At 42.6% G+C, this 72089-nt stretch overlaps 1 protein-coding gene and 1 pseudogene across 2 annotated transcripts in view; both read right to left on the bottom strand.

Annotated features, from left to right (window-relative positions):
* The window catches only part of sh3bp4 (SH3-domain binding protein 4), a 17859-nt gene extending 12839 nt beyond the window's left edge, over nt 1–5020 (bottom strand). The window contains exons 1-2 of the mRNA XM_080018545.1: nt 4828–5020; nt 2381–4734 (exon numbers count right to left, since the gene is read on the bottom strand). Coding sequence (XP_079874671.1) covers nt 2381–4734; nt 4828–4969 — 2496 coding nt within the window. The 5' untranslated portion in view covers nt 4970–5020. The remainder of the gene's footprint in view (nt 1–2380; nt 4735–4827) is intronic.
* Nucleotides 5021–33842: 28822 nt separating this feature from the next.
* Nucleotides 33843–34585, bottom strand: LOC307244376 (annotated as a pseudogene). The gene has a single exon. The product of its transcript is annotated as an uncharacterized misc_RNA (transcript).
* Nucleotides 34586–72089: the final 37504 nt, after the last annotated feature.

Below are 72089 nucleotides of genomic sequence, written 5' to 3'. Positions count from 1 at the left end.
GATTCGATTATATTTCTTCTAAATACACACCGTCAAATGACACAAAGGCAAATATGAAAAGATTGGCTTGTGTGACAAAGAAAACTGTTCATTTGAAAAAGAGGCAGGGGAGGACAATTTCATTTGTCAGCCTATGCCCACTAAGACTAAACACATCTGTCATAGAAAAAAATCCATTTATTCCCCAGATTCCTTTAAGTGGCACATACAAGACTTTAAGGTCCGCCAAAGAAAAAGCCTGAGTGATTCGCCAGCTTGGTGTGCGCGTTGGTTGTGTTCAAACCAAGCACTAGTTGTTCTGTGAACTGAAAACCTGAAGCTGGAGGATCCCGAAGAGCACTAGAAGCAGACAAGACACCTATTTAGACATTTGAATGTTATTCTTCTTCACGCTGAAGTTCCACTGCATCTATAAATGGTTGCGACTACTGTTTACAACCCTGAGTAAATTACAGTGTTCCATCTGACTCCAGCGCCCGCTCTGTTATACTACGCCGTGACCACTGACAGATTTTCAAGGAGGGGCGTAACTGAGAGGAGAGAAGGAAGGATAAAAACATTTCTCAGGCAAGAGGGATTGACACTGCAGGTTAACACAACCCTTTTTAACAACATGACAGCACCGATTCCTCAAAGGAATCCCTGAGCAAAAGCACCAATGTAAATGGGTTCATGAAACCATGGCCATGGCAGCAAGTTGGAGGTGAGCCGAGAGAGTGTTTAGGCCGTAACTGAGCTCCGGGTGATTCGAGTTGATTCGGCTCCAGAGAGCTGGATTCAATTCTGAATTCCAATTCTTCAGCTCCTGTATACGTGGAGCTGTTTGCATGGGTTTCAACAGGTTGGCGTGCGAATGCAGGCGTGTGACCCTCAAAAAGACAGACGTGACTCCCTACACTACGCCCACAGCCAGCTGGGTAGACTCCAGACAAAAAAATCCACAGTCAAGTCGCAAAAGGGGTTGATAAATACAACACCAGTATTCATTTTTTCTGTCACTGAAGACAAAGGCTATGTTCACAATACAAACCTTAGTGCTGAATTTGGATTTATTGCTCGGATCTGTTTTTTGTTTGTTTTGCTATTCACATTATTTTTCGATGCGGCCAATTTCAAATTCAGGTCCTAACTGGTCACGGGTCACACATTAACAAGAACAATAACAAGGACATTACAGGTCTTAGTTATTGAGAGAAGGACCATGGTCACGCCATGGCCATGGTCCCTCTCTTGTTTCTATGAAGCTTTTTTAAACTTGGCTTTAAGGCTCTTAACTTTTCTCTGACACTGCATCCACATTCTTCTGCCCCTCCACTGACCGCTGTTTGTTTTCATCGAGTGACTCCCGCCAGAGAAGAATTGTGACGAATGTTGCCCTAAAGTGACGTAAAAGTCGCATGAATTCCGATATGACTCTTCAGACTGAGGTCACATTGCAAAAAATCTGACCTGTATCTGATTTAGGACCACGTATGAAAGTTGCCCCAATCAGAACAAAACAGATCTGAGTAACATAGAGCAAAAAGAAACTGATTTGGGCCACCTTTGCCTGCAGTGTGAATGCAGTGAAAGACACCTGAATGCACTTGCCAATTCACAAGGAAATGGCATGAGTCAGGTGTGAGCAATCCTATATCACGGAAAATGTACAAGATCGGTGAAGAGGGAATTAATCAGATGTTAACAGAGGTCACTTTTGATGTCAGTTATAGAGTTGAGATGATCTTAGAACAGGCTGATATGCTAATGTGAAGTGTCGAGGGCGGACACCTTGAGAGAAAAAAAATAAAAATGTATTACTGCCACTGCAGAAACTGCCATAATGGGATGCCTGCCATATTAATTGTTAGTCCATAATTTACAAGCATCTGTGGTCCTGATAGTGTGGGTTCCTTTTCTAAGGATGGTGTCTGACAGCCTAGTTGATTCATATGTGCAGAGGGACTAAAATGAAGACAACACATAATCAAGGCTGCCAGAGATATTGAAACAATTTATAGACGCAGTATTTATACGCCATGTTGCGCTATTACTCAATTTCAGAGATGGGTTGGGCAAAATATTCTGCTGCTCTCCACAACTCCCTCTCAGACCTTGATGCATGCACAGCACTTATTACGCGTACTGGGAAACAGCCTTGATCCCGTGAAGGCAGAAAGGAGGAGAGTCACAACTGTGCTATGAAAGGGATAAATCCCCTAGTTGAAGCACAACAAAATGCTGGACAGTTTAAATGAACACACTAAGGAAAAAAATAAATAAATAAAAGTCAGAACAGGACTGTTTATATCTTCACAAATCAATAATATCTTTGGGATATTACTACTGCATTGCAACATCAGATAGGAAGACAATTGTAACGGCCAAGACTGTAACTTACAGCCAGTAACTCTTTCTGGAAGGACTTCCTCTCCTTGCCCTCTGCATTGTTGCAGTCTTCCTTCAGCTTCTCAAGCACAGATGCAACCCTCTCGGGTTCACTGTCTAGCTCTGCCCGGCAGAAGTGAGTCAAAGGAAGGTCAGTGTAGCCGAGGGCATCTGCAAAAGCTCTCCAGTTGCCTATATTCTCCATCAGAATAGTTCTTACAGAGGCGTAGATGTACGTAAGGAACTTACAAGGCTTCAGTATCTGCTCCAGCAAGAGTGCAGTGGTAAGATCAGGCCCACTGAAGTAAATTGGCTTGACTTTGCCAACAACTAGAACATTCTTTGCATGAACAAGCCCTGTCCTGCCCTGATAATATCCAATGTACCATTCCTTTGTCCACAACTGTCCCTTCAGCTTGATCTTCTCCTCACTCAGGAGAGCTACAAAGTCTCCTTTTTTGTATTCCAACAGGTATTGATTTTTTGTCTGGCGGATGACTGTTTTGATTAATTTTCCAAATTTTAGGTTGTTGATTCTCCTGTCGTTGAAAACTGGGTACTTAGTGGCGATGGCAAGCGGTGATAAGACTATTTTACCAACTTCCTTCTTCTTCAGGAAGCGCCTTTGCACGGATGTCTTTGGACCTTGGTTCTTGGGGGGTGGTGTTGGTGTCTGAACGCAGAATTGGGCTAGTATACAGTCTTGGTCGTCTTTGACCTGGATCCTCAAGGTGAAATCTGAAACGTCTTCAGTGGTGCGCGAGGCAATGACATAAACAAGTCTGCTTACTTTGCCCAGTTTGACCTGGAAACCCCTGACTACTCTGGCCTCACTGGCTTTCACCTCATAGTTGGCCATGTTGGAATATACCCCGACTCGGAGATCCTGGGGCTTGGACAGGACGAACTGGTGTTTACCCCAAAGCTGCAGTGCTACTGGGGGAGATGACTGTGCCTGCTTTCCGACCTCACTGACCAATAAAGTTTTAGGAGCACAGTCATGGCCAAAGATTGCCACAACAGTTTTGAAGGAGGGGTGAATATGCTTCGGACCATACACCCCTAGGGTAATCTTTTTCACAACTTGCTCCCAAACTGACGAGTCTGAAATCGCTGACTCGGACTGAGCGACAACACACACATACATGCACGGTTCAAGGTTATCCAGGCACACCTGGACTGTGTCCCCATACATGTATGCCTGTGGAACAGGTGTATAAGGACCCTCTTTACAGTCGCTCCTGACACATATGACCTCTGTTGTCTGCCTGCTTTCCATTTTCACCACTACAGACACTTTCATCTCCAAGGTAATGGTGGTTTTGGTCTCCATGTTGCTGAGTTTTATCTCCACCACAGGGCTGACTGTGGTGCAGCGGTCATTATTGAGCTCCAGCGGTGGATCTAGCAGGGCTTTCATGGAGATTTGCTGACTGTCTCCGGGAGCCACGTGGCCTTCAGGTATATGGATACTAATGCTGGTTTCAGGAAGTTGAACTGCACCACCCGAGCTGTCCAGCCGACAGACTATGTTGGTCTCCACCGGCTGTGTTTGGCCCCATCCTGGGCTCTGGCCCAATGAGTCTAAGTCATGGCAGGACCTAGCCAGCTTGCGGTGATTGAGCCACGCTGCCCTGAAATCCTCCCGGCTTTGGAACTGTTCCGGTGCAGGGGCTTTCAGGCCTCCAAAGAAACCTGTGGAGCCCTGTGGGGCATCAGACTGAGCCTGAAGGATTGAAAGCTCAGAAAGACTGTATGATCGTTTACTCCGAAAAAACGGGTTGTCCCTGCGTAACGTCTGGCCTGTTCCAGAGATGGGGATGATTGGGTTCAAATCATGAATTCCATTGCCAAAGCCATTGATATTGACAGTACTGCTGGTGGAGTTTGGTGCAGAGGGGGCCAGGCTATCAAACAGAAGAAGGTCCACAGATTTCTCATTACAGTTTTGATCCAGTGAGCTCTGAACACCCACTTTAAAGAAAGGGTTGGTAGAGGTTGTGAAAGGATTTCCATTTTGAAAGGTGGTTGGTTTCAGAATTACTCCTGTCCACTCCCCTAGGAGGTCCATTTCTTTGGCTGCCTCCTCATGGCAGTCTCCTATGGTGTCAATCATCCCGCTGTCGCTGAATGAGGAGTCTCTGTAGTTGATGGGCTGTACGTAAGCGGCAGGGATGTAACCCATCTCTGTGTTGTTGTGGGCATACCACCACTCTCCACCGGAGGTATCCAGAACAAAAAGGCGGTCCCCTTTGGAAAATTTGAGGGTGGTAAAGCTGGACGGGCAGTAATCCTTAATGGCAACAACTTCCCTGGCAGTGCCGAAGGAGGCTGTAGCATCCAGTCGTAAGGCACTGGGAGAAGGCACTAAGAAAGATGGTGAAAAAAAATGTATCAATACATTTTCTCATAGATTATTTTCACTAAAAGGAAATATTCTCTAGAGTTTGAGTAGCTGACCTTTGACATCGGTAAGGCTGGCTTCAGACACTCCTTCGCTGAGATCTATGAGCGTCCCCTCCGACTTGCAGCGAGGGAGGGAAATATTGTTATTGGTAGAGGCTTTGATTCGATGGGCTGCCATTGTTGGTATTTTTCCCATGCGCTGTCCTCCCGCTCCGGCTCAGGCTGTTCTCCTTTGGTTCCCTTTGGCGTCAACAGCTCCACCAGCTCCAACAGCTGTCAACAGCCTCCCATGGTATCTGAAAGAAATGCGACATATTGGATCAACAAAGGGAGTGCTTGTTATAATGAACCTTTAATTGCTGTGGAATCCAATTAAGCAAGGCCCTGGTTCTTTTTGAAGATAAAAAGATAGAACCTGATCCAAGGCCAACTGTGAATGTCAGTTTATGTCAATTATATTCAAGGTGTGTTTCTTAATGTGCACTGTCCAAGAAACAAATCAAATAAATCTAACAAAAGTAACGGTGTAAACAGAAAAAATGGGAATCATGCCAAGGAATAGAAATGGCACTTGACAGGGTGGTGGGATGATGTTTTTGCTTTGTTGTCCTCGTACAAACATGCTGTACCTCTTCAGTCGTAATCATGGTGACAATAGCAGAGCAAGAGCAAGGATGTTGTTTAATCCATTTTTATGCAACCCATTAAATATTATATAAGGAAGATCAATGAAACATCGTTTTTGTTGGAAACTTGGAAAATAAAAACAGAGCTAAATATTGCAACTTCCCCATTTTTTTAAAATTCTTCATGCTGTTGAAGCTGATTATGGTTCTCATTCGTCATACTTTCGCTGAAGTATTTGAAGACTCATTTCCGGAATGTTCTCATTTAGGAGGGCGCATGTTGTGCATGTCTTGCGAGCCGGTTTTTTAAACAACGTCATGAATCAACAAAATCGGGCAGCATAGGAAACTGTGAAAGTGGGGTGTGACTGCATTGTGCGCAAAAAGTTGCGTGTGTGTGTGTGTGTGTGTGTGTGTGCGCGCGTGTGTGTGTGTGCTATAGAGAGGGAACTCATCTACGTAACTTTGATCCCAAAGCTCCCTCTAAGGACTACAGATCTGATCTGCGGAACCCTCAAAATCAGACCAAGGGAAGAATATCTTGGCTGAAAGACAAATCAGCTTATTATTGCAGGATTTTGTGCAGACGCCTTATTGATGTGCCAACATTCTCAACAAATTAGGTCCTATCTGAAACCGTGCAATTGGTTTCCAGGATAAATATTCTTAAAAATAGGGAGAGAAATGTAAAAATCGCTGATAATTACTGACTTGGTTCGTGGCCATTATAAATAATGGCAGGATTTGACTTTTAAAGTAGATTCGATTTTGGAAAAGTGAGTTTCTTCCCCTTAAAATCCTCGAGATATTATCATTTCAGGCAAAGGGTGGTTCTTCATCAGAAGAAATGTATGTGATATAGAATTAACTAACCCAGAATTAATTCAGATGGGTTCTGAGTGTATGGATGACAAAATACATACAAATTAGAGACACAATTCTTGAATGGACAGTAAATCTGCCAAAAGGTTGTACTTTCTGATTTGTCACTGTATGGGGGACATTTTTTCGGTGTTCATTCAATGAAATTCAAACATTCTCAGAAGGATTTCACTGGAGCTACCGATACTGAATTCAATGACTTTCCCACCCAGCCTCCCATTGTCCCAAGCACAGAGCACACCCCAAAGTTGAGGCAGAGTTAACTCTACGCAAATGAGGGCATAAATCGCCAAGCTGCAACCCACAACCAGGAAAACAATGCCTTGGCTACATTACAAAGACAAGTTGTGACTGGAATGGGAAAAAATGTAATGAACGGTCTAGGGGCATAAATTCCAAGAGGGGCTTTAACTTTGCACTTGGATTTGAGGTGAATTCCAGCTGCAACACAAAGTGCTAGTCTGACTTCACGAGGTCTGTCAAGTCCTCACATAAACAGAAGGTCGTAAACACTTTCCACGCCTTGTGGAAAAGTGTCAGCTTGAAGATTAACGTTGCATTTGGACACAAATTCCCAGACTATGCCACAGTTACACATGAACTCCCCATTGGTGGGGAGAAGCCTTTTCATGCATTTTCCACACATAGATAGTGCCGCTGCGTCGATGTAAATGGAAGATGACTACAAAAGAGGGTTGAAGGGGCCATATTGCGAAATGCACATGTGGGTCAGTGGAGCACGCTGGTTTGGTGAAGACTCCCGCTATTTACCACGACGCCGGCTTGTGATCCATAATTCATGATGGCGTAAAAACTCGAAGGAGAGGAATTGCATACATGGATAGAAGGGTTTTGATCGAGAGTCGAGTACTGACACAGTTCTACTAGGGCAGCCATTCTCGTTAGAATGCCACGGCCCAATTTGAAATCTGACAGTCTTCTGTGGCCCACCCAAACCTTTAATCGCACCATTATCAATTATTTCCCTATAAATTTTCCATTTCCCAGAATTCCTTGACCTTTTATTTCCCTGAAATCACCTGATTCCCTGCCAATGACAAGATAAAAGATACGATCCGGATCAAAAATATGTCAGATAAATGAAGAATAATACGTAATTTAAATCCCATGGCTTTGTTTTATTAGTTCTGATTACATTTTTAAATGTAAATATTTAATCATACATAATTTATGATCATTTCCAACTTAATTACAACATTTAAAATTAAAAACGTTTTATTTGTTTATTATTAATGACCTCTCGCACCTGCAGTACCTCCACGGCCCACCAGGAGTTCACGGCCCACACTTTGCGAAACACTGGACTCGGCCATTGGGGAATCGAGTACAATTTGGGCGGGGGATGGCGGGGACTAGCACTGCCAAATAAGAAAGGGGTTTGGTGGCGCAATCACTCTTTACATCTCACTCTGAAGAAAGGGATCTCATATTTTACACAATTAATATTTACCGTCTGCTTGAGGTCGAAACTTTAATATCCAAAAAAAAAGGCCAAACTATCGATTTATGTGTCTCTGTTGTCATAGATACATCATCTTTTTGTTTCTCCCCAGAGTTCTAGACGCTGCGGAGTTCTATGCTCCGTGTGTACTGTGTGTCTACTGTGTTCACAAGTGCAACCTGTCCACGAGGGAGGGGGTGGGGCATAGTTCTATATCGACAAATGTGATTGTTCAGACGTGAAGCTTTCAGCTCAGCATTAGGTCGCCCAAACTGATTGGCTTTACCGTTGCAACTTGCCAAGCTCGAAAATTAACAGATCTGCAGACTTTTTTTTAATCAAATTAATCCACCCAGCACTTATTCAAATTGTGCTTAGAGGGAATTATTTTTTCACCGGACATTATGACAGATTTTCCCAGTCGAAAAACCAGCAATTACCGGATAATGGAGGAGTGGGGGGGGGGGGCCTTCCCATGAGAAACAGTGAGTCAATGGGGGACAAGGCTTCCCGTGAAAGTGAGTCGCTGCGACTTTCCCGGACAGGCATGTTTTGAACGGGCACTGCACTCGTGAAGTAAAAACAAAGCCGGTGAATCTATTTACTTACTATAGACTGTGACAGAACGCGTACTACCATTCAAATGAATGAATGAATGATGTCAGTCTTGCCAGAGAGCAGATGTCAGCCTTTACTGTCCTCACGGGACAACGCCTGGCCCTCGTGCCTTTGAAGCACGGCCTGGCAGGGGGGGAGCGTGACTCACGGCCAGCGGACCCTGCGTCCGTCCACCCCGGAGACAAAGCCTGGGTGGTCCTCAGCATCTATCCAAACTTCTTCTCCGCCTTCTTTTCCTTCTTCTCCTCCACTTCCCTGTGACCACCCTGAAGCATTTTACCTCCGCTATTGCAGATCTTAAAAGAAAAACAATGCCGGGGTGGAGGACTCCCGGCATGTAAATCTGAGGAAAAATATTTGCCACAATAAATCTTCGATAATGTAAATGAGTCGAAATGGGGTCCTAATAATAAAGTATAATAAATAATAATGAAGTAGCTGTCAACAAGGCTCCCCCTCAACATGTCTGTGGTGGACAAAGGGCGTGGTCAAGCACCAGCTGTGGTCAACAGCACGGTTCCCTTTTCCCCCATCCACCAAGCTGCCTCGAATCGGCCCAATCTGCGCCCACACGCCGCGGATTGGACCGATTCGAACCGTGCTGTCGTCCGCAGCCGGTGCTTGACCACGCCCCTTTGTCCACCACAATGTCTCTGATGGAATACTTTGTCGTCATAGCTGATCAGCCATTACGAGGCCACCCCAGGTCAATGTGATGGGAGAATTATGAGTAAATATTTCTTTCTACATGTATTAGACATGTTGAGGGAGGAATGTTGGCTCTTAGGCAGGAACTTTCCCAATTGAGTCTACTGTAATGGAAACACTCCTTTAACCCCTAATCCAGTTTCCTACGATGATAAAAAATGATGTAGCCTAACCCTCTTCCCTGCTGTGCTGATTAAGAGAAGTTTTCTTTTGACTTCACCGTCTACTGTACCAGGGGTTCAAACCAAATAGCATAGCAGCAGCATGTGCTGTAAGCAAGTTAGTATATGTAAGTCCTGTCTCCCTTGCTTAAAGACAGAATGCAAAAAAAAGACTGAATTAATCAGAAGTTCTTTCAATTTAACGTCACTTGCCAAAAGGCAACTGACTGTAAACCCGCATGAGACCTTAATTAATGACTTAAAATGACAGTAAATCCTTCCCAGAGTGCGTTTTTACAAGCTCCACAGTTGGATTAACTTTGATGGACTTATGTGCGGTAGCTATGTGAGGAGTGAGTTGGCCACACTTTTTTTGGGATTGCTGCCTTTATTTTGTTGTGCTGCTTACCAATGCAGGCTTGTTGTCAGTCCCGTTAACCACGAATCGCCCAAGGCTGCCTGTTTGTCTACTTGTCAAAGCTGTCTCCAGCAGGAGACGCAGGCCAGGGAGGGGTGAGACGTAACCGGCTAAGACCGATAGCGCTCTCCAAATACAAATCAAAGGCTATGGCTGTGAAAAAAAATAACAATCTGCATTTGCTGTGCTTCAACCCCCACGCACCTAATTCCTTGTCCTGGGCCTTGGGTAACCAAGCAATGGGGGCCACAGTCGGCGGGCAGCAACGGCGGTGGAAACCGCCCCAGCTGAGGCAGACTATAAGCCGATTACCGCACTCCAATTCGGCGGGGCGGCTACGGGAGAAAAAGCACCGCCGTTTACCCCGTTTCGGCAGAGGAAGTAAACTATGAATGTCGCTGCTTTTTATTCACTTCCTGTCGCGATGATGTCTCCCGGGAATAGGCTGGTGTCAAACGGCTTTCATTATGGATTGGAAGGAAAAATAACACAAAGCTGCTTTTATCAGGAGATAAAGCACCAGCAAAGTATTCACGGTAATCTGTGGAAAACTTTAGGGGAAAAAAAAGAATTCTCCGACACACAGGCAAAACGCTGAGCTTCAAATAAATGGACCACCAAAATGAGGAATGTATGTCATGAGTTGTGACTGAAAATATGTAGATGATGCATCCCTATCTCATATAAATATGTCATTATTACAGTTAGAAATTAGTATCATCAATGTATGGTATCTACGATCAAACTGCTTGATGTGGCCTAGTCTTCTATAGAATAGAACGGGCTACTGAGGTCAAAGTCTTCTATCCCCTGATGTCTCTGGCCTGGCCGGCCAATCTGGGCGATGTAATCGGATCCCGTGGACGATAATAAATTAACTAATATGATTCACGAATGCGTTTCCAAGGGACATGCTTAGAAACGCCGGACAAACAGACAAAGCCGTGGCCAAAACACTGTTCGGACTCTAACGTTGACTCCCTTCCACCTGGAAATTAATTTGCGGTGTGGAGCTCACACGCTGACCTTGAGCAATATTTACTCTGCGCCCGGGGCCAACAGAACACGTTTGGTCATGAGAACGCAGCGTGCATCTGGGCAGTTGAAGCAAACTGTGTGGGCGTAATCTGTATGAAGGCAAAACACACACAATGATGCTCGACGAAGGACAAAAAAAGGTTGGATACTGTTGGATGGAAACCGGCTATTTATTCTCAATGGCTTCCAGTGCCGAGGGACATGTTTTTTCTCTCTTTGCTTAAGGAAGGCTGCTCCTGAGCAGGAAGTGGCCCAGCGGCAGAAACAAGGAGGAAATGCCTTTGTGATGAGGGGTTGCCAGATCTCCTCTCCCTAGCGCCCTCCCCCCACCCTCTCACATCCTCCAATGGGCTTACTTTTCCCAACGCCGATACGATTTCTCTGTGCTGAGCTTTTAAGGTTTGGGGCAAGTACCAGTTGAACCCATTACTTGCACTGAGAGGTCTCGACTTGGAGGTCAATAGAATATTGTGATGGACCTGTAAACCTTTTTTTGAACAGTTTTTTGAAGCGTTATATTTAACGGTGTTAAAAATGCGCGACTGTTGACTGTCGTGCGACCCTAGTCTACAATTGCTCACCTTGGGAACAAAGCAGAGGGAGGAATAGCCTGAAATTGCCGAGAAGGTGGTCTGAGATAAAGTTAATGATTCAGATGCATGGTTCCCAGGGGAGGGCGAGGACTCCTGCTGAGTCAACACCGATCTGACCTTGTCTGGTTCTGACCAAAAAGCTACGTAGACAGAACTGCATCCCACCGCACAACATTAATCAGCCACAAGTGATGGCTGGGAAGGGCAATTTTGCCAAAACAAAGTTAAAACCGTCAACTTTTGAAACACTTGCGAGGCGCAATCTCAACCTAACACCACTCCGACTGCTTAACCTCTCCCGCCTGCCTCACTCGGCGACACCGTAAAAAAATTTAATGAGGAGGGAGAAGTTATTTTGGTGAATAAATAAGTTATTGCTATACACCTGCCTGTGTGCCGGCATAAATCAGAGGTGGTATCTTTTTCCTCTTCTTTCCTTTTTTTCTCAAAAAGCCCACAACATTGCAGAGCCGTATCTCATGGTCCTGTCAGGAGGCGTCCAGACTCTGCAGCCAGAAGACTTTACGGACCCAGCTCATTGTAGGCTGCAGAAACAATGCATCCCCAACCCCATCTAAAAGCTACAGATAAATAAATAAAGAGAAAGATATTATTCTATTGTGCTTAGGGGGTGAGATGTTTCCAGCAGTGGAAAAAACGATATATAAGAACATGTGTGTGTCAACTCATTAGAGCAACCAACGCCTCAAAGTGCTATTTTCTCGAGCCAGTGGGTAAATTTGTTTAAGCACATGTTGCCTTTACAACGTGTTTGCATCAGAATTTCCATTGCCTTGCATATTGGCCACAACAGGAGATCTCTCTCTCTCCCTCTCTCCAGTGTAGGAATACATCTCATTATCATCTGTGGGTGTACGAGACATAAAACCAAACAAAGAAAGAAAACAAACCCCCTCCAAGTCTAATTCTATTAGCGGGGCAGGCTTCCGCCATCGCTCACTATCTCAGGGCCCGAGCGTAATATAAACACGCCAAGGTAAAATGGCTGCGGGGATAAAGCCAAGAGGAATGCTTGGAATGCCTGGGCCTAAATTAAAGCATGCATTATTCAAGCAAGAGCAAGAAGAGGGAGAGGAGAGGAAACTTAGCATTCATCTGACGACAAAAGAGCAGAGTTAAGAGGGGCAAGTGCGACCGCCATCCCCGGGGGTCCGTTTTTTACGACTTCTCTCATTGTCGGCGATCATGTCGTGCAAACTAGGGTACAATGGCGGCACGACAATGGTGACAATAACACTCAAAAGGTAATGTGTCATCCTAGAACCCCTCCACACACACACACACACACACACACACACACACACACACACACACACACACACACACACACACACACACACACACACACACACACACACACACACACACACACACACACACACACACACACACACTAGGCTTTCTATCAGCCCCCAGTCATCATTTGGTCATAACCTCTCACGGCACATCCCTTGCCTTAACACAGCAGAATTCCAATAACACTGATAGAGAAAAAAAAAAAACGGTATGTTCCCTTCCTGCTAAGACAACAGACGGCTGAGTTAACAATGGTGGTGGTGGCGTGGGTGGTGGTGATGGGTGGTGGGGTCTGTGGGATAAGTCACAGCGAGTTGAACCGTGATGGATGGATGTATGGATGGATGATGGATGGATGGATGGGTAATCATCAAATGACAGCATTGGGTTTCTGACAAGGGGCGGCCCTGTCATGGCAGTCGGGGGCGCCGCCAACCCGCAGCGACTGTAATCAGCTGGATCGTCGCCCGCGGCAACGGTGCCGCGCCGGTACATGCAAGTACGTACGGGAGCGATGGGGGAACACATGGGGGGGGATGAGGGAGGCGGGGGGGGGGGGGGGGGCTGGGGTTGGCTTATCAGGAATCACATGCACATTCGCTCAGACAATGAAGCCTATTGAAGTCCAGCTGTAACCCAAGATTGGGCTCTCAAGAAAGACGCAATGGTGGTGGTGGTATGTGTGAGTGTGTATCAGGGTGGTTGGGTGTACCTGTAAGAGTGAATGTATAAAGTGTAGATATATAGATATAGATATATATATATATACTGTATATATATAAATATATATAAATATATATATTGCAGATGCCACATCAGTTCACCCTCACTTCAGTCATCCTATCAATCTAGGCCATCTGGATGTCAAATTACTTTCTGATATGGATTATTCAGGAAGGAAAAATAGCCCCCCACGTACCAGTTATTACTTGTCTGCCTCACTACGCCTGGCCGCATTGTTGAAGACACTGTTGAATCCATCTGGGATGTTTAAAGAGCATAGTGTGCCCTCGAGAACGACTCCCGCGTTTCGAGGTGAAACTCAGCGGGCCTGCGGGTTGTTATTCAATGTTTAGTTACCTGAAATTAAGTCAAGTGTCAAAATCTGCAAATAGATCGATGATCCATGTTGAGCTGCACACATATTCCTCTCGTACAGAAGCAGCCAGAAAGCCGATGTGCCACCTAACAAGCAAACACATCACCTTACGCCAAACTCTGACACTTGAGTAAAAAAGAAAAGTTAATGTTTAACATTTACCGTTTCAATATATATTTATATAATACAACCAGGGAACTACAACTGAGATACATACTTGGCAAACCATGTTTGTTTTCAATTATATAATTATTGTCTTTTGGTGGCATATACCCTCATATCATGATAGACATATTTTGTCTCAATTAATGACAACTAACTCAAACCCAATCATATGAGGTTCAAAAACATTTGAGGGAGTTTTTTGGGGGAACAACTAATTTTGGTTCAACATCATATTGTACAGAACCAGATAGTTCAATCTGTTAAACTTCAGCTGGACTCTTGGTCTTGATGATCTGCTATGAGTAAGCGATCTATCGATATAATATCAATATCGCGATATCAGAGAAGATATTGTCTGGGATTTAGTTTATCGTAATATTGTGATATAGCTGAATGTTGTCTTCAAGGTTATATTAAAGGTAAATAGAGCGGTCACAATTATTACGTATTAATTTGAGAAGATCGCGATCATTTTGTAAAATCGTGGGATTAGGAGAATGTCTTACAATGTTCCAATATACAATGCCAATAGACTGCTGTTCTTCAAGAGTTATATTATTACACTGTTATACGATTATACTTCGATATTGACATAAAAAGAACAAAAATAGACAATGAATCGTTATTATTGTATTGTATTACAATTAAACGTCAACTGAAATTTCATGATCTTGACAGCCCCAAAATACTTTTTTAGCTGTTATAGTTAGTTATTGGATATTAAATATAATTTCCATGAAATGACCGATAGTCATCCCTCAAAATATTAAGCCCATTCGGCCATTTATCGCTAACCTCTATCCATCAGTCTGTAACCACCATATAGAGATATGGATCGATATCGATGTAGATATCGAAATGAAATGCGAATTCAAATGTAAAAAAAATATATATGTATAAATATATATAAAAATATTTACTTTTATTAAAATAATTCACAGGTCAGTGTGGTGGAGGGGTGGAAAGAGTAAATTATTTTTTTTTTGATGCCATGGCAACGAGAACAGTACCACCAAAACGACTTTTGATTACATTACTTGAACGAACGGCTGACGCAGGCAGAATGTTACTGCGTGACGTCACCAGTCCTAGTTTTGGATTCACGCATAAACAACATTTGGACAATTTATCCTTAAAACTTTAGGAACCAGAGGAAGGGAGGGGGGAGGGGGGGGGGGGGGGGGGTTCAATTTCTGACAAAGGCGCATACCGAGCTGAGGAGTGAGGAAAGGGAAAAAGACAGCCAGAAAAGGGGAGAAAAAGAAATGAGAACCTGAAATGTATCCTTCATAAGCACTATGGTACGACACGGTGCGTGTCGCTCCCGTCGCTTTCCCGAGAAGAAAAGTTTCAGCCCTCGGGATCCAAACGGGAGAGAAACCCGCACACTTCCCCAGGTGCACGTCCAGATTAAAAAAAAACAAAAAAACAAAAGCCAGACTGCTACGGTTTTAAAGAGAGAAAGAAAAAAAAAAAAAGGTGTTTAGTTCGACTACATTCAGGAGGAAAAGCTGGAGATTAAATGGAGGACGAGGCAACTTACCGTGAAACCGAGCCGCTGTGCGTGCGCCGCGGAGCGGATGCCAGTTGAGTAGGAGCCCGAGTCCGCTGCCGCTGCTGGAGCCACACAGGCGCTCGGACGTCACCAAGGTGGGAGGAGCCTAATATGCAATAGCAATAATAATAATAATACAAAATCAATGTAAAAAAATATATACTATGAATCCATCTTTTTAAAAAATTGACCTGAGGATGAATGTTTTGTTTGTATTAAATATGATCGATTAAATATAGTATTATCGTTATAATAATAATAATTATTATTATTAGTAGTATATGTTTTTATTTCTTTCTGATTTGTATTCATTTTCTTACGAGCATAACATTTTAGGTGACAGTTAACTAAGCTTTAGTCTTTAGCCCGTAATAACACATGTCTACCAGTTGCAGAAGAGCCATTTAATGACATTGAACTTTGTAAGATAAAACATGTAATTCAAATGTTTTTTATGGAAATGCACCTAACTCACATTTTGGTAATTGCAACATTTCTAACATTGGTTTAGAATTCCCCTTCAATATGGATTGTGACAGCTCCAGTTCACAGCTATATGTTACTGTGCATCAAGAGAATATACAATTATCTGCTATCTGTTACATATATCTGCAAACACATTTTGCCAAATTAAGCGCCTATGCCCAGTCAAAATACTCATTATAATGCCCAATTTTGCTGAGTGTCTGTTTTTGTCACAACGGTGACATCATTTGTTATTATTCAATTATTTTCTATTATTATTAACCCTTTGAGTTAACCAGCAGGGGTTTGTTGAGACTCACACCAATCAGACACAACGTTCAAACCACTGAAAGGTTAGGTGAATAACATTGATCATATTGTTCCAATGGCACCTGTCAAGGGGTGGGATATATTTGGCAGCAAGTGAACAGTCAGTTCTTGAAGTTGATGTGTTAGAAGCAGGAAAAATGGGAAAGCATAAGGATCTGAGCTACTTTGACAAGGACCAAATTGCGATGGCTAGACGACTGGGTCAGAGCTTCTCCAAAATGGCAGGTCTTGTGGGGTGATCCCAGTATGCAGTGGTTAGTACCCACCAAAAGTGGTCCAAGGAAGGACAACTGCGGAACCCGTCACAGGGTCATGGACACCCAAGGCTCATTGATGCATGTGGGGATCAAAGTCTAGCCCGTCTAGTCCGATCCCACAGAAGAGTTACTGTAGCACAAATTGCTGAAAAAGTTAATGCTGCTATGATAGAAAGGTGTTAGAACACACAGTGTGTGTTGCGGCTGTGTAGCCGCAGACCTTTCAGAGTGCCCATGCCCCTTCCAACGCCAAAAGCTCCTACAATGGGCACGTGAGTGTCAGAACTGGACCATGCAGCAATGGAAGAAGGTGGCCTCGTCTGATGAATCACGTTTTCTTCTCCATCATGTGGATGGCCGGGGATAGGGTCTGATCCAATCGAGCATCTGTGGGATGTGCTGGAACAACAAGCCTGATACATGGGGGCCCCACCTCAAAACTTACAGGACTTGAAAGATCTGCTGCTAACGTCTTGGTGCCACATGGGCACCTTCAGAGGTCTTGTGGAGTCCATGCCTCAATGGGTCCAAGCTGTTTTGGTGGCACGAGGGGAAGCTACACAATATATGTGGTTATTAGAGGTGCATTTAATATTGTGGGTGATCAGCGTATAAGTCTATTTTTCAAGAGATAGAGAGAACCAAAACAGCATGGGCACCTCCATTAAGGTATAGGCCAACTACAACATTTCTGATTTGCAAAACAGAAAAGTCAATAAAAGAGAAAAGAAAAGCAAAACAAAATGTAAGTTACATGAAAGTCCTGAATGTAGAATGGTGGTCAAATTATGTAAAATTATTAACAAGGACACATTATTTCTATCTATCTATCTATCTATCTATCTATCTATCTATCTATCTATCTATCTATCTATCTATCTATCTATCTATCTGTCTATCTGTCTGTCTGTCTGTCTGTCTGTCTGTCTGTCTGTCTGTCTGTCTGTCTGTCTGTCTGTCTGTTTATCCATCTAACAATCTAATTTTATTTTAATGAAAGTCACCTCAGATCTGACCTGCATCCTTGGTTTCATGAACTTTAAAAGTAATATAATAGAATATAATGAGTCTATTAGCTGTTTGGGGAACTGTCACTTTTAAAAGGTAATGACTTCAACCTTTGTCCAGATTGCAGAATCTGAGAGGGAAGGGGTTGAAGGGGAGATTGAAGGGATCTGTTCTAAGATCCATTAGGCCTTCTCCTTTCTGGATTGTGTGCTTTTCATAAACTTCCTTGATGGTACTTTTCTTTTATTAAAGATTTTACTACTGCAGTATAACCCTTTCCAGCTTAATCCTCCAGATGTTGGGAGGAGAGAGCCCTACCGAGGTGTATGCATTGAGGCTGGACTGGTTCACATTCAGTCTCCGGCGTTAGTTGAGGGAAAACAGTCTTGATGGAGACCTGACATGCTCTCCTCCATAACCCTATATGATCAGGCTACTACTACAACAGGCTATTGCAATGCAATAAGAAAAAAAACACGAAGTTAAAGCTTTCGTTGAAAGTTAATAACTGTATTTTGCCTTGTAAAATAAACATACAGCTACAATTAAACCAATTTGAAATGTAAAAATACACTGCAGTTAACTTCCTACTGATAGAGCATCAACTATCAGTAATTTACTTATTGGCTGGATAGCACAACCTTAAGTCTCATGCTTAACATTTTTCTTCTTAACATGTTTACATTTTGAAGAAAAATTCAGAATTGACAGTGAACTGACCCCAAGCATAGTGCAACAAAAACTGATGAGAGATAATTTGCCAAGAACAAAATATCTTTCAATAATAAATAATGAAATAAAACAAAACAAAACATTTACAAGGACAAAGCCTGCAATAAGATCAGGCTGCCCTTCTTCTTCTCTTAATACACTGGGTATGGGCCACAACACATTTCCAGTAACAAGCTTCTCGGCCTAAGACCTTGAAAAGTTTTATGCAACAGAATGGTTATATTTTAAAAAGATCAAGCGTGACAGTGTCCTTGCACAAAGCCTGGCTCGGTGAGGGCGCATTATAAGGCCTCCGTGACTAAGCACCCTCTCCACTGGTGTACTGGTGCAGGAAAAGAGAGCACTCTCAATGGCCACAATATAGAGTTTATTTTCTTCCAGTAGTCTGAGAAAAGGCGTGGAGTTTTAGCAGGTGCCAGTGACATCTCCTGATTTGCTTCTCCACTACTGCTCTGGTGACTTTCCGAGCCTCAGCCAAGACAAGGTCTGAAAAAGTTCCACAAAAATCATGGTTGGTTACAATATTATGACGTTGATATACACTACACACAGTGGTTAGAAATCAGTGATAAGTAATCCTTTAATAAGTTTTTATTGATGTTATTGATGCATAATGTGATGATAATGTGTTTGGGAATAGTGTGCATTTATACCTACCAATTACATTTCCTTCACCTTACTCTTGACTTTATCTGGTGTGAGGACATCTTGCTAGCCAAAAGATGCAGAATGATGGGTCTAGTAGTGCTGACATCATGTAGACCATATCTCAAAATGGAAGATTTACTGAGTTTTACTCATTCACTGATTTACTTACCGAGTTGAACAGGGGCATCCATTCTGGCATTCGCAAAGATCCCCTGAAAACAGGGCTGGACTGGGACAAAAAACTGGCCCTGCCATTTTTGGTCCAGACGGTCCAGCGAGGTAGGGGAGGGGGGTCTGACGCAGTCCAGCCCGGCTCTAGCCATTTTGCAAAAATAATAAAATATAAATAAAGATTGTCAAGAGTCACAAATCTCGAGACTGAGTCGAATCTCCAGTTTTTTGAGGAGGAGTATCAAGTTGAGTCTCAAGTTGCGAGTTTGAGTCCCCATCTCTGATTTATATGCATTGTCATTATAAAGCTCTTGAATCAGTCAGCTAATATGATGAATGATGAAAGGAGACATTGGGATTGATCAGCTCCATCATCGCCGGCGTCAACGGTAAATCTGGGGAAAGGGAGTCAGCGAAAAGGAAATCAGAGCCTCCCCTTCCCTGTACCTGACTCCACATCTCCAAGAAACTGCACAGGTGTACATACCGGCGCAGCCTAACAGAGGCTACGGTTCAACACAAAATGATGCCAACAGAACAGGCTTAGATGGCTTAAATGCTCTGGATCAAGACTCTGGGAGAACTTAGCACACTGGGCTCCCTTTAAAGACTAGTTTCTGCCATTAATTAAAAACCCTAAACCCCAGCCAGAAAATGGCTCAGCCAACATAGGGCACCTCTCAAAAGAGAACTCCTTATTTTCCTTAATGTAATTGCGTTTAATCGAGACTGGAGCTACAATGCACCATGCACTTGCAAGCAATTCTGGGTCCATGATGGGACCATCTTGCATAACACTGAAGATGGGTGTAATCTCTCAAGCCCACAACATGCAAGAAAAATGAAACTTGCGCAGACATGAGTCTAATCAGAACACAGTCTCTAGAGCTATAGCTACTGAGCTCTTTGAACCTCTGATAATAAGGAAATATAATGTATTGCTTTTGGACAGTTTTTGGTGATATTGTTGCGCTGTAGGGCAAGTGCACTGCTCTTTTATTAATTTGCACACTGATTATGACTTAAAGGCTTTTACTGATTTAACTTTTTTTTTTTGATGAAGTTGAGTGCAAAAGTTAAAAAGCTATATTTTCCAAAAGTCAAGTTTTCAAGAGGCCCACACAACTTTCAGAAAGAAATGGTGGAAGTCACCAAACAAAGACAAAGACAAAGACAGGAACACCAACCATTTCCTTGTCGGGCTGAATCAGGTCACTTGATGTTTTCTGTAGAGGGTTTATATCCTAGAGACCAGTATTTAAGATGCTTTGTATTAAAACTTAGGTGAGGGAGCCCATACTGTAAGTGTAACGGTTAAAGGACTGTTTGAGAGCAAATATCCCAATGTTGTGTTGCATTAACTATAACTCAGTATTGCTGTGGGAATGATTAAAAATATGACATAGGGCTTGGTGATATAGAATTTTATACAATATATATATATATATATATATATATATAAATATATATCACAGCATCTTCTTATGAATTCAAAACTCCAAATCAAAGAGTCACACTAAGGTTTATCACGCTGAACTAAGACTAATACATACTATATTAAAACAAATGAACACAAATTATTAGACTTAAAGTCTTATCTTTGTTTGTTTATCATTTATTAAATCGCTGAATGCCAATGTCTTCATTTCACAATATGAAAGAAGAGAATAACAAATTATGACCCAAGCTTATGCAATAAGTAAGGCTTGATGAGCAGCCAGTTGGTCATTATCACAAAATAACACCCAGCAGGGCCATCAGGACTCATAGAAGGGGTTATTTTGCGATAATGACCGGGTGGCTGCACATCATCTCGCTTATTATATGGCTACTTACTGTACCACATCAAAGAATAGATTGAATAGACAGAATATTGATTTGAAATTATTTTAAGAACCAGTATGCCTAGTTGAAGAGCTTCCGCTAAGAAAGACTGTACAAAACAACAAACTAATTGACCAGCTTTATCAATGTGTGTCTTGCAGAGGGGATCAGCGCATGGGCTCAAACTAACGAAGAAAAACTTCTCCATACATAGTATGACCTAAGATATTGACTGTTATTAATGTGAAATTGGACCATCTCTTCAAGTGTTCCATTGGCCGTTTCTCAATACCAAGTACGCGAAGTCCGGACTTGCGGACTTGGTAGTTCAGACTTGGCAAGTTCGACTCGGGAGTACAGACTCCCGGGGACCATTGCCCTTTCCACCGCTTGGTGCAAAATGCATTCTGGGATACTTGGCTGTCCCAAGTCCACACAAGTCACCACCGAGTGCGTCCTTGATAAAATGGGCGGAGCAAGTCCACATCCGGGCATTTGGACTGGACTTGGCTTGATGCGGACTTTGAATTGGAACAGTACTTGGCCTGCGACTGATGACGTTCCACAAGTCCACAAGAACACGAGTACAGACAAGAACGCAGACTGAGAAAGGGCCATTGTAGTTTTTATGTAGCGTCACAAGGTGTTGCCATTAGCTAGTGTTAGCATTAGTGGCTGCCCATGACAACGGTCATTATTAACAGACAGAGGTCATTATTCAGAAATAACTGACTGCTGATTACCGCTTATCGACCTATCAGAATTCCGCATTCGAGAGCCGTGTAGTAACATCAGTTTGTACAATATCCATTACGTTGCATATACCTGTAGTTTCCGTTCCTTAAATGCAAAGACCTCAGCATCAGTGCCAGGATCTGTGGAATACACGACTTGTAAGTAAACACCTTTCATCTAGAAGTAAAGTTATACAAGTTTAAAGTTATGCAGTGCTGTGAAGAGGAACTTTTATTTTGAATTTATTTTTCAACGATGCTAGTACCAGCAGTGGATTGAAACGCTGAAAACAACATTAAATATTGATCAAGAAATCCTTCAGAAATCGCGAGCGCCCATGTTGAGGAACGAGGAAGCAAAATAAAATGTAAACAGTCCGGTCATTCAGTGCCACGTTCCTCTTTCTACATCCTACCAAGTCTCACTTGGAGCCCGAAGACGACACAATTTCTAAGCCCAGCTAATTACTTAGAGCCTTCATTAAGCCCTCAAATAGGCAACATTAATCACTGTTGCCGTAGGATGGGGGTAGGTCTCAAAATATCTGCTTCTTCCTTGAAACTCTGCGTGGGAAATGTAAACTGGGGACAGGATTAGAGTTTGATTGCCAAAAGACAAAAACGGGCAAAAGGCACTTTAACTGAGGTTAAAGTGCACTAGAATCAACCCAAACGATTAATCGTCATGCTCAACCCTTGTCTGAGGGGAGGAAGCCGAGCATAAAAGACGATTTTATTGTCAATTTGCACAAGGCGATTGAAATTTGCCTTCCTGCCAAGCGCTCCTTTGGAGCTTTCCCCTGCACGTACACCTTTTTGTATGAATACATTTGAATATCAGAGATCCCCTAGCGCAAGATTGAGTGTCCCTGGAAACAGCGTGTCACTTTGAAGGTTTCTTCATATATTTATTTTCGTATGTCGTTTGAGGAACTTTCGGTGACGGTGGTGCGAAGGGTTTTACAATACAATTATACATAGAAAACCAATATACAGTATATATATATATATATATATCTCACCAATTAGGGTCGTATAATTTTATACCTGGCAGTCTTTTGGCAGAAACTTTCCTTGAGGTTAAGTGCTAATCTTTCCCCTGAAAAGAATGGCGAATGTCTCAGATACTCCTTATTTACCTTTTATTTTACCAGGTTTGTCTCGTTGAGATTTGGAATCGCTTTTACAAGAGAGACCCATGGCCAAGAAAGCAACAAGACAAAACACAACACATAAAGGGCATTACGCTGCAGTACAATTCAACATTGAAAGAGGGAAAAATATGGAAGTCTAGGGGGTAAAACGATAACAATCTCCTGCTTCATTACCCTTCGTTTTAGCTGTAGCTTTGAACTTATTCAAGGAGGCAAACTCTTGGTTTTCTGATTTAGAGTAGAACTTTTTGAGTGTTTTGTAGCTCCAAGCTCTAATATCCAAACTGAAGAGAGCTGCCAAAGAATTTAAAGCCTTTTCTTGCCCAACTCAGTTCGTACCTTGGGGACTTCCATCAAAATACAGCTATTTGAATGGAGGCCCTGGATATTATTTCACCTTTGAATTAAACTGCTATGTACTGTAGGTATCGTGGGAATTGACCTAGTATGGCCTTATAAATTGCAAAATTGTGGTTTTGTCTCCTTAATGCTGAAGTAACTCATTATTCGCAAACTATTTGTACGTATCGAACTAATCTTTTAGGACTCAGGAGTCGTGAGTCATTCCGCCAAAAAAGGGTATTAATGTGAACAAAGAGTCCTTCACCACATTAATACCCTTTTTTGGCATAATTTATATTGAATGTGACTCACTTAAACTTTGTAGAATTCCATTCACAAAGTAATTGAACTAATCTTTTTGCACTCATAAAGAGCCGAATCTCCAAAAGGAGCCGAACTTTTCAGAAGTACAACGCACCCTCAAAGTAGAGGGTTCGATGGTGAGTGAGAGCTTCTGAGTTGGTACCAAACCTCAGCGCTCCATGGTGCAAGGTGGCCGGCATGCGGCCCAGAAGCCTCATGGGCGAAACTATTACCATGATCCATAACCGATAGCTCTATCTCCCTGGTTTGTGTTCTCGTGGTGGGTGAAATTTCCAACTGTTACCATGAAGAGCATTTGCGAGTGATACATACATCAGCCCCATCCCAGATTGCGCTACTCAGCCGAAAAAGAAAAAAAAACCCCGATTGTTATTCTGTACTTGGCGTTAGACAGTAGACGCTACGCCAGAGCAGTGCCGCAGGCACATGTGAAGGCAGCAAAATGAAGGCGTCTCCCCACCTGCACTCCGCTGGATTCCTCACACACACCAGGTTTTTGTGCAGTGTGTGTACATACAGTAAAACAGGACAAACCCCCATGTCCAAACAGTAGTACTCATCCAGCAGTACGTTAGGTCAGACATGTCTGGGGTGTTGCGGTCAACGTGATGTAACAACAACTATGGCAACGGCCGCAATAACTGTAGGCCAGAATAACCATATTGAAGAACCAATTCATAATGACATTTCCACGGGGTGAGACCGAGAGGGGCTGCGGGAAGGGCATACACGATGAATGCCAAAGTAAACACGGCGAAAATCACTTTCAAATCATATTCATTGTTTCACAGGTTATGATGCAATGGAAAACCTAAATTTCCCGTTTGTTATCGCGTCCATATGATATTCGGCCATTAGATCCCCTCATTTACACACAATGCGGGCGCACAATCCTGTCAGATGTGCTGGTAAATCCATATCTCGCCTCCACAACTGGGGAGCACGCAGGCGAGGGAAAATGGTGATAATTACATTGCGGAAAAAAAAAAAAAAGACGAATTTGATTAATCAAAGATATTCTTTCCTCCTGACCTCAAAATGTGCGGAATAAACCATACGTCTCAACCTTCCTCTGAAATGAAATGCATAAAAACGCATCCAATTAACTCATCGCACGCCATTAAGCTCAAACACCCCCCGCCCACCACTCCCATCCTCTCGGCACTTCATTCCGCGGATGTAAGAGACGCCTCAAATTGGCGAACGGCGGCTCGCGCGCTTCTGCTAAGTTCACTTGCGAGGCGGCGGTCATTAAAATTCCCATCACAGCCTCCCGCCAGCGCATCTTCCAAGGAAATTGGAGTTCAAGTGTGTCACGGTGGGAGAGAGCTCAAACATCTCAGTGAGGATGTCCCTGGGTCTGCTTGAGGACCTCCTTGGCAGATGTAAGAAGTCCACGCAAATGCATGCACATGTACAATAACTCAGAAAAATGGACAGGATAGCTGGTCAGGATAACAGGATAATAGTGTCAATAGCTCTTGGATAGCTGTTGCCAACATTATATATGCTATATACCTTAATGGGTATAATTTCTATGCAATCCCTGTTGCCTTGAAGGGGACCTACTATGGTCATCTTTAGACAAGTGATATGGTCTCTGAGGACCCCAAAACATGTCGTTGAAGTTTGTTGCTGAAAATACCACTCACTAGATTTATACATTCTAGCCATTCTAACATGCCTCTATAACCCTCTTGTTCCAAAACGGCCTGTTTTATGTGGGAGGAGCCACCCTCCCGAGGCCCCGGGTTCTGTGAGCCGATAAGGCTTGAGCACAAGTTCCGGGTTCTGTGAGCCAATGGTGTTTGAGCATGGCTTCCAGGTTTTGTTCTATTTACTCCATAAACCTTCACTGACTTCACCTCATCAGTCCACCAAAATCTGTTTCTGAACAAACGTGAGGCGAGAAATAAACAATCCAGTTGCTGAATCTTCCCTCGTATTAGATCTACAAGGCCTCATTTAAAAGTTTGTTCTGACCTTCGTTGACGTGCTCCAGGCTTGTGGGAGACACGGACACCGCACCGCGATGCGGGGATTTTTAGTTTCAGATTAAATACAATTAAATAAACAAATAAATAAGTAAAATAAATTCATGTACAATAAAAACATACTATTTATATTGGATTTGTTTGGAGAAATGCACAGTTGATCGCACAGTGCAGCCTACAGTCCATCTACTGCATACAAAGAAACACAGCAGAATTATTTTTAAATACTTACTGTGGCGGACCAAGGGGCACGGCTCCCTTTCCCGTGGCTGTCAAGGGAGCTTTCTTCATGCTTGCCTGTCTTGCAGAGAGGATCGGCACACCGGCTCGTCAGCCGACCAGGAGCCAGATCGAAAACGCCATTCCCCCTGCGCCTGAAATCATTATTATTTATACTTTTGGCCAGCGAGCCTTTTTGTTCAACTTCATAATAAAAAACTCTCACCATGTCGGGAAACCACGGCCAGAAAGACTCTGTCTCCCTCCCTAAACCCCTACCTCTGGGCGGAGACTCCCACACTTAAATTACAATCGTCTGCAGTTTCTTCACGGACAGTTGGGATTCGGATTAATTCATCTTTCTTTGAAAAGATTTGCTTGTTGAGTTACTCCGATGGGGGGCAGTTCAAATTCTACTGAAGTCAAACGTGACGTAAGGTTTGGCTGCTGCAAATGTGAATGGAGTGTTTCGGGACATGTTTTCTGAAATAGACAGCTCAGACAAAGCTGACCGGGTTGTCTTATTTCACAGCTTGTGTGTTAGTAGGCCCATCAGAGACCCACATGTACAGTATGTGCACAAGCACTTAAAAACTGAGTTTTGCTGAATAGGTCCCCTTTCAGGGATAACATTTTATACGATGATTAATATTATCGCTATTAGCCGAGTTTATAGCAATTCCGAGCGTAAGTAAGTGTAACTTATGGGCATGTTGTGTATGGGAAGCCGTATGACTTGCACCGTGGGGAAGCCCTTCCCTTCCCTCTCTCAGATTGATCAACTTAGTCACGCCATCAGTCCGACAAAGGAGACACATCGGGTGTCAAAAGCACGAGACAGACCCACCATTCACGTCATTGACTATTGAAATAACTGACCCACAATAGGACTGTGAAAGAGCTCGCTGCAGAAGCTGAGATCTGTCGATGGTTATTTCACAGTTATTTTTGTTTGTTTTACTCCTTTTTTCCTCATGTTGGTGGGCCCTTGATGATGCGCTGTCGGGATGCATCGTTTGGACGCTCGATGAGTTTGCATCCTCTTTTTTTATGACAAACGATTACCCTGCAGAGGGGCTTGAAGAAGAAAAATCTGAAAGAAGAAGAGCTTTGTGCTTTGCAGTGGCCCTTCCTTCTTTTGTCCGGGGTCCCAATCTGAGAAAATCCATATTCATAGTAATTTCATCGCTTAATCATTCCACCATTGAAATAATCATTCTGTTAAATATCTCAGTTATATCGTGCAGGTCATTATCGCAAAGGAACAAACAGTACATCACCCTGAAGGGAATTACCACTTGATGGCGCCACTAGCTAGTGTAAGCAAGAGCAACTGCAGGTGTAGCGATACATACAACTATACTACAGTATTTACGGTTATTAATGTGAACTTGGGCATATCCTCATTCATCTCTTGAAGTCTTCCACTGTAGTTACTATATAGCGCAACCGTGAGCTATTGTTAGCATGAGCATGTGGGCGGTGTGAAGCGAGGGACATTGTTCCAGGCAGAGAAGTGGTTGTCGTTGCTGTGGTCATTATTAACAGATCAGCAGTCGTTATTCAGAAATAATGACGCCTGATCGGAACTGAGTGTTTCATAGAGCCGTTGTTATAATATAATATTATTATATATACAGATTATAGTGTTTCCCTTCCTGATAATAACAATGAGAACCCACCTTAACAAGGGTCCGGTTATTTAAAATGTGTCAAATATTATCATGATTACATGGTCTAGATCCAGTGTGTTGGTCTTTGTATTTTTATTGTGGGGAGGTGACCTTACGCCACCTCTCTGGCCACTGGGGGTTTGACCGAACAATTTTCCTCTCGGTAAGAGGGCAAAGGCCCCCGCCGACTTTATTGATTTTCTTTGGAGCAACGAATCGCCAAAATGCAGAAGAGGAGGGAGAGAAAAAAGTTTGCCCACTGGAGCCGAACCAGCCGAGACCAAAGTCCCGTCTCGCCTTCAGCGTACACTCTGCTCAGACTCAAGGCAGCTTTTGGGACACATTTTCTCTTGATTTCCCCCCCCCCTTTTTTTTTAATAGTACACCATCTGACCATAAAACGTTCCAGACCTAAAACAAGACCCATCTTGGCTGTAATTTAGACAAGACAATAACAAGTGAAGGCAGGTATTTGAAGCTTGGGCAGCTCTTTGGCTTGTTTTTTGGACTTTATTGTTGTTGTTCAGATGCTGAACAAGCGCCATCAAAGGTTTTCTGGTTGGACGGCGGCGTAATCCCAGCACTTTTGTAATCAGCTGAAAATAAACAAACGGACAAACAAGGGGCGAATGATTTACTGTAAGCATTTGTTTATTTGTGCCTTGAATGCCATTGTGCATTGTTTATTCTACATTGGCCATTTTTTTTTTTTTTTTTTTTTTTTTTTTTTAAGGTTGTTTTCATTTTATTTTATTTATTTTTTTGGTTAATATTTATTCTGTATCATTAGGTTTATATTTATCTATCTATCTATCTATCTATCTATCTATCTATCTATCTATCTATCTATCTATCTATCTATCTATCTATCTATCTATCTATCTATCTATCTATCTATCTATCGATCTATCTATCTATCTATCTATCTATCTATCTATCTATCTGTCTATCTGTCTATTTATCTATCTAACTATCTGTCTATCTGTCTATGTATCACCCGCCAGCCATCAGCACCTTAGACATTGACGACAAAAACAGAGTCATCTCGCCTCTGCGACAGTGCAGAGTAATTGGCGTGTCGGACAGGATTTATATGGAGGAATCCCACGGCGAGGGCCGGGCGGGGGAAAGTGAGGGAGAAATGACATGATCACAATGACAAAGCCGGTTGCTGCAGGAACAGCAGCGGGGAATGCACATTACAGTGGGTGGATAGAATGTGTGCGCGCTAATGTGTGTGTGCGCAGGCGTGTGTTCACAGCGGTGACTTTCAACCACTGTGTCGCCAGGTGTGCTGTGAACATGTTTCAAACTCCACTTAAAATGCCTAAACAATGGCAACTATCTCGGAAAATGTTGCAAGATAAAATTGCAAGGCTGCACTAAACTCATCAAAGTCATCAGTTCCAGCCAGAACAGCAGCTCTGTGTTCATCAGAACAAGCTCAAGTTTCACACCCGAAAGTGAAAACTGTTAGTGGTGATGTGAGGTTCGACTCTTCTTTGAGATTCTCGGTCAGTGTAACACACAGTGACCAAGGGAGGACTTCCTGTGAACCATGAACGGCAGACAGAGTCGGGTCAGTAATCGGTAATTATTTTCAGTTTGTGAGTCAAAGTTTAATGACTCCCGAGCCATTCAGAGGAGCCTTGCATCACTAACTATTAGCAGGTCGTAATAATAATAAAAAGAAAAGTCCTACATGATCATGATCTTTTGTGATGTTTGTTGTGTCTATCAGGATAGTGGTACAGTACCGTGCGATTATTTTGCAGTAAAAGGTGTGCCTTGGCAGAATAAAGGTTTGGAAACACTGACTTAAGGTATATACACAGAATTCACTGTGCATTAAACCCCGCCTGGGAAGACCACCTCAACCACAGCGATTTCTGTGAATTTGGTTTTGGAAATCCCTAAAACCTTATCCCGCTACGGAGACAGAACACAGCGCCATAGGTATGCCTGCTCTCCAAGATTACATACGGAGAGGAAAGGAAAGGTGGTAAAAAAGTAAAAAGGGGAAACCCAATTTATTTATAGGCGGGACTCACAAGTAAATCATTTTTAAACACTGAGTCGATTAGGGAACGGAAGTACAAAAACAATTTTAACTGACTCCCAGAGACTCCGTAGTCGACGCCTCCCTCCAAACCTACCAACCGTGCTGCTAAATCCGGGCGTTTCCCCCGTCGCTGATTGATGAATTAATTCGATCAATAAAAGCCACTTCAATCAGGGTAATTGGAGTGGAGAAGACATCTTCCAGTTGTTATTTCCGTCCTTGACACGGTTGACGCATAAATCGTAAGCGTGGTGCCTACCCGATGACCTCGCGAGTCAATAAGTAGGGTGTGAAAGTTAAATTGGCACGATCAAATCCTTATCAAATCAGTGAATAAACAAAGTCAAATCAGAAGCTAAACATTATAGCACTGATAAAGCATCATTTTCTATAGTGAATTATCTTTCATTTTGGTTATGCACTAATGGAAGTGCTCGTCTATGGAGAAAGTGAGAAACAAGGACGCGGGTGAAAGAATTAAAAATAATTAACCATAACTTCCCATAACGTCATAAAATTGAATGTATTAGAGCTCACAACTGAATAAAAACATCCTTTCATGAAATAAAGCTGTGATATAATACTTTTTTTGCATGTATTGTAATACTTTATTGAGCATGTATTGTTACATTATTGACAATACGTTTGAACAGTAAAGTATTAACTCACAAAAACATACAGTTTAGTATATAACATAATATATAATGGTATATAACATAGTATATAATATAGTAATAATGTGATTTGTGATACAATGTGGTATTTTATGATATGTATACAACTTATATACTTACTTACAGTGTAATGCACAGCACATATTGTGAGATAGGGATGTATTCATGTATTCATCTTCACAAGATCTCAACAAATGATGTGGAGCTAGTTCTGTCAGACAACTCGACGGCGCCACATGTATCTGTTCCAGAAGCCAATTCCTCCGGCCCTACTCTACCTGCTTTACTGCCTGTTGAATTTATCCTGTAAATGAACTGGATTCTTGCATAGAAATTAACCCTTGAGTTTATTGTGATGCACAATCATAAAAACATTGTTTAAAGCAACAAACGCTATTATAGTCTTTTATCGTGATTATTACTGAATAATATATTTACACCCTATAGTATTAAAAAGGCAACTCCTATATAGTTTAAAAAAAAAAACACCATTCTAACTCCAAACACTAGTGATAGAGTTTAATTCAACACTATGTTAAGTGGTGTTCCAACTATATTCAAAGCCAGCGCTTAGCACTCTTATAATAATATTGACCTATTTGCATCACTTTTTCTGCAAACGATTTCAAATTAAGAATGTGTTTCATTTAGACCATAAAGATATGCATACATTTTGGACTTTCTACTCAGGTATCCCAAATGCCCTTTTGAGATTCAATCACGAGCCTAGGCTTATGCAAAAAACAACAACATTGTTTTTAACCAACGTAGAATGAATGAAGATAATTGTATGACTTGTGTGATATTGTATGACTTTTAAAAAATTGTAGAAGTTGTTTATCTCATCACCGTTTAAATTATCTATTCATCAATTCCATTCAAATGGACGTCTGCAAACCATCACGTGAATAAAAATGTATTCATGAAATGTATTTCTGATAAATATCCCATATGGATATCCCTGGATTCTGAGCCTTTTCGCTCAGTGTACTTGCACTGAAAGCAGCTAAAAAATATATGAGGGTAAGATGGAATTCTCAACAAACTCAGGTGAAACATCGCAGAAAAAATATTGAAAACCAGGCAAAAAACTGAGCTTGTTTCATATTGGGGGGATGGGTTGGGGGGGGGGGGGTCTGGTGTCTGCTGACAGGCCTTTAATTATTTAAATTTTAAAGCCATACTGCTACTTCCTCAAAGCCTAAATCTGCTGATTACTACACCACATAATGACTAATGGTTAATTTGTTTATTTTTAATCATATAAATATTCTAAATATGTTTTTTATATGTTTCATATTTTTATTATTGTATTATATATTATTATTATACAGTATATTATATATTAGATAGTATTATTATTTTAATTAATGTTATTTAATTTCATTAACAATTTCCCTGTGCCTTAAGCCTGTGAATTCTATGTATGAAAGGTGCTATATAAACCTGTATATATAATATAAGTTAAGATACCCTAGATCATAGATTCTCAACCTTTGGTGTCGCAAGAAATGCCCTGTGAAAGAAATGTCTTTTCATTTAAAAATAGGTTTGAAATATATAAGAATCTTTCTATATAATCCATTAGGAGCTCTCTACGCTCTATGATATAAAACATAATATATTCCACACTGCCTAATTAGTATTATTATGCAATGTGGAATATGTGCACTTTGACCAGGAATGTTCCAAATATTCGTATTGATTTTTGGCCTAAATGGGAGCTGCATGCACAAAATGAGAAGTGCTGGCTCCAAAATAATAATAAAAGGAAGGGGGAAAAAAGTATTTACCATCTATTTGGCTGCTGACTTAATCACTCTTGCTTGCTCTCACGGTCAACATCTCTAATGTTCATTTTCACTATATGAATAAATACCCTGACTGAATAAAGTCAGTCAGGGTATATAGTACACATTGCATACTGTATATTGACAAAAAATTAGGTGTTTTGGCAGCACTTTTGCCCCAATATAGGCTGAGGAGGCACTGAGGAGCACGTTCTACCACTATGAACCACAACAGTTGTTCCTGAATTGAATTACATTCCTGTACTGCACCACGTCTCTAGCTGGTTTCCTTCATCTGGCAGATTAATCAATGTTCAACGTCTCAAAATGGATTGCGGTGTAGTCGAGTGCGTTGGGGGGAAATAATCCAGCACTAAACACGTAAAAATCCGAGGGCAACAACATTGTCTTTTGTTTGGAGCCTTTTGCATAATTCTACGTCTTGAGGGACTTCAGCAGGAGGCTATTTAACTGGAATTGAAATTTAAAGGTCGCTCCAAAGACTGAACTGGAGCATTTGGTGTAAATTCCCACGTTAGATCTTTACAGTCAATGTGTTGTCACGCCACTCAAAAAACGATGATCTACTGCCCCCTGGTGGTGCAATTGTACGTTGCATCCAAAAACAATAGGGCCTGCTCTATTGTAGTCTTGTTTTCAGCATGCAAACTGCTTTTTGCATTCATTTACAGTGCCCTCTACTGTGAACTGAAATCTAATACATCATCCTTAAATATTATTCATGGATTTGAATTGCATGCTGCACCTGTACAAGTACTTAACCTCCAATGGTGGTTAACTCTTTTCCCTTTTATGAAAAATGAGTTAATTTACATTGACATTTCCATCGGTGGCTACTTTTGAGGAAACCAAAATAAAAAAAACCTTGACATGCACAGTCTCAAATATTCCAAGCATTTGCTCATCAAAACGAGGCCTTAATTCGGGATTTGGTCTGGTCTCAGCTTCAGAAACCTGTGAGTCAAACGGACCTCGACCACAGCGGTAACATAGCTCTGAGAGGACTGCTGTTGTATCGCGGTCAAATTCTCTGATCCCAGTCAGTAACGGCGGTATGGGGCACTGTGATAAAGCATGTAGCCCTGAAGTGGAGCAAAATAAATAATTCACATGCACCGTTCTGACCATCACCAGAGAAGCCCCAACGAAGAAAGGTCAAGGAACTTCAAGACCAACAAGGGAGAACATTAAAAATCCTCCTTACCTTGGGTATTGGGTAAGCATGAAAATGTGCACTGAGGTTCTGTGAACTGCCATAAGCATTCCATCCATTAGAATTAAGCAGGTAATGACACACTCAGAACCTTACGCACGCACACACACACACACACACACACACACACACACACACACACACACACACACACACACACACACACACACGCATGTTTGTGTAAACTGTACCTATTAAAGTGTTGATGTTATGTAAGATATTCCATAAAAGAAACAATTTGAAAGTCATTCGCGTTACAATTTTCTTCTGCTCTTCAGCTGTCAATGATCGTCTCCTGGCTGAGGTATGGCGAGTGGTGAAGCTCTTATGCAACTCAGGTCAACAAATTCACGTTGAATCACGTAGCTTATTTTTCCTTCTTTTTTTGTCTGAAGGCCTGAGGATACCTTACTTTACCTCGGAAAATGACGCGCTTTACAGAAAGGTCCAAGGAGTCGAGTCATATTTTGTCCTTGGAATTGAAACTCACGTTTGGATACATTAACATCTGTGAAATCGAATGAGATTTCATAGAGGCGTGATTATCGTAGAGTTTCCCTCTGAGAGGCACCCCTCCTTTTACGCTGTTGCCGACGCTCTCCTTCGTCCAGGCCCTTCTCTTCTTCGTCTTCTTCTGCCGAATGACCGCTGCACGGTGACGGTCAGGACGGCGATGTTCACCGTCCCGCCCACGCACGGCCGGTCATCCACGTCCTCCAGGGGACGCCCCTTCAGCTCAGCCGGTTCGCTGCACCTCAGCCTGGGGTAGTCGGCGAAGAAGAGCCGACAGACTTAGACCAGCTTCTTGAAGACCCTCTGCAGGTTGCAGTCACAGTGCCAGGTGTTCTCCTCCAGGAGGACGTGGACGCTAGCGGTGTGGCTGCCCGGCACAACCCGGAAGCACAGGCCTGAGGGCTGGTTGAAGGTGAGGTCCAACAGCGCCAGGTTGGGCAGGGGCGCAAACACCCCTGGCTCAGCGCCATCGATGCAGTTACCCCGCAGCCTCAGGCGCAGGGAGGTCAAGCCGCTCAACAGCGCGGGCTGTATCGCCTCCATGAGGTTGCCGCTCGCGTCCGGCTTCGTGAGGCTGTCCAGGTTTGCAGAGGGTCCGCCGGCCAGTGCGGTGGGGCAGTTGCGGGCCAGACCGAGCTGCGAGAGGGAGTCCAGGCCCAGGGAGAAGCCGTCACCCAGGGCGGAGAGCTGGTTGCCGCTCAGGTTCGACCTCTGCAGACTCCGGAAGTGGATGAAGGCTCCATCGGCCACAGAAGTGATGTTATTCGCTTTGAGAAGCAGCACCAGCATCCTTCAGGCCCCAGAGAGCCCGGGGGGACCGCCGTCAGAAGGTTCCCGGACAGGTCCAGATACTCTGCGCTGAAAAGGAAGCTGCTGACAGGAGTTGAGATATTCCCACCTGAGCAGTTGACATACTCTAGGTCCAGGAGACAGTTACATCCTTTATAACAAGCCCTAACTGGCCCAGATAGATACACGAAAGCGTAGTGGAAGAAAAGCAGCTGACGGTGGTGGGGAATCATGTCTCTGAGGAGGGGAAATAAAAGGAGGTGTATGCGTTAGGAGGAATTAGTAAAACTCCTGTTTGTAATACCTTTGCTCTCATTAACATTCTTTACAGCATAAACATTTGCACACAAAATTGCCCCCAAAGGAAATTGTGTGTATCAGCGCATTTCCCACAAAAACACCGGCATCCGTGTATTAGGCTTTGGCGTTCACCCTGACAGAGACAGAGAGCGGCGAGCGCCGAAGGAAGCTCTCACTCCTTTGCGCCAACGTGTCGAAGACGGCTGACTGGACAAACGGTGCAAAAATTGCGAGCTTGCGGTAAAAACCCCCGCAAATAAACAGCCTTGTAACTTTCCCCAGCCGCGACCTTCGAACGCGTAGGGCCGCATCGCTCTCTCACCTGCTGTAGCTCTCTCTATCCGTGCCGCGACGGGACGAGCGCTTACCCCCTCCCCTCCAAAAAAATAAAGCCCCGGACGGCCGGCAGACAGGAGAGGCCGGAAGCCTGTCAGAAGTCGAAAAAGGGAGGGGGGATGGTCCCACCGGCGGAGAACCTGTTGACAGGCCAATTGAGGGCTGAACTTAAACAATGGCCGATGTGAATAATTCATGTCTCGCCCGGGAGAGTTCCCAGCGGGAGTCAGACAGTAGGAAACCAAAAAGTTAGTAAAGTGCTCCCCCGAAAGGACGCGTTTGGTGGGGTCGATCAGGTGATGCCGGGGCTCATAAACAAAAGAAGAACACTTCAAATACATAAAAAAAAACGAAAAAATAGCTCTTGTTTTACACAACCAAAGAATTGCTGTTCCAGGACGGAACAGCTATAATGGTTCGATTCTTTTTTGAGATCTTGAGATCCGAGTTCTTGAGCGAAGAGTCATTCCATTTTCGGAATTTTCGGAAATATTCCGACTTGTTGTTATTTGTGCGTAACGCACGGTCAAGCGAGGGAGGACTTCCTGTGAACGATGAACCAGAGTCGGCAGAGTCAGTTCGGCTCTGAGGTGTGGAGGGAATGCTCCCAAGAATCATTTCACTCTGTAAATTTTTTTTTTTTTACGTGGAATACGAAGTGTAAATCCATCGCATTTGAGATGAATCATGCCAAATGCTAAGAGCCTTTCTGTTGCCTTTGATTTCAATTGAGGGGTGACCCCCGACTGCCTAGTCATTTCAAAGATTTGTTTGCTAGGAACGAATCGTTTGCGAATCTCACATCACTAAGTATTAATAGGCCGCCATAATAAGCCCAGTTCTATGGGTTTGTGACGTTTTGTGATGTTGCATTGCACTGCTGCCTCACAGCAAGAAGGTCCTGCTTCAATTCCCGCCTGGGGCACTGTTGGCATCGTGCTCCGGCGGGTTATCTCCCAATTAGGGGCCTCTCTGTGTGGAGTTTGCATGTTCTCCCCGTGCTCACATGGGATTCCTCCATCAAACATCAGTTAGGACCCCCACCAAAAACATGCACAACATCAATGTCTGACCAGTGATGGATGTTTGTAACCAGGTCCCCGGGCGCGTTGTTGAATGCTGCCCACTGCTCCTGGCTGCTCCCCCTGAAGGAAGGACAAGCCAGGATGGGTTAAATGCAGAGGACCCATTTCACCGGCCACCATCTGAAGCGTGTGTGTGTGCATGCATGTGTTGTAGTGTCATGTGACAATTAAAGATTCCCTTCTAACAGGATGGTAGTGTGCCGTTGGATTATTATGTTGTAAAAGTTGTTGTTGTAAGTTGGGAAACCACAGTCTCAGGGCGAGTCACGCAACTAGTCCTCAGGACCGAGGATCCATATTGTTGGTTTGAGACCCGAGCTTGAACCTGAACATTTGAGCGCGAGCGATACATTATTTGATCCCAAGCCTAACCCCCAACCGCATCTAAAAGTCAGAGCTTCCTGGGGGAAAGAAAAATATTAATAGGAACAGAACGACGGTTCTTGTTTTGGAGCCAGGAATAAAATAATCCGGCTTCCGTAAATTCACTCCCCTCAGTTCCCAACCCGCAAGCAACCCGGCGATGAGATATTATTAATGCCGGGGTTCATTACTCAGTACGCGGCGAGCTACCGCTACACCACCGGAGTCGACGAGGCTGGAATAGAAAAAAACCCAGAGCCGACCGGCGGAGAGGGGGAAGAGGGGGATGTCACACTAATCAACAAGGCTAATCTGAGTAATTACCATTCATTTAACCGCCTTCGCCATAACCGCTCTATTAAATCATTTTTTCATATCTTATTCAATGTTCTGCGGGCGTGAGTCTGGTGCCCCCCCCCCCCATCTGGAAACAGCAGATGGCACTGTTGCTGTCCGGAAACTCTGCATGGAACCTATTCGACCAGAACAAAGGGAAGGGTGGTGGATGAAAGGTTTTTTTTTTTTTTTTTTCTTTCCCCAGATACGATCCTTGGCGGGCAACTCGTCGAAAAGAGTCGTTCATTTCTATTCAGTTGTGCGAGGGAGGACTTCGCGAATGACAAACGAGAGTCAGGGGAATCGGTTTTCGGCTCTGGAGTTGTGAATGGATTCCTCGTAGGAGTCGGTTGAGGCTGCGATAAAAAAAAAAAAAAAAAAAAAAGGACCAAGTTAAGGGTGAGAACAGAATGCCCACCTCAACTTTCACCATGTTTTTATGCCTGTGTCGATTCCGGTGCAGGTGGTAAAGGAGACGCTTGGACTTTCAGGGAGGCTACTGCCTTTGCACCAACCTGGATTTAAGGGTAAATCTGGTCTAAACTTAACTTCCTCTCTAAATTCGTTCGGTTCATCTTATATTTCTTTATCTGATAGAACATAGATCCAGGTTTGAACCCATAACCTTTAGGGACCACACGACAAAAGCGAATGCTCTCGCGTGCCGTATTTAAAAATTATGGCATAATGGACAATGCTTTTTTAATGTTGCCGCAGTCTGACATGAAGGCAGCACTCTCTGTCATATCTCCTGACAGGTCATATAATAGGGTTATTGATAATCTGTCACCTCGGGCCCCGTAGACCCTCGCTGCGGTCGGAACTCTGATGTGTGAGTGATAGGGGGGCCCCGCCCGTGACATGTGAGGCTGGGCCGCGTTTCAGCGTGAAGTGATACGTTGTTTAATTCTTAGGAGCGAGATTTGGCTACATCTCTCTCTCTCTCTCTGTCTGGGTTAAACCTGAGCCCAGCAGTGTGGTCCCGATGTTCTCCAGTGCGCCTGAAGAGCTTTGAGGTACTCCAGCGAGCAGCGACTGCGTAGGTGTGAAATTGATATGAACAAAGAACCAATGTAACAGCCTGTGGAAGGTCAGACAGCCATCGACAATAAAAAAAATATATAATTAGATCAAAGGCTAACCTTAACCTAAAGTTATTATAGGTGTTACAACAGCAAAAAATTAAAAAGCTGTGTGAAAGAACGCTGCAGAAAAAGAAAATAACCTGCTTAAAAGACTGCAAAAAGGGTGCTAAAAATCTATGCAAAAGAAAGCAATGCTCAATGAAAAAAAACATGCTAGAAATCAGCACAAAACAATAGTTGTTACAGCAGAGAAAAATAAATCTGTGTGAAGAAAACGCTGCAAAACAAAGACAAAAATCAGTGCAAAAAATAAAAATAAAAGCACAAAGAAAGTGAAAAAAAAAATAATGCAAACAAAACAATACAGTCAGAAATACAAAATAGTGTTGTTATGATGATCACAAGATCCACCATGAAGGGCCTCTTTCGGATTTCCTCTTTCGGCTTCAGGGGTGAAAATAAAAACAAAGCGGCGGTGCGAGAGCAGCATCATCTCCCTGTCACACCCGCCCTCGTCTTTTCTGTTTTTCTCCATTTTCTCACCATTTTTCTTTTTTTTTTTTTTGCACACACCAAATCAATGATTTAAGTTTTCTTGTGTGAAATGCGCGCACACGCACGCACGCACGCACGCACGCACGCACGCACACACACACACACACACACACTAGGAGGTACAGTACATCAGCTGGGGGAGGGGGATTACTGCGTCTCCTTCCTTTTGTGCAAAAAAGTGTGAGCCGCTTCCTAAAGTGTAATGGAGTCTCCTGCTGCCCACTCTTCCCTCGCTCCCTCGCTCTGACACAGGCACAAAAAAAGAAAGAAAAGGGACAACAAAAGAAAAGTCAGTGCCATGGTGACACTTCCTTCCCTTGTTTCTCTCCTCCACTGCACATGTTTTCCGAGGAAGGACTCATAAATACGCGGTTGGCTCTGTTTCAGGTGAAACAATGTCAAAGTGAAGGGGTGAAGGGATGGGTTTTTTTTTACTTTTTTTGGGGGCTGGAATACCCATGGATAAACTCATTAAAAAAACCATGTTTCATTTTTTATTAAAAATATTACAAGAACCACCAGTAATCACAAATTAATTATAATTTTTCAGCCCAAAAAATCTGGAAAAAAAGGAAAAAGCAAAAGCAAACAAAAAACAAACATTCAAAAAAAACCAATACAAAAATATAGTGCGAAAAAAACAGGGCAATAAACATGCAACAAAACAAAAAAGATGCGAAAAAAGAGTGCAAAAAATGTGATGTGAAATAAAGGGATGCTTTCTTTTTTTTTGCTTTGTATTTATTTCTCTACTTCTATTATTCGCATTAAAACACCTGAACAACCACCTACAGCATAATGCTTGGTGTGAATCTTCTGCTTAATGCAGCTCTGGATGATCTATTTAGCACTGTGCATTTGCATTCACGTGGCCTTGATCAATCTGCGGACGACAACGATGTGAGTGAATGGAAATTTCCCTCATTACCTCCTGACTGATATAAATGATCGCGGGTGGCAAATGTAATTTAAAAGCTATTTCCTTATCTTTACCTTGTGTCTCTCTGGCACTGTTATTAGCTCCTTCTTATACTCAAAGCAATAACATGAGATGAATGATGATCAAAGTTTGAAATATATATAATACAAAACAGGACCTCATACGGAGTAGAGCCCCCCTATTGCCCACAGAACAGCTTCACATCTTCTTGAACTTGGTGATGGTGGGACGTCGCACCGTCGCAAGGTTCAATGATGGTTCAGACCAGGTGATTGGGGGACACCATGGTAGGAGGCTGATGGCATCCTGGTGTTGAACTGAATTGCTTTAGCAGTGTATATTAGAAATATGGCACCATCACCAGGGAACACTGTATGGTTTTACACCTGGTCTCATAAAACATCGTCAAACGCCTCGGTCGTTATACATGACACGCTGACTCCCCGGACATGGCTGTCGATGCCAGTGCAGAACCATCACCATGATTAGCCAAGGTCATTCGAGGTCCCCGATTGCCTTGGTGTATCGGAACTAGTTGGGAAAAAAAACTTCCATTTCCTCTCGCATACCAACGTTTCCATCGTTTCCATTCCCCACAGAAATGGCGAGAAAACCAATAAACACAGGCAATGCGCAATGCAATCATCCGAGTCTGTATTCAATAAATCAATATCCTCAAACTAGCACAATTCACCCAGTTTTTATCTTTGAAGCCACTAAGACATCTTTATAAAAAAAAAGAAAAATCTCAGTACATCTTTTAGACAGAGATGTACTGGCGCTGTCTGGTCCTTTAAGAAGTTGCACTTTCCTGGCGGTTTGGTTGACGACTCGACAGCCCAATGAAAGGCCGCCAGGGGAGATTATTCACTCCGTCCCTTTTGACAACCCTAAAATCATCTCCTTCATAGATGAGGAAGCCCGGCGAGCAAGGTTTATGATTAACGGTGGCAACAGATATTGTAGGTTCAAGGCATTCTTTGGCTTTCTCCGAAACTAAAGTGGGGGTCCAGGTTTCCGTGCTGCTTACAAGTGTCTTCGTCGATTGGCCGTGGATAGAAATGGTTTCTAAAGGGCAGCTTCACCATGAACTCCAGCTTTGCGAAGCTCACAACGGGTCGTTTTAGACTGTGTCACAGAGTTACTGATTCAATTCTGTGGTCATTTTTGAGGTTTAATGAGGTTTAATGCTTCACTGTAAAAATAAACAATTTGTTTTAACTTTAAAAAGTTGGTTTTAACTGTGTTAAAATCTTAATTTGACTGAATTTGACAAATGGCTACTGGTTTCACAGCGGTAACCTGGGTGTGGAATATCAGATGTGAATGTGTTAAGGATTTTCCACCAAGACAGTGTTTTGGGTGAATGCATGATGAAACTCATAAAATGACTGTACATGATATCTTAATGAGCTTAAGCACAGTTGATTTGTGTGTAACAGTGAGCATTTCGAAATGTCATTGGTCTTTCTATCTTATACAGGTGCTGTGTTAGGAATTCAGTGGGACTGAAGGGGCTTCTAGAGACATGATTCTGCTGAAACCCATTAATAAATGCTGCATTTAACACTAATATAGTCTTATTAACACATAATAAAGCATAGTTAACAGTTAATAAGTGCAAAATTAACTGTTAATAAGTGCATGGTTAACTACTAATACATGCTATTATTAACACTTATATTGTGTTATCAACACAATAATGTTAATAAGCAACCAAGAGCATAACCATATTAACTGTTTATCCTTACGAGCTTATTACAAGCAGCTTAATACAATAATATTATTTGTTTCTTTACTTTCTTTTCAAGATGAAAAAGAGGCGACCTCCATTAACAAGATCTGGAATCAGGTGGAGGGCCTGCTTTTCACTAGAAAAAAAAAACTCCATGACATTGCAGAAGACTGTCAGTTAACATCAGAACAGACGAGAGCAAACAGGGCGGACCCCTGTCACAACACCAATGACAGCGACGGCAACAATGACTGTCACACCGTCAATGACACCGATGGCAACAATGACTGACTCCAGAGTCACTCCTCAGGTGGAGGATGACGATTCAGATGACCTTCACACAGACTTACCGCAAAATGGACAGAAGGAGAAATTGTTTCAGAGTCTGATGCAGAAGCTGAATTTTCAGGTGAGCATGTAAACCTTTTGGACAGCTTGACCAATCGGAATGTACATCTCAGTGTTTCTTTAGTACCTTTCACAGCCCTTCTTAGTTTGCTGAGGTTGTACCACCCGGAGCTGCCCAGCGATGTTAGTACTATCCTCAAAACATAAATGGAGTATTAAATCCAAGAAAAATGTGGTGGGTCTTATCATCTTAGATGTATCTTGACAGCGCTTCGTAACACCTTAACTCAACTGATTGACAATCAGTTAACTGACAATGTTGCTGATGGCAACATTCAGGCTGCAGATTAATATGGATGAATGGATATGGATATGTAGAATGAAATGAATGAAAAAACTGAGCTGAAGAATTGTTGCGAGACTTCACACATAAGTTACAACAGCTACAGAAAGAATTTGGTTTGAGAGGGAAAACAGGTGTTCATTCAGCTGGATTCCGTTGTGTGTGTGATACACCAGCTAGGGCATTTGCAAAAGTGTCACGACCAGAGCTAGGAGAGACCCAAACGCAGGGTACGGGGAGACGGGAGGCAGGCAGAGGATGTTTATTAGCCCGGACGGTGGAGCTGGCCGGGGGGACCCGGTCAGGTTGGGTTTCCCTAGATTACCTCCATAAACTGTAGAGGTTTTGTGAAAGCCAGAATTCCCCCTTGTTCATATAATAAGGTTAGAAGAGGTTCAACTTATTTGCAGCAATAAGTTGTGTTGTAAGAAAGTAAACTATTTTCATCGTGCCTGCACGTGACCTGCAACCGCAGTGTGATCTACGGTGGCGCTGAGAGCTCAACTCAGGAGGAGGAGGAGATGAATGAAGAAAATGAGAGGGAGAAAAGAGTGGATGATGTGGGGATAGTGGATCAAGAAGTGCAGCAAATTAGCAAGGATGAGGTGAGAAAAGCATTAAAGAAGATACAGAGTGGAAAGGCAGTTGGTTCAGATGACATACCTGGGGAAGCATGGAAATGTTTTAGGTGAGATGGCAGTGGCGTTCCTAACAAGACTCTTTAACACCATCCTGGAAAGGGGGAGGATGCCGGAGGAGTGTAGAAGAAGTGTACTGGTACCCATCTTCAAGAATAAGGGAGACGTACAGAGCTATAGTAACTAAAGGGGAATAAAGTTGATCAGCCACAGCATGAAGCTATGGGAAAGGGTAGTGGAGGCTAGGTTAAGAGGAGAGGTGGGGATCAGCGAGCAGCTGTATGGTTTCATGCCAGGAAAGAGTACTACAGATGTATGTTTGCTTTAAGAATGCTGATGGAAAAGTACAGGGAAGGCCAGAGGGAGTTGCACTGCGTCTTTGTGGATTTAGAGAAAGCATATGATAGGGTGCGGAGAGAGGAAGTGTGGTATTGCATGAGGAAGTCGGGGTTGGCAGAGAAGTACGTAAGAGTGGTACAGGATAAGTATGAGGGCAGTCAGACAGTAGTAAGGTGTGTGTAGGCGTGACAAAGACATTCAAAGTGGAGGTGGGATTGCATCAAGGATCGGCTCTGAGCCCGTTCTTGTTTGCAATGGTGATGGACAGGTTGACAGATGAAATCAGGCAGGAGTCTCCGTGGACTATGATGTTCACGGATGACATTGTGATCTGTAGCGAGAGTAGGGAGCAGGTTGAGGAGAGCCTGGAGAAGTGGAGGCATGAGGCATTAGAGAGAAGAGCAATGAAAGTCAGCAGGAGTAAGACAGAATACATGTGTCTGACTGGGAGGGAGGGCGGTGAAAAGTTGAGAAGGCAAGGAGTGGAGGTGGAGAAGGCGGATGAGGCTTTTTATTTTATTTTATTTTTGTACTTTTTCCTAGGACTTATTGTGTGCTATCACCGGGTGCGTTGCATTACATTTCACTGCATATATGTATGGAAGTATGTATATGTATGTGACAAATAAAAATCTTGAATCTTGAATCTTGAATCTTGAATGAGTTCAAGTACTTGGGGTCGACCATCCAAAGCAGCAGAGAGTGCGGGAGAGAGGTGAAGAAGAGAGTACAGGCAGGGTGGAGTGGGTGGAGAAGAGTGTCCGGAGTGATCTGTGACAGAAGGGTTCAAGCAAGAGTGAAGGGGAAGGTCTACAGGACGGTAGGGAGAGCAGCTATGTTGTACGGTTTAGAGGCCGTGGCACTGAAGGCAGGTGGCTGAACTGGAGGTGGCAGAGTTGAGGATGTTGAGATTTTTATTGGGAGTGACAAGGATGGAGGATTAAGGATTAAGAATGAGTACATTAGAGGGACAGCTCAGCTTGGACAGTTTGGTGGAAAAGTGAGAGAGGGGAGATGGAGATGGTTTGGACACGTGTGTAGGAGAGATGAGAGTTACATTGGGAGAAGGATGCTGAGGATGGAGCTGCCAGGCAAGAGGAAAAGAGGAAGGCCAAAGAGAAGGTTTATGGATGTGGTGAGGGAGGACATGCAGGCGGTTAGTGTAAGGAAGGTAGATGCGCAGAACAGAAGGTATTGGAGGCAGATGATCCGCTGTGGCGACCCCTAAAGGGAGCAGCCCAATGAAGAAGAAGAAGAAGATATTCAACTAAATTATTTTGTTTCTGTAATTATATTTAAGAATTTATACAAGTAATAACCTGGAGCTGCAACTATCACCAACCGTGCCATGTGAGACCACCATGTCCAAATCCTCCTTCCGCTTTCTCCATACAATTAAATGAAAAAACAACTTTTATATGAATACACTGTTTTTATTTAAACCATTTAAGTGCGATATTCTAGAAAAAGTGAGTTCAAGAGTTGCATTCTCCGAGTTCAATGTGAATTAATTTCACACAGGTACCTATAATGAAACCTTCGAAACCTGACACAGGACCTTATAACCTGTTATATATAACCTTATAACCTTCAATATTTGGATCAAGTGAACTTGAGCTTGAACTTGAAGTAGCTTGTGAAAAATTAGGTGTGCCAAAGTCAGTAGTAGTAGAAAATTTGCATTGCATGTCTTCTACTGTCATCTTAATAGATACATATTGGTTTGGACTCTGCATCTGCAGATATCAATTATCATAGGACTTGATCAAGAACGAAATCCATTATCAAAGGATCTCGATCGAGGCCAGAAAAACCTGATCAGCACATCACTAGTAATAACTCTTACTAGAGTATTCAAACACGACACCGTGTTGGATGTTCCCAACCACACAGTTCCATTCAAACGGATTAAACACGAAATGTGCCTAAGCGACATTTCATCATCTTTTTAAACTTTTGGGACTAAAATAAAACAGACATGATTAGGAACCGTTTCTCTGGATCTGCGAGCAAACTGCATATGTGGGCACAAACAAAGAATATGTTTTGGACTATTTTGGACCCCGGCAGTTTCTGTGTTATGATTGGCTCGAATGCAGCAAAATAAGAAGCGAACAGAATGCGTTTATATTTACAAAAAATACAAAAGAGATAAAATATCAAACGAAAAGCCTCGCCAACATCAAGCAGGTAAGCAATTCACACACACACACACACACACGCACACACACACACACACACACACACACACACACATACACACACACACACACACACACACACACACACACACACACACACACACGAGGATCGATATGGCTGAAACTTAAACCACAAGATGTCTGAGATGTCCCGGTTCTAATGAGAGAATAATAAGCGTTTTCGCACCCCAGGAACATTTTCATAAATCAAAGAACTTTTGAAGGAACCGTCACTGTTTTTGTGTCTGCACTACAGGAACTTGAAACTTCTTGGAACAACGTTCATGGGGGACTTTTTTAGCTCCTACTAACCAGCAGGGACTAACTGGCATAAGAGGAACATTCAGTGATGTAAGTGCACGGTAATTTGTCCAGACATACATCCTCAGTCCTTCCCCGGGTGAAGACAGTCCACGCGGTCAAGTCACATCTCTCTGGGTGCAACCAGCCCAAATTCACTTCATAAAAAATAACCAATAAAAATAGAAACAATTAAAATTGTATTTTTTATTGTAAATGTATTTTTTTCATTCATAACATTTTCCAACTCTAATTGAATGAAACAAAAAATCCACGTGCACTGTCTCGATGCCTGCCCGTTTTTTTTTTTGCATAATCTGAAAGTGGAGAATCCTAAACTTCCAAAAAGGTGTCACTTGTGCAAATCAAGCAAATATTTTCAAAGCTATGACTTGTTAATGACAAGGGTGTGGCAAGCTGTGTTTTTGAGATAATCACCTCCAAAGTTTTACCCACACCGGGTTCATTCAGCCAGCTCCCAGAATTGGCGGACAAACAAAGCCTCATGGCTAATTAAAATACTGCTGAATGGGCCAATCACGAACAGCTCAACAACACACAACTCATTTTGTTTTTAAAAAGCTTTTATTTAACAGTGAAAATATACATGTTTTATAAAAGTGGAATTATTTTGGAGTATAAAAGTATGGACAACACAACAAACTATCAATATTAAGAGTCTCAGAAAATGTGAAATCTGAAAATTTGTCACCAACCTCAACGGACTTCATCACGTCATCGACTTCTTCCATTGTAACAACAACGGACGTATCGTTTGAAATGTTCTCCAAGTCTGGAGTGATATCAGATTCAGCATCGCATCTATCGCACTGGTCAGATTAAGGTCCGAAATATGATTCAGAGCTTCCCCCACCTGCTGCACATAATCCATAACGATACGGAGAAGGAAGTTTTCACAGACAAGTGAGACCGAAACACCGCCGTGCTGCGCTTCAACTGTCTGTTTATGGAAGTGACGTAGGTGCGTGACGAGAAGGGTTCTTCTTCGCCATTTCACAACAATGGCTCCGTGTGTGTAAAAGTAGTACGATTTAAAGGTTGAATTCTATCAAAACGGTTTCACATTGTGACTTCACATCACATGGAATATGGAGGAATGATCTTCACCTGGAGGCTTGCTATAAAGGAAACCATGGATACTATTAGGAATATTTAACTCCACTAACACTTTTCTACTATTTAGAAATCAAACTTGGTTTTGAAAATACGTTGAGAGATATAAAAAAAACACAAACGAACACGAATCTGGAAAAATATAATTTTCCTTCATGAAAGGTTTTTTCAATGCACGAGATGGTGGCTTTTGCTGTGGTGGGACACATTTTAGTGGACTGACAAGATGAAATAAGTGAAAGTTACGGAGTAAATACCCGCAACCAGAAAAAAAGCCCTTGACGGTATCCCGTTGCCTGGGGACCTCTCCAGTTCCTAGTTCCCCTCAGTGCAAAAAAAACTATTAATCATAAAAAGCTTAACAATAACAATAACAATAGGGCTGGACCCCTATAAATAATTCTAGAGATGTATAGCCCAAGAAGAATATACATTAGCACTACACTGCTGCCTCACTCCAAGAAGGTTCTGAGTTTCATTCCCGCCTGGGGCGCTGTTGGCATCGTGCTCCGGTGGGTTATCTTGATTAGGGGCCTTTCTGTGTGGAGGTTGCATGTTCTCACCGTGCTCATATGGGTCTCCTCCAACATAAAAAAGGACCCCAATTAAAAACATGCAGAACACTTTCCTGTCCCTGACCCCGGTGTGGATCCACACCTGGAATTGGTCCCCCGGCGTCGACGTAGCGAAGGCTACTGCTACTGAAATGGGAGAAATGCAGAGGCTGAATTTCTCCAGCCACCACTCCCTGCAGGCGTGTGTTGAGGGCAGTGCATCTGTGAGACGAGTAATAGAATGATTCTTGATTTTGACTCAATAATTTAAATGTAATTATGAAAAATCCATATTTTAAGAGAAGGTTTGCGTACAGATAAAGGTTCTGACAAAGTCTGGTAGTGGTGTGGATCCAGCCGAGAATTAATTGAGATACAGCCCATATTTGAAACAAAAAGCTACAAAATTATCTTCATCGATCTGGAGATGGCCGCGTGCTGGCCCGGGTTCATTTTACCGACCTGCCCAAGAAACCTTTTCTAGGCTCTGGGCCGGATCCTGTATGGAACTGATCCAGGTCTGGCACAGCTTTGGGCCAAATGACTACAAAATAATATCATCTGTTCTGGAGCTGGCCCAGTGCCGGTCCAGAAATGAAAAAATGGATCAGCACTGGTATTGGTCCATTGTGCCAAAGGATACCAGCCCGGGTCAGTTTTACAGATCTGGCCTAGAACTTATGGAGGCTCTGGGCCAAATCTGGGCCATATGACTTTTGCTATCTGGGATTCGCTCAAAGTGAACAAATCATATGAATTCCTCATTAGTCGAGAGTCATTCCATCAAAGGAGTCATTTGTTTGTTACTGTGAAGGTGTGTTCTGGCACAGGGCCAGAGAATAAGGAAGAAGAGGCAGGCGGAGGCGAAACAGCACCGGTTGGCATGTATTTATTCTCAGTCTTTTAAACAAAGGTGGCTTTGGACCAAAATGGTAAATCAACGGCTCGCAGGCCAATATGAAAATAGTCCGTCCGCTCAGCACTTTAGTGTGCTCCCACCAGTCGTGTACAGCGGCTTGCGTATCGGGCTCAGTCACCCAGTCCAACATGTCCTGCAAGCACGCCGATCCTCACTGCGGGGACAACAAAACATATATATTATTCCCTGGTTTTGGGATCGGCAGATCAGAGGAGTCCCTCCGCTGATTCCTCCGATCCGCAGCAGCTGAGGGTCCCTAAGGATGGGAGCCTGCATCGCCTGACCGCAGCGGCGGCTTGACCACGCCCCCTTGGTCCGCCACAGTTACCTCCACAACTGTAACTGCAGTCAGGCGCCAAGGCAGTCTGAATCTCGATTCGCCAATGAAAAGAGCCGTGACCCGCAAGTCACGCATGTGCCACAAGCAGCTGATAAACCTGCAATTTGGGCATTCACCATTTGGCCTCTTTGGAACTCTAATTTTCGGCTAATCTTTCTTTGAAAACTCCCACATCAAATCATTAATTGTCACACCTACTTTGGCGCTGACACACACCGCTAAGTGGCTAATCAAACCAGGTGGAGGTGGAACATTTCAGGTTCAGAAAGTAAAAGTCCTGCCATGTTTTAGCTCTCGCCATGCACTGATCCAACTTATTTCACTCATGAGCAGAACCTCTGGGTTGATGCTAACTAGAAAATCCATATTGTTGACTCAGAGCGGAAGTTTATACAGTATCTATACAGTACTGTATTTAGATATACACATCCTGTATGAGTGTGTGCTCTTGCTCTCAGTACGGAAACCGAAGAAGATGAGTCCTTCATTCATCCTCAAGCGCTTGCAGGAGGGGGAGTGCGGGCCCCCGGAAGGAAGGTGCCTTTCACTAACGTCTCCGACAACAAAGCGGAGCGCTCCTTGATTGACGGACCTTGGCTTGCCCTCGTGCGCTCCCTGGCATCCCTAACCCTTCCCATCCCCCACCCGCCGCTAAATCCCGAAATTATCATTCTTCCGTGCCGTCCTCTCCGACTACGAGTGGTGGGATGAGAGCTGTTAGCCTTTTTCCATCCAACACATTTTACCTTGCTTAGGAATTGATGATGGTCAAGATCAGGTCAAAAGAAATGGACAAATATGTCATGTATCGCGAGTCTCGCTTTTTACCACAACGTCGTAATTGATAGGCGTCGTATTTGTAATCTGTTTCGCGAACTGATGGAATTGGCAAGGTGTCAAGGAATCGCAAGTCTATATTCTTTGTCATGCACTTGCAGACACACACTCATAACACCAGAAAAATAAAAATCAATGCTGGATTTATAGGTTTGACACCCAGCGTTGCATCTCATGAAAATAGTGTAAATGAGTTGATACGTTATTACGTTACGTTATTACATATTACATTTTTTTTTTATCAGCCACATTGCGGCTAGGGAAAAGTGCAACGTGACAAAGAAATAATTCGATGGAGATATAAAAGGTGCGAAAACAACAAAGACACAGTGAGACATGGCCATATTTTGCCATGCCCGCATCTAGGTGACTTTTCTTGCACGACTATTCTTCATGGAAGGGGCGACACGAGAGCTCCCAACAGATGTTTGGCTCCGCGTCGGGGAACGGCTTGTATTCACTCCTCTGGCGGAGCCGAGGCTTGATCTCGACGGCTAAAAATACCTGGGTGAAAACGGCTGGGTCCCCCTCCAGAGGGTACAGACGTCACTTTGTCACTCTGTCACATCTCCAGCTGGGGTAGGGGCTAATTCATAGAGGTGCATGAGCAAAACAAGCCGACTGGAGATATAGCAACTCACAACTGAATGTTATTTGCTTTCAGAGCAGGATTTGAGAGTAGATACAAGATTCGCAAATGATTCCTTCATAGGGAACAAGTCGTTCATAGGAAAACAAATCATTCATAGCAAGTGAATCGTTCATACCCAACTCATTTTTCAAATTACTTTTAAATTGTTTAAATTGTGTGTTGGTTTAAATTGGCAGTCACTCTGCAAAAATAGTCGTTCATTCACAACTCGGTAAATACAGCCAGACACACTGACCCTCGTTAAACCAACTGAATCTAATGAACGAAGCGTCGCAAAATGTAACTAATCTTTGTACTGAGTCACTCATAAAGAGCCCGAATCTCCAAAACAAGGTAGAACGTGACCAACTCCTGCCCATGTCTATGCTCTTACTTTCTTTTTAATAAGCACACTCATCTTCTTTTCCCTCTTTGCGACCTCTATTGAAATCGTACGTCCTTTCTGACATTTGAGTGAATGTGAAATTATGAATGAAGGTGTAATCACTCAGCTTCTGTGGGATCGTGAGGCCCCCAAGTAAAGACTTTTTTTTTTTCTTCCTTCCCCAAATCAAATGAACCTGTTGAAAATGATAAACAACACAATGAAGCCAAACTTCAACTTGATGAACAGCCCCCACGGTCTTCGGGCGCCTTTAATGGCGGCACAAGCTTTAATCAGGCGGTGTCTTTAGAAAACACCCAAGTGCAAAAACAATTAGTTCCGGCTCCGACGGAAAGGAAGGTGGAAGTGTCTGCTGTCTGTGAGGTTCCATCCGCTTCGGTGACAGACGGAGCCCCATTTGCAGGTATTCAATAAAATATATTTTACGCTTTAGTTATTAATTGTTAACTGTGTTGGAGACAAAGACAACCGGCGGTCAACCACTGAAACCTACAGTTATCTACAGTATATCAGCACTCTTCTGCTGGAATGTAGTACTTGAAATGTACAACAGGGAGGGACTCACCACCCAGTGTCAGTGCTCACAACTAATGTAAGTGGCGTCTGGAAGTTGTTACGGCTGAGACTTGTGAACCCAAGCGCAAGACAGAGAGACAGGTATAGTGGTAATATGAACAAGGGTTTACTGAAGGGATCGAGGGGGTAAGAGGACGGCAGGGGGGCAGGTCGGGCAGTCAGGTCCATGTCGGCAGGTAGACGAGCAGGTAGGTCAAGCAGACAGGAAGGAGGTAAACAGGGCAGGTTCACGCTCACGTGAAAGGACAGCTGCACACAGCCCCTCCCAAACATATAGAAACGTAGATACCGCGTGTGCGATTTTGCGTGTGTCTGTGTGGTCACCATATAAATACGACATGTATAGAGAGATGCCGACATCTGTACAAAATCGACTGTAACTCACTTGACGCTGAACTGATTTTTCATGAAATCTGGTTCAGAATTAAGCAACAGTTTATTTTGTGGAGAGTCTGCATCTCAATACACGTTGAATTTGTTTATTAGCAGATCTTGACCGCCCCAATATGGTGGCCACGCAGACGCATGGTGGCAACAAACAGCAGCGGCCAATGAGGCTTCTACGTTTCTATATATATGGTCTCTCCAATAAGCTATATCCAAATCAGCGGCAAAACTGCTTTGCGGCAATATTTCCGGCAATATTTTATGTTATCTGCACGTGGGGGTGAGTGTAAACATGGGTTAGGGAACGTAACGCTTGGAAATTACTCACTGGATGGATCTGGGATTATTATAAAAATATGTCCATCTGCTACCACGGTGCGACTACATAAGGAGCCGAACCCTGCGTTGGCTGCATCCTCTGGCTCTCTCTTGACGAGAATGGAGCCACTCCCACCGCACAGGCACACACAAAGACACGGACACGGAGGAAGAGGAGGCGGAAGTGCCGGGCGTGACACAAGTAGGCACGACAATATTGTAATTGTTAGTGTCTTGAATATATATATATTTTTTTAATCTCCATCTCACTTCCAATGCCTTTCTTGATTTTGAACTGTATTTTGATTTTTTTGTTTTGCACTGTGACACCTCAATTAAAAAAATAAAGCATTTTTTTTAAGTTAAAACAAAGTTGTGAAATTGCTCAATCGAATTTTGAATCGCACTCTTTTTATATAATGAAGTGTTGGCTCATTTAACACTAGTTGTTTGACAAAAGCGATAGGCTACCTTCTATTATATTTTGTTCAAATTCCTTAATTATTTGGGAAAAACACACAATGTCCCGTCAAGGCACAGCCTTATGTTGTAAATTTGTCGTCACCATAACTCATAATTCAATCATTTATTATATCATTGTCCAGGATCAAATCTAAATTGCATGTTAATATTGCAATTGGCCTCGATTCATGGCTGAAGCCCTGTCTGCTATAATGGAATTGCCGCCAAAAGCAATGTTTCGGCAGATGACGATGATGAGATGAGGGCAGTGATACTGAGGCCCAAATAAACTGAAGCCCTGCCACTTGGAGAACAGATAAACCTTTATTAGTGCTTTTATTATTTTCTTTTGTATGGTTACAGGTTAAATTAGTTTAATTGTTAGGTCTATGAATTCTTTTTCATTAGGTTATTATATATTGCCATTTTTTTTAATGTCCATTGATTATTTTTAGATTTATTTTCTGCTGCTAAGTTTACTTGTATTATTTTAAGGTTTACTTTAAGTTAGTGTTTTTCCATTCTTTCTTATCTAGTTCATTTTCTATCTAGCTACAAATACCCAACTAAAAGAAAAATGCTCATCTCAGGCATTGTTGGAGGAGGTGATAAGTACCTACTATTCAAATTAAACAAACACATACTCTAGGTATAGCATGCCAGTATGGATTGTTGAAATGTGACATTTGTGACATTTCTAATTCAAATTATCCTCAAGCCGACAACGGATGTCTCCACGAAATGAGAGAGAGATCAAGAGCGAAATAATTCTGGCAGCTTTAGACAAGGAGTCCTTGTGGTTTGGCTTTGAATGGGGGCAGATGCCGTTCCAAAACCAGACAATGACGGATGATGATGAGCAACTTACGAAGGCCGTAGAAAAATCTGGAGCAGAAATTGATTGGGAGACTGCGGTTACCCCTCTCTCCTCCCGAGCTCAAATGAAGGCTTGCGTCGTAAAAGGCCTTCAGAAGAAGAGATCTGGGTACTGTGTAAAGGGTCGGGGTTTATGTGTTTTGCCTTATACTTTTTTTATGTATTCTATTCATTTCTATTATTATAATTTATATTTTTTATTTATTTAGTTATTTTATATGTATTAAAACACACAATGTTCAAAACAACGTGTGTTTTTGTACATTTTGTGTGTTTTGTCATGTATGTCATTGCTGCTGCAACACTGGAATTTCCCTTTGGGGAATTAATAAAGTACCTTTATCTTTATCTTTATCTTTATCTTTATTACTTAGACAGTTGGGTCCACTGTAAGGGCAGGCTATCGGTACCCTATGTGGATGTTATTTACTGTTAAAAACAAAAGTTAGTCATTTCTTATGACATCCTCTTTTGGGGACATGTTAATTTTGTCTGACCCCTAAAAAGGTTTCACTGGAAGACCACAGCAATTTCTTAGCATCATTATCAATAGATAAACAGTTGCATTTGATAATTTTTGTGTTCTCGATGGATGAATGACAAAATTTAACGAATAACAAATAATTAATCTTATATATGATATTGAAGGTTATATAAAGTGTTGTTATATAAAAACTGAATTTACCTTGTTTTGTAGGCATAGGTAAGGTTATCTAAGCAGAGTCCATTGACTTCCATTGACTTGAATGCCTTCTGGAGCCAACGGACCGACTGCTGCATGCGACTCATGCACACTGTTGGACAATGTGACACATCATGGTCTAACTCATCAAAGTGGCCTCGTCGTCCATTGGAGATCTGATTAATGATGAATTGGTCACTTTTCTTTTATGACGAGGAAAGCCCAGCCACACAGGCATGCAGGAAGTGAAGGCGCGCACACCGACACATGCATTCACGCACACACACCCCCTTTCACTATCAACCTGAAGTAAATTGTGCGAACCAGATCCATTAGTATCTTGCCTCTAGAAGATTCTAATTGCCGTTGATGTCCAGTCCATACTTGTAATTACGGCCATTATGGCTATGCAGCTCATGGAGACGGGGGTTGTGCATGTGAGTGTGTGAGTGGGGGATAGAGAGAGTCAATGAAAGAGAAAGAGAGGTAGAGAGAGACAGGAAGGGGGGGCATTCATTAGCTCCAAAAAAAGAAAGTCATTAGCACCTATCATTTGGTTTTATGGCAATTACCATCAGCAGATGTAGTACTTTAAAGTATTTATTTTTTACTGTCACGCCTAGCGCATGCACTCCAACACGGTTAGATGCCATTATGTATTGAATATTTCAACAAACGAACGGGGATTCTGACTCAATATATATCAACGCCAAATGTCTCCCATTTGGCCAGACCATGTTGTTTTCTGGTTAGAGGTAATTTAGTACCTTGGGTTTCACCTCTATAAGTAGAAAAGTTTCCGTCCCTATGTGATATAGCCCTAAACTGCCGTGCATGGTCTGGTGACCTGCTCTAAAACAGACAACAACCTACAACCAAGGACAGTCCGCTATGCTCCCGAGCCAGCTGGCACTTCCACTGCAGCTTCTCCTCGTTAAACAATGTATCACGTCATTTTGACAGATGCTTATAGTCTCTTGCTCTTGCAAATGCCATGGAACTCTTCCGGAGACTGTGTTAGCCGGCCAAAATTCTTTAAGGCAATACTGAGCTGTTTCCTATGGAGACTTGCCCGATGACGCTCCATCTAGCGCCTACCACCCCAACACTGAAGTATCTTTAACTTTGACCCAGTTTGACAATGACCTTTTCAAAGCACTTCTGCTGAGAACGCACCTTCAGCAAGCTGGAAGACCCAATGTTCTGGGATCAGAAATCCTCTATTTTTCTTGGCTTGCCAAAATATGTTTTATTAATTGATCACGAATGCTGGAGTAACCTCATTTAATGAGTGTGAACAAGCATACAATGGATATTAAACATTTAGGAAAGACACTATTCAGGTAACCTTCAGTATAGTTGTGTTCAGCACCGAAACCTCCGTGCTACCTTCCTGTGTTCTTGTTGGTGATGGCAAATTTGAATATTTGAAGCGTTTCGAGACATTCAAAACAATCCTTTCAAAACTTTTCCAAATGTTTCAAAACTGCTGGCTCAACGCTGCCTTCCATGAGCAGAAGCTGTCATTGCAGCAGTTAATTATTTGCGTGTGGAAGGCTCCCTTCCACACCCAATACCTTGCATTGAAACCGGAAGTGCCGAAACGGTCTGATCTTCCATGTCAAACCGTCTTAGTTCTTGTCATGTGTAATCAGCCTAAATCATCTATGCTACACTCTAGTTTACGCTTAATGGTGCCTTGCAGTGAAATGCCGTTTTTACCTTCTTGGATTTGGGGGTGGTGAGGTCAAGAGGAAGACATCGAAACGCTGGATTTCCTCCTGTGGGTAGGTAGACAAGGCAGGGCAGGCAGGGACCGGGGGTGGAATGAATATGATTTCTCACAATTCTTTTTAATTAAGTGTTTTTGTGAGTATGGCTGCACCCTAACTCAGGTCATCTTTATATTCGTAATATTTCATCATGTCACAGTCCTTTAAATTTGCAGCTGTAATAACGAGCTGTATAGTTCTTTGTGCTTTTCCTGTTCCTTCACTTCTACCGCTGTTCCCCATTCATGCGGCTCCCATTTCACTGGGTCTAGAAGGACAAAACTCTTTCTACCATTGCGTGAGCCTCCTCGGGTGATTCATTCTCCCGGTATAATCTCTTTTTATTTCACTTTGAACCTCAGTTATGCTTATTGCACCTTTTGGAATATGCGGCGCTACATTCATAATGTGCCCAATACTACATCTTAATATTCCATAGGACAAGTGTATTTCTATAGAGTGGGTAATGCAGATTTGGACATTTCTTCTCCGCTTCATATGCTAATGCAGAGCCATTAGCAGGAGGATAAATGCAGCCTCCTTAATGAGTTATTCATTGTGTTATGCAGAGAAGTGGATATTAATTCTTAATCAAGAGAGGTCCTTGAAATCCAACCTATGTGTGCTTTTGGTTCACAAGGAAGTCAACATCGCACCGGGAAACTTTGCACGATAGCCTGTGAAATCCCAAGGCTGCATATTTTTTACTTTTTATTTGAGGCAAAAAGAATAAATGAAAAATTCTAATGAAGGCCCCGACAACCAAGAAAAACCCTTTTGGTACAGTGTGATTTTGTGAACTATGCATAATTTATTTGGCAAACACAATAATCAAACAGCTGGGTTTTTTTTTTACAGTAAGTTAAAAGCCGACAAAGGCAGAGGAGTGGAATTAGCAGAAAACCAGCACTCAGACTGTAGCTCATTAGCTTGAGTTCAGTGGGATGAAATTGTTTGCTTTTAAATGCAAAAAGAATGCCAACTGTCCGGAAGATTGTAATCAGTATATTTCAACCTTCTCCTTGTTGGATAAAAACATTTCCCTCCTTGTGATATCTGAACACAGGGGAGGCGATAGTCGGTAAATGGATGTTTGCAGATGGCTGCAAATCAATCCAGATTGATTGAAAATGAACACCGGCTCTTACAGTAAAGCGTAAATTATCATCGCGTCGTGTTAGACTTCCCCTTGATCCATAATCCCACGTGTTAGGTGTATAATATATTCTGCGCTGCTCAGCCTGATTGCCATTTAAATAATGTCTAAAGTGATATGGCATGGATCTAATAACTTAATACCGAAGTGCCGGTCAAGTAATTTTAGCTTTGAATATAGATCGGATGTTTTATTTTGGGATTTTCATTGATTTTGTTGAAAGCCCTTTTGTACTGTTGTGAGCAGATAGATAGATGGATGGATGGACAGATGGACAGATAAGAAAGATAGATAGATAGATGAATGGATGGATGGACAGATGGACTGATGGATAGATAGATAGATAGATAGATAGATAGATAGATAGATAGATAGATAGATAGATAGATAGATAGATAGATAGATAGTAAGGACCCCCACCAAAAACATGCACCCATCATTGTCTGACCAGCGATGGACACTTGTTACCAGGTCCCCGGGCGCGTCAACGAATGCTGCCCACTGCTTCTGGCTGCCCCCCCGGAGGAAGGACAAGCCAGGATGGGTTAAATGCAGAGGACCCATTTCACCGGCCACCATCCCAAGCATGTGCGTGTGTGTGTGTGTGTGTGTATGTATGCATGTGTTGGAGTGTGGTGTGTTGCGTGACAATTAAAGATTCTTCCTCTTCTAGATAAATAGATAGATAGATAGATAGATAGATAGATAGATAGATGCACTCTATAAGTCAAAGTCCAAGAACCATACCTCCATTCGCTGTGTCCTTGTGTGATGAAAATAAAAGAAGAAATACTACCCTTCACAAACGATTTTGCCAGACAGACATACAGACATACAGACATATGTCTGTTTGTCTGTATGTCTGTTTGTCTGTATGTCTGTCTGTCTGTCATAACGTCTATCAATGTTCATCATCATTCTATATCTCTCAGATACCTGCGCTCATTTATCTGCATCCAGGTAGAGAATGAGTGGTTGTGCCTGGCACAGCCTCAGTGCATTAGCATGGCTCTTCAAAGCACAAATGGTGATGAGACTGTTTTCAAATTCAAGGTGGCAATTCAAATCATTTTTCTTATCACACGGCCTTTGTTGTTGTTGTTGTTGTTGTTGCACAGAGAGATATTTTTGCCCAATGCAGGGTGGATTCTACTCCAACTCCGAGGGCTGACTGACTGAGAATTGTGTTCTAATCGTCCCAACACACCTACACCTGTTCCACTCAGAGCCGCAGTGAGTCTCAAGTCTGAAACGATAAATTTGTCCTGAACAAATCTGTTGAAAGAATCCGGAGTCGGGAGTCACTCCGCCAGCGGTCATTCGTTTGTTTCTTTAATGGCTCAGTGACTGCACAGGCATTCCACTGACCCAGAACATGATTCAGTGAGGGGGTGAGTGGGCGAGCAAGTGAGTGAGTGAGTGAATCATCGACTGATCGTCAGATTTCTGTGAGAATTCCAATCAGGACTCAGAGATGAACCGACTCTCCGGACTCTCATTCATCATTCACCCGAATTGCTCCCTTGCTTGCCGTGCGTGACACCAACTGAACGGAATGAACGAAGATTTGAAAAAATTGAATGGATCTTATTTACCGGATTACTTGTCAAGAACTAAATCTCAAAAGACAGTGGAACCTTTCCTCGCTGTTGTCGCGGTGAAGCCAAGATTTGCTACCGCAGAGGACCTTTTTTCCTCCAAGAAAATGAGAATGAATTAGAAAAAGCACAACTCTGGATTTAGAAGTCAATAAACAAAAGTATTGAATCAAATGTACAGCGACTTGTACATAGAAAACGTCTTTAACAATCTGTCTTAGATTGACATACTAGATTCTTCAAACAATGTCATCAAAGCCCCTTTCACACATGCAGTCTAAGATTTTTTGCATGGGGTCATGTGTGAATGAGAGCAGGGATCGATATTCAGGGAAATCCATACTCGCAATTTCCCACCTCAAGACCTAGTAACATTTCAGGAAAATATGCTGTATTGTGAATAGAACCAGTAACATTACAGGGACGAGCATGGAACAGGTTACGTCCGTCTGATGAAAGACACTTTCACTTGGAGCAAGCAAACAAGTGAAAGCGAGACTCTGAGGATCTGGACGAAGAGACCACCGGAAATGTGGCAGTAAGGCCTGGATCAACAAGTAGTGAGGTAAGAGTGGCAAGGATGATGTCCGAGGTGGCGGGGATGTCCTGAAGGGGACATGCAATCTGCGGTTGAAAGTCGTCCAGGTTGGTAAATTCTATAATTTTATCCAGGCCTAAACTTCATTTTTTCAGTATTAACTAAAAAATGTTTTGTGTATATATATTTTCAGTTGTCAGTATATAAATGTAACTTTTTTGTATTGTGCTATCACTATTGCTTTTCATATTACTGTATGCTGTAGGAGTGAGCAGAGGGTAAGCATTGCATTGTACTTGTTCCATATGGCATAAACATTTTAAATTTTCATCTCCAAAAACATTTTTTGCAATACTCATAAAGGTGATATAGTATTTAGAGATACATTGATGAGAGTGCGTATGGGTGACTGTTTGTTGTTGTTATTGTGCTCAATGTTTTCTAGAATCTCTGCAGCAAATGGCAGCAGACTTGCGACAATATGCGGCAAGGGACAGGCAGGCGACCATGAGAAGAGAGATGCAGGACAGCCAGAGCAAGCTGTTGAGAGAACTGATGTACCTCATACCCTGCCTACCCGTACACCACCACAACCAGTGTACTTACCAGCAACAAAACACCAGCTACACTTTAAATTGCACACAGAGTTTAAGCGCACAGAGGCAGCACACACCAGAGCAGGACCTTCCGCCCTTTGTCCTCATCCTCTTTTATCAATCTTGATTACTAGTGCTGACTTTGGACTGCAGTTCCATTAAAGATGTTGACATTCTTTTACCTTGTACAATTTCTTTATCATTGCAATTAAATATTTTTTTCACGTCGATATCATGTGCTTTACTTTGTTTGGTTTGTTTTTGTGCAACAAATCTACAGGTAGCAGTTCTTCAAAAAAAATGTACAGTTCAAAGATGCTAGTTGAGTTAGAATGGTCATGTATAAAGACCACACACACAAAAGCAAGTGCCAACAGTCACTACAGGTTTTATATTGCCAAGCCTTCAGTCCAAAGAACTTGAGTTCTGATTTTGGGTCTATGAACCAAAAGTTGAACCCAAGCCAGTCGTGACATCTTGCCAGTGTTGTTGTGTTGTCTTGCCTGTAAGTTATGAATCCTCCCTAATCTCCGGGTTTTTATATTTGTTTTCATGTTTTATTTTCATCTGGTCATTTTCCCATGCCATGTCATTAACCTCCATCTAATTTCAGAACCGTCCACTCACTTTTGCTTTGCTGTCACTCCCTTCCCTTCACCTGGTTTCCCCCACGTGCAGCTCCTTCTCTGGTTAGTCCCTTAGCATAAATACCAGTCTGCTTGCTTCCATTTGTTCTCTGCATTATTGTCGCTCGCATTACGCTGAGCTTTCCCACAATACTATATGTTACCTGTACATTCTGTCTGAACCTCTGCCTGATTCCCTGGACTCTGATTCTCTGCCTGTTCCCTGCCAGATAGGCAGGGAAGACAGGGTACAGAGAGGCCGCCTGACACCCCTCTCTCTCACACACCCACAGTAAGACAGTGGTCATAGAAGATCAAGCCAGTTAACAGATGCCAGCGCCGAAGGAATCCCAAGTGTGTTTACATTTTAACATGCTTTTTTGAACAACTTACTTTTTCTACCTCAACCTTTTTCTTATATAATGGAACACTGTTATTATAAATAAACATTCAGTCTGAAGAAGTGGTTGGATATTTATCTGATATTGTGAGAATTCCTGAAAGTAAAGAACTTGCTTTTCTGAGAGAGATGGACCTTTGTCGTGGCCGTGCGGCCATAAACTGACTTTAATTTTCCAAGTTTTAAACTTGGTGGTGCTCAACTTAACTAAACTATATTATAAATATTAATTATAGGTCCTTATCACGCTACATAAGTTTGCCTTCTCTGACTGATCTCCTAGTTTTTACCCCTGTCTGTTGTTTGGAATAAACCTTGTGGACTTTGACTTCTTACTCGATTGTTTTTGTGTGTGTTTTACGGGTTCACATCCCTTCTGAGTCAGTGAGCGTAATAGTAGTAGGATTTCATGGAAAGATGCAGTTTGAGCACATTTGCTCACAACACACTTCTCATTTAAATGAAAATGTTTTTTGCACAATTAACAATGCATCTCTAAAAACACAAAACCTTCAATGAGCATGGTATAAGATAATCGTCTACATGGCACAATCTAAAAAATAATGACAGCATTTCCAACTGCCATACAATAAAAAACACAACGTGTTTGTTGGTGTACAAAATGTTGTACACAATGGACATAATTTCCTCTCATATTGCTTGCGTGCCATGCATTGCTTCCCCCTGGTAAGTATCAGTGGGCTTTTTTTTTTGGGGGGGGGGCAGTACATTCACCACCATAATCAGCTATGATTTTGTACAAGCATAATGGTTAAGGAGTATTTTTGCCTACTACATAGTTGTTGCTTGCCATGTCTAAAGAATTGCAATGCTCAGAATGACCCTGGTTTACTGTGCATTTGACAAATAAAACACTTTTGAGTTTGAAAAATACCAAACTTTGCAGTAATTTAGAACATTACATATTTGAAGGCAAATGTTATTGGGCTATCTTGCAAACAAACATGACAATGGATCAAAGTTGGATAATTCATTTATATCAAGCCCAAACTTTTTCCTATCTCTTGTGTGTGATGCATTGCTTCCACTTAGTAAGCATCACTGTCTGAGTCCTGCAGATTCTCACAAAGGCCAGTGTTCCAATAGAGTAAAAAACTCTCCTTGTTCAGTTCACACACATTGTGTAGGATGCAACCAGCAGTGACAATGTCAGGCACAAGCTCAAGCAATATCATCTCATTGCACTTAAGCAGGCACCTCCAACGACCCTTGAGATGACCAAAAGCATTTTTGACGACCATACAAGCGGACCTCAAATGGTAGTTGAAATTGCACTGTTCTTGCATCAGGCAGTGATGATTGGTGAACTCCTTCATCAGCCACTTCTTTAATGGGTAGGCAGGGTCTCCAGTGAGATGAACAGAAATCTCAACTCCATTTAAAGTCATAGATTTCCTTGGAATCAGGGTGACATTGTATTTGTGAAAGGCAAGCCTAATAGAAAATGTCATTCCTCATCCAATCACATAACTTGTGAAAATCGTGAAAACTTTAACTAATTGCTTGCACCAAAACTGACATTTCCATATAACAGTTACAGAACCTTTACTTGAAATTGTAATGAAAGCCCTATAAAATTATAAAAAATGCACAAGACAGAAATGTTCCAGAATGTAACTGCATGTGTGAAAATTGAAAATCACACGTCACCCCAGTAATTTACCAAGAACTATGTATGAAAGAGGCTTAACAAGAGATCATTCCAGGGGTTTCTTTGAAGTAAAATAAGTCACCTAACTTAATAGAGTAAAACGTAACTGTTTGAATGTTACTTACTGTATAATGCTTATTGCATGCAGAATCTCGGCATAGGTGAACTATGTAGCTGCGTTGGGGCTATATATTCACAGATCAGCCACAACATTAAAACCACCGACAGGTGAAGTGGATAACATTGCTGATCTCGTCCCATTGGCACCTGTTAAGGTGTGGGATATACTGTATTGGGCAGCACGTGAACACTCATTTCTTGAAGTGAATGTGTTGGAAGCAGGAAAAATGGGCAAGCCTAAGGGTCTGAGCGACTTTGACAAAAGTTATAATGGCTAGACAGTTGGGTCGGAGCGTCTCCAAAACGACAGGGCTTGTGGGGTGTTCCCAGTATGCAGTGGATAGTACCTACCAAAAGTGGTCCAAGGAAGGACAACCGGTGAACCCGCGACAGGGTCATGGGTCATTGATGTGCGTGGGGAGCGAACTCTAACCTGTCTGGTCCAATCCCACAGAAGGGCTACTGTAGCATAAATTGCTGAAAAAGTTAATGCTGCTATGACAGAAAGATGTCAGAACACAGTGCATTGGAGCTTGTATGAAGCTGTATAGTCGCAGACCGGTCAGAGAGCCCATGCTGACCCTGTGTGTGTCAGAATGGGTCCATGGAGCAATAGAAGAAGGTGGCCTAGTCTGATGAATTACATAATCTCCCACATTATGTAGGATCAAGCATCTGTGGGATGTGCTGGAACAACAAGCCTGATCCATGGGGGCCCCATCTCGCAACTTACAGGACTTAAAGGATCTGCTGCTAACGTCTTGGTGCCAGATACCACAGGACACCTTCAGAGGTGTTGACGGATCCCGACGGATCAGAGCTGTTTAGACGGCATGAGAGGGAGCTACACAATATTAGTGGTTATTGGAATTGATTTTAATGTTGTGGCGGATTGGTATATATATATATATATATATATACATATATATATGGCCTGTGGCTTTTACACTATATATCTATTTCCAGGGTACTTAATGCTTATTCATAGACCTTGTATTGTACAACTTTAAAGATTACAATAATTATTTATTTTATACTTATCTATAGATTACAGAATACATATCTCGTTATTATTAGAATACATTTTATTTGGTCCCCATATTCATATATATATATAAATATGAATGGGGACCAAATAAAATGTCTGCCGAGCACAACAATACAGGCCTCACATCAGGCTGAGCATGAGGGAGAAAAAGACTTCTCTCCTCCATCCTCCATGTGAATTCTTTCAGCCTTTCTGCCTTTCAGCCTTTCAGCCTTTCAGGTATAAGTAAGTCCTGTTCCACTGAAGTACAATTGTCCTGGAAACCAGCAAAGTAGGGTGATAAAAAAACACCACTTTCAAAATACAAATATCTCAGAGAAAGCCAGCCGTGGATTCCCCATGAGTGCAATATGCTAGATTCTGGGGTGTTTTTCTTGGTCCAATTTTACGAATAATTCAATTTAAAATATTCAAATTGGTTCTAGATTCTATATATTCATTCCTCCAAGCAGAGTTTCCATTCACAGAGGTAGACAAAGGTTGTATGCAATGGTTCATTAGCTTTTGTTACATTTCCTGCCAATCTGAATGTGTAATTGCAGTGAATTGGCTGACCTACAATACAGGAGTCCAGGGCTCCATTGAAAAGGACTGTACTTGACTGTTCAATGCACACTCTAAAGTTGACTTTCTCTGTGTAACTTTCGAAGTAACATACGTTAATATTATTACCGCACTATATCTCTTTTTTGGGAGCTCAGTGACCTATTCACCTCAAACCTTCCAGACACCTCATATTCCCCCTTCAAGACTATACAAAGTCTCGACTGAGAGAAGAGTAATTGCACTTACGATGTAAATTGGCTTAATAGTAATCACTTAATAACAAACAAAATAGATTATAATACACCCTTCTGACCATGCTTAGTCATAGCAATACAGCAAATTTGTGGAGTGTGAGAGTGAAAAACCCACGGCAGCTTCCTTTCTCAGTACATCCAGCAACTAGCAAGACAGGAAAATTCTATCACGGTCCCTCTGCCCCAGGCAACCACCTAAGGTACTCCAAATCAATTAACAGAAAAAGAGGAAGGGTTTAGAAAACTGTATTGGATGTAACATATAAATGCATACATTTAGAGCCTCAGAAATAAATCAAAAATTTTGTCCAAGGTCAGGCTGGCCGACCCACCGGACCTTCCAGTGGACCTTTCCCTGCCTAGCACCAATGTCCCTCAAAAACCGCAAAAAAAAAAAATACCTGAGGTCCCAATGTATTCACTTCATCCTATTACAGACAACTCAAAGAAAACAATAGCAAATCAAACAAATATGTCTTGCTAAAAATATCTAGTGTACAGGATATTCATCAATAATACAGGTTACATTGTAATTAACAAACTCCAATATTATAAAAACATGCAGGACACATATGTATGTATTGAACTGTTGCTTTTTCTAACACCATCAACTTTTAATGATATTTCACTCGACACTCCTGATCATGATATCCTCGTTCAGGGTCCGCCGTCCATTTTCATCCTCCATTTCGAGTGTCCATGTTTGAGTGTTCAAGTCCTTTAGGCTGTTAGGATCTCTGGACACAGCCACCCTCTGACTGGTCCTGAAAGAAAGAATTGCCAGCCAGTATCTTGCACAAACATCAAAAACAATATAATAATTTCACTTTTGCATTATACTTTAACATTAAAATAAAAACATTAACATTAACATTAAAATATATGATTAACATTTTCCTTTCCCCCCCCATTTGTCCATGCATTTTCCTTGTTAACAATAGTGTTGAGCATATGATGGAATCAGGTATTCAGAATGGATATTTCTCTACTAGTGTTAGCTCCTCCTTTATCACTATTTCCTCCTCATCTTCACTGACATCTTTACCACCCAATAGTGGCATCTGAACACTTTCTCCCGGCATTACAACTCCTACCCATTTCAATATCATGGCCTTCGCAAAGGTCAACAACACCGTACAAAAACAAAACATCACACACAGTGATAGAAGAGCAGCCCCTGGAACCTGAACTACTATAGCTCCTAGTGGTCCTAATTTATCTTGCAGCCAAGCATTAGCTGACCACCCAGCTCCTTTTGATGGCCCAAACGCATCCCTTATAAGTTTCAACGCATCTATGACATTATTCATATTGTCGGCGACATCAGGGATCAATGTATAACAGGCATCTCCGGTTAGATATAAAGCCACGCAGAGGCCACTTTGTCTGGCCAAAATATAATCAAGAGCCATGTCGTGTTTCAGCAACGTCAATCGATGACTCCTCTGGGTGTTCGACAAATAGTCAAAACCTCTTATGGTCTCATTTGCAAACCCTTGTAGGGTATATGTGATATTATCAATATGAAGAATAGAATCCCATACCATGGAAACAATCCTATAGCCCATTTTTCTCCTAAAAATATGCTCCAATGATAAGACTCCAAATTGTGAAATTGTGCCCATTCTCTTTTCTTCCTGCTTTCGGAAGTCTTTGTAGAATTACCCTCATCTGGCTTTTGTCCCTTCTGGATAACAAAAACATCATAAGGAAGTTTCAACTGTGCCATATAGCAACATCCAATCCACTCATACGGCAGAAATAAGTATGCTTTACCGCCACATACCCACCAAATATCTTTGAATGTTCCTGTAGTCACATTACCCGGTAAAGTTTGATTCTTTACGCTCAAAGTTTTACTCTGTCGACGATGTGGTGCATGAAAGGTCACTGTATATGTTTCACCAACCGTCCTTTTTGTACTTTGTTCAAATTCCATCATCTCCTTTATGAGTATCATTAGAACAAAAACAGTCTCTGCCTTTCGCAGGTGTCACTTCCATAGCATCAGGTGTTGCTGTTCTAATATCTTCATACTTATGAAGAAGATTTAAATATGATAATTCGTTCAACCAGGAACACCTATGTCCAGGTCTAAATAGATTGACCGACAGAGCCATCCATTTTTCATTTGCTGCTTGTTGTTTCAATAGCAGCCATGATAACGCATTACTTTGACATTCAGGCGTCAAAGGTTCCAGTACTGTCTCTAGAATTGAAGGCCATGTGCCCGGAGCTGGAACTCTCACCACACACGGACAATTCGAATTGGTAGTCATTCTAATGGAGTGAGTTATCTGTTGCAACCACAGATTTCTATTTGCCCATGGGTCTACTATTTGCAGCGCCAAGGAATCAAACCCATATGCTTTCCACTGGGTTTCTCGCTTCTGTAAAGCATGAAGATGTTGCGTCATGTCTTCTGATGTCCACTCTTGTTCAAGAAAATCATTGACCACATTTGACATAGTCGTCTGAACTATTTCACCTGAATTACTATCAATCTCCTCAGCAATGGCTCTCTAATCACAGAGCTCTCCTTGCTATTGTTTAACTTAGCTTCCAACTTTACCATAGACTTGTGAGTTATTTTTACTCACTTCTCAGATGATGGGGATGTAGCGTATAGGTATTAGCGTCTTATCTACAGACTTTGTAGACACCAAAGAAGTCATCATTGTTTTATAGGTAGTGGATCTCATCCACACAACATCACTCTTATGACTACAAGGAGTTACAGAAGTAGAAGTTGTCATCATCGTTGTTGTAACATCCTTTTCTGCCAATGTTGTAGTTAGAGTCGGGGATGGTAGCTCAGGCGGTAGAGCTGGTGGTCTAGTGATCTAAAGGTTGCTGGTTCGATCCCAGGCTCCTCCTGCTAGCATGCTGTAGTGTCCTTGAGCAAGACACTTAGCTCCTGATGGCTGCGTCCGTCGGTGTTTGAATAATTGTAAGTCGCTTTGGATAAAAGCGTCTGCTAAATGACTAAATGTAGAGTAGTAACTGATGATGATAGGTTAATACTACTAGTTATTCCCCGAGTTAAGGTAATAGATGTCATCGGTCCAACAGCCACCCTTGGTGTGACTAGTTGGTTTTGAATTTCTTGAGCAATCATACTAATTTCTTTAGTAAACAGGCCTTTTACGACAAGCATTATCTTATGAGTTCTGTTTCCCGCTTCCCAATGATTTTTCCTTGGGACGTATTTAAACTCATGATGGATCCAAATATGTGCATGTATTTTCTCCTTGATCTTCCCATAGGACATTATTTACAACAAGCGAATAGTCCTCTTATACTTTAACCTATCGCCTGTCATTCAACAACACATACTTTGGTTGATTGCGAGGCACACTGCTAACATCAGGTCCTGTTAGCACTATGTCTTCACCACGCGCATTTTTCCATTTGGGGGAAATATTTCCACCAGTATTCCATTTATTACATTTACATGGAAGGTTAGCTGCATTTCCTAATTTAGTTCTAATCACAGTATTCACAGAAATTGGAGTTGTTGAAATCATCTGAGGCGCAGCAGTAGTTAACCGCAATACCTCTGCAACATTAATGACTTTCAGACCTAACCAGGCGGACGTCTGCTTTGTCTCTTCAGTTGGTGGGAGAGTTGATATTTCATTTGTCAATTTTCCTACTTCTTCAACAACTGCAGACTCTACAATTTTACTTTCATTTAATACCACAAGAGTCACAATTTTGTATCCATATTCTGGCCTTGTTAGCACTCCATCTTCTCTCACATTCACTAATTTTGGATCATAATAAGAACACTTGTAGTCTCCTTGATCTGCAATCAGGGGTCTACGTAGATAAAGACTACAGTCATCCCCCATCTTCAGCCTTCTTCGATCATTTAGCAGCACATACTTCTTTAGCGGTGACGTTCCTGACAAGTCAATTGCCTTCCCATGGTTATCTTCCCACTGGACTCGGAATTCCCCTTTTTCATCATTTTTTCTTGTACACTGACATGGCAGCTCAACTGACTTTCCCAAAGTCACTTCAACCCTAGTCCTCGTATCGCTTTGGTTGAACCCTTTTTAGAGTTTGCCTTGGACTCCTGGGTCCAACTGGGTCGGTGCACCTTCCTGGAGAGGTGTCACAGCCCTCTGGAGTCTTTGACGACTCCGACTCGGAATTAGACTGTTGTGTCTGGGACATGTAGTAAATCAATGTCACCAAAGTGTCTTTTTTGCTCAGGGACAGACAATTCATCCCTGGGATCATCAAAAGTGTGCTCACCATCATCATGCACACCCACATCATCATCAATCCCTTCTTTTGGCTCTTGACCTCGGAGGTCCTCATGAACCTCTGCTGTGTCTGCAGCTTCTGTTGCCAACCAGTGCAGTGCATGAACCCAAACTACACATACAACCTTCCACGTTCTGGACCAGCTCTGAAGACAGCTGAGACAACATCATTTATATATTGGCATATACAGTAATGGACACATTGCATTTGTACATAGTAGCAAGGAAATTGTGAGTGAAACACTCACAAGGATCAGAAGGATTAGTGGATCGGAAGCCACAGGCCCGAGTGGTCGAGTGGCCCTTCAACCCCTGGAGGCGCCTACATTGGTGATTAGCACAGTAATGGTGTTAGGGTTGTTGGTCTGCATGGATGTTCCTTAGTCAAGCAGAACTGGGCATTCCCTCCAGCCATGGATTCCCTTCCAATTAGGACAGACATTCTCATACAAGTGACCCATAATCATTATCATACAAACAAAAGACAATGGACAATGGAATGCTGCAGAGGATAATGGCGCGCATTTACCGGCCGGGCATCTTGGCCGACGTACACAAGCGGTGTGTCGCCTGTCCAGAGTGTCAGCTGGTTAACCCGAGGGCCACGTCAAAAGCACCGCTGAGGCCCCGCCCCTTTGTGCACGTGGCTATTGCTTTGTGTTGGTCCTGGTGGACTGCCCAGCCCGATACCCCCAATATTCTGCAAAAAGTGTTTCACAAGTGCTTTTCCAGGTCATTTCCCGGGTCGGGATTCTGAAATAAATCCTGACTGACCAAGGCACATCCTTGATGTCACGCACACTTGGTAACTTTATGAGCTATTGGGCATCCACTCAATCCAGACCAGCGTGTACCACCCGCGTGTACTGACGCCTGGTGGAGCGGTTCAATAAAACACTGAAGGACATCGTTCGTAAGTTTGTACACAATGAAAGCTGTAATTAGGATAAATGGTTGGACCCTTTCTTGTTTGTTGTATGGGTGGTTCCCCAGGCCTCCAGGGGATTCCCTCCCTTTGAACTCCTCTCTGGAAGGAGACCTTGGGGGGTGCTGGACCTTATTATGAAAAACTGAGAGGAAGGGACTTGCACTATTAAGAACGAAATCCTGTATGTTCTGGACCTGGAGCAAAACTCCACATGCTGGGCCACCTGTCAGGTGAGAATTTGCTCCAGGCCTAGGATTGGCAGTGGCAGCTTTATGACAGAGGGTGCTAGTTTTACTCCCAACATCCAGCTATAAATTACTCGCCAGGTGGCAAGGACTCTTTGTGGTCACACAAAGGGTCAGGGAGCTGTATTACGAGGTCGAATGGACTGACAGGCGAGAGGTGAATCAGGAGTATCACCTCAACCTCTTAAAGGCGTGGAGGGAGGCGGCGTCCATCTCTCTGGTCACCTCGGTGATAGGGTTGTGAGTTGGGCCCGGAGGTTCCAAAAGCTACCAATGAGAACCCTGCCCTTTCGCATTACCATCTCTCGCCAGGCCAGGCGGTGGACGTGGCCGCCTTACAGCAACGGTTAGCTGATGTAATCTCTCTTCCCTGCCAGGTCTTCTCATACACCACCAAGCAGCGATAACCCCGGGGGTGAAAATACACATCCGGCTGTACCGACTGCTCGAGCACAAATGCAAAATAGTGCAGGTAGAATTGAAGGCCATGTTGGAAATAAGGGTAATAGAGGAGTCTGCTAGTGACTGCTGTAGCCCCATTGTGCTAATTAACAATCCTTGTGGTACGGTACGGTTTTGTGTAGACTGCCAGAAGGTGAACATGGTATCAAAATTTGATCCAATGTCCTGGGTCGACAAGCTACTTGACTGGTTAGGCAGCTCAATTTTTTATGACACTGGATCCAACCCGCGTGTTATATTTTTAGTGAGAGTTTTTTGCGGTGTTGATTGCTGATACATATTGAAGTATTTCCCTGTTCCTACTTACCGAACCTTCGGTTCCCTGCGTGGCCTACCCATCTGCTTGCCTCCTTTCCTGGCCGCCTACCCACCTGCTTGCCTGACCTGCCTTACCTACCTGCCCTGTCTACCTGCCTTCCCGACCTTTCCCGCCTGCTAATCTTGCCATCCTCTTACCCCCTGGATCCCTTCAATAAATCCCAGTTCTTATTTAACACTATTCCTCTCTCTTTGTCTCACGCGTGGGTTCACTAAGCTCAGCCGTAACAATGTCACCACAAAGACAGTAACGTATAATTGCAAATAATGCAGTCACTTCAACAGACAGGAACCTTTATAACTTACAGCACTGGTAAAGAGAAAGAGGAATCATTCCAATGCAAATTGAACATGTATTTAATATGTTATCTAACAATATTGACATAAAGATGAAAATGTGTTATCGCAAATAAGTCGCTACACACAAACAATAATTATAACTATTTTAACAACTACAGAACCTGTAAAAGAGAAGAATTATTGCATTGCAATATTAACATGTAACAATATCACCTTAATAATGAAAACTTAAGAGTGCAAATAATACAGACACCGACACACAGCCACTTTGGCATGCCGTCACTATTATGTCAGATATATCTCATACAACATTTTATGTTGAACTTGACCTCTTCCTTCTCTCTGGGGGCAAAGGATCTGAGAAGTGACAACAGGCTCCTTAAATTGAGTTGATCTGGATCTTCTGAGGGCGGGGTGGTGGGCCGTCTAGCGACAGCCATCATTTCCTGCTTGAAGGGGGTGAGTGTTGTGCTGAAAGACCTATGCCTCTTTGGTCCACCGGAACGTGACCCTGGCTCTCTTGCCTCTGGCTGCAGTGCAGGGAACTGGATCTGGGTGGGGAGGGGACATTGGCTCTGGGTGAGGAGGGGGACTGTGAATTAAGATTTGCGCTTTGTGTTGCTTTGTTTTGTTGCATGAACATGAACATCACTGGGAATACCAACAGCCTTAGAAATCTCCTTTCACACTTAATTTTTTAATTAATATCCATGTACACTGTCAGAAACACATCATATAAAAAAAGGACCCTACGAAAAGCTTTTCCTCCATTTACCTTTCCAGCGAGCAACAGCATGTCTTCTATTCAGCTCCTATTGGCCATTGCCCAGCACTCGGCGCTGCTCATTTGCATATCGTTGAAACCTGCTCAACTTCTTTTCGGCGTGACGTTCTTAGCTCGTCGCCAGTCTTAGCTCCGCCCCTTACAGACGGACGAAGCTGAGCTCCGTTTGAAATGCATTGCGGCATGTCGCCTTGCGGCGCCCCACCCCCAACTGACTGAGAGCTCAACTGAACTGACTGATGAACAGATCATTTCAAGATGTGATTCAGTTCATTTTGTTCCCCCAAAAGATTTGAATCGTTACCGAACAACACAACACTATCACGAGGCGGTAAAAGCTGTTTTTTCTGGAATATCGCATTCAAATGGCTTAAATAAAAGCCGTGTATTGATATAAAAGTAGTTTTTTCTATTTATTAATTGCATGGAGGAAGCAGACGGAGGATTTGGACATGGTGGTCTCATGTGGCGCAGTTGGTCTGGTGATAGTTGTTAGCTTATCCGAACACAATATAGTTTAGTTTAATATATTTTATTGCAGATAAATCGATGCATCTGTTGTGGCTCACTTCCGTTATGTTGTGGCTTTTGCATTTGTGTTTTCCTTCTTAATTGCAAAGGGTTTTGGTATGCAATTTGTTCGACACGTCTGGATTTGCAGTGCGTTTTCTAATATACTGTGCATGTGTTGGTGAAGATGTTGTCTTCATTTGCTTGGGTTTGTCTATTGGCTTGTGTTTTCTTAAGTTGCAGTTAGGTTGTGGCTTTTGCATTTGTGTTTTGTCGATTTGCATCTGTTTTCTTAAGTTGCAGTAAGTTGAGCTCTAAGGGCCACTCGAAATGAATGACCATCAAGTAACCATCATGTACAAACCCTGTGTTAAAACATTCACATTTTCTCCACCTGGATGGACTCACCTATACTTCTTCCCGAGGGTTTCGTATGTGGCCACACTAATTAACTATTTAAAATAGAGATTCTCAAATAAAGGGCCTGCGTCAGTCAGTAAATATTTCAGTTCAAATTCTAATGGAAGCCCCGATTCATCCAAAGCACTTTAACCTAGTTTTCAG

This window comes from Zeus faber (assembly GCF_960531495.2).
Source record: "Zeus faber genome assembly, chromosome: 18".
NCBI lineage: Eukaryota > Metazoa > Chordata > Actinopteri > Zeiformes > Zeidae > Zeus > Zeus faber.
Note: the sequence above shows the minus strand (reverse complement) of the source record. Positions and strands in the feature narration are given on the sequence as shown.